We start from the raw sequence: 72,089 nt of genomic DNA, 5'->3' as shown, positions 1-72,089 counted from the left end.
TGGTACAATTACTAGCAAAGGTGATGATGGAAGGTGGCCTCAGCAAAGGGTTTGGGTTTGTATGTTTCTCTTCACCAGAGGAAGCCACCAAAGCAGTCACAGAAATGAATGGCAGGATTGTTGCCACTAAGCCATTGTATGTTGCTTTAGCCCAATGCAAAGAGGAACGGCAGGCTCACCTCACAAGCCAGTATATGCAGAGAATGGCAAGTGTCAGAGCTGTGCCCAACGCTGTAATCAACCCCTATCAGCCTCCTTCAGGTCACTTCATGGCAGCTATTCCTCAGACTCAGAACCGTGCTGCATACTATCCTGCTAGCCAAATTGCTCAACTCAGACCAAGTCCTCGCTGGACTGCTCAGGGTGCCAGACCTCATCCATTCCAGAACATGCCCGGTGCTATCCGCCCAGCAGCTCCTAGGCTGCCATTTAGTACAATGAGACCAGCTTCTTCACAGGTTCCACGAGTCATGTCAACACAGTATGTTGCAAACAGATCAACTCAGACGATGGGTCCACGTCCCGCTGCTGCTGCTGCCGCAGCTACTCCTGCTGTCCGCACAGTTCCACAGTATAAGTAGCTGCGGGTGTTCGCAATCCTCAACAGCATCTTAATGCACAACCACAGGTTACCATGCAGCAGCCTGCTGTTCATGTGCGACGTCAGGAACCTTTAACTGCTTCCATGTTGGCATCCGCCCCTCCTCAAGAGCCAAAGCAGATGTTGGGTGAACGGCTGTTTCCACTCATTCAGGCCATGCACCCCACTCGGGCTGGTAAAATCACTGGCATGTTGCTAGAAATGGACAACTCTGAGCTTCTTCATATGCTTGAGTCTCCCGAGTCTCTCTGTTCTAAGGTTGATGAAGCTGTAGCTGTACTTCAAGCTCACCAAGCTAAAGCAGCTGCCCAGAAAGCAGTTAACAGTGCCACTGGCGTTCCAACTGTTTAAAGAAAAGATCAGGGACCACGAAATGGAACCTCTGCTTCACCGAAGATAAATATCTAAACATCGAAAAACTTAAATATTGTGAAAAAACATTGCAAAATATAAAATGAATAAAAAAAGGAAAGGAAACTTTGAACCTGATGTACCGAGCAAATGCCAGGTCTAGCAGACTTAATGCTAGTCCTAGATTACTTATTGATTTAAAAACAAAAAACAAGAAAAAACAAAAAGCCCAAAAAATAGTAAAATATAAAAACAAATTAATGTTTTATAGACCCGGGGGGAAAAGAATTTTCAGCACAGTACAAAAATTTAAAGCATTCCTTTCTTTAATTTTGTAATTCTTTACAGTGGAAAAGCTCAGAATATCACCACTGTTTTAGATAACAGAATTGATAGCTGAGCAAGGAAATGTAATTTGGATTACAAAATTCTTGCTTTAATAAAAATTCCTTAAACAGTGAAAAAAAAAAAAATATATATATATATATATTTTCTATGGACATGTGGGGACCTTAAAAACTACATTTCCCGTGGTCCAACGGTTTCCTGTTTTGGATTACATATTCAAGGTGAGGGACAGCTTTAAATAGGGGGAAGTGACTTTGAACTGGCCTCTCTTTAGCTTCCTGAGCGCACGAAGGTACAAAAGATAAAATGGCTAAGGTAGGAGTTTTGAATTCTTACAAGCTCGTGGTCTAATGATTTTATCTCTATCAGCATGGCTTTAATTAAAATACTAATTTATATTATTATATCAGTCTCTATCATTTTTAATCGTAACATAGATGGCAACCACATGGTCAAAATTCAAACTCTCAATTTTCTAGATAGTCTAAGAAGAAGCCATGTGGCTCTGGGACCCAGAGTCTCAGAAACGATCTTTTTCCTCGCCCAGTCCTCTCCCAATTTTCCCCAGCCTAGAGGCTGCTTTACAGGGAAGAGAGACAATGGCTTTAATTGCTGCTGGGCTGAGAATTATTTTGCTCAATGCCCCAGGCCTGGTGGCCCTTGTGGACACGAAAACGCCGGTGCCCAGTCAGTGTGCCTCTCTGCTGCTTCTGACTCCTGACCTGGACTTCATCCCTGCCGCACCACAAGCCTGCCAGCGTTCCAGTGCCTGAGATCCCTGCCGCTTTTCCAGCTCACTGGAGCTTCGCTGGTGCTGCTAGTCCTGTTCTGAGCCCAGAACCCGGAGCCCCAACAGCAATGACCCTGGCTGCTGCTTTCACGACCCCCTCGCCCTGACTTGCCGAACGCTGCGGTTCAGCTTCAGCTCTGCTGCTAAAGAATTTGGGAAGTATATTCCCCTTTTCTCCCTATTTCTAGCCCTCCATGTGTTTCTCTAAAGACCTAATTTAGGTACCCCCACCCCCACAAGCTCTCCATGTGCGTATTTTCTACAAAACTGACCTAAGCTTTTCTCTAGCCCCGAGCCCCACGTGGACCTAGTGTTTACCCTTAATTGGGCCACATGGCCTATTCACCCCATACCTGCTTAGAAATTTGAACTTAAAAAAAACCCTTATTTTTAAAACTTCAGAACTGAATGACTTTTTTTTATTAGACATTTATTAATATTCGTTTTTAATCTGTTTACATACCTTATGCCCCTACTTTCCCCTTTACCCCCCACTATCCCCACACCCATGGCCGACACACATTTCCACTGGTTGTAACAAGTGTCCTTGTTCAGGGTCTATTTCCCATTCATGTCCGCCTCAGTCCATGCATTCAAGCAATTGTTTATCTTATATGTTTCCTCTCCTGCAGTCCTTCCTCTGAATGTGGGTAACATCTTTACCATAAATCCCTCAGAGCTGTCTTGTGTCATTGCATTGCTGCTGGTACAGGAGCCCATTACATTTGATTTTACCATAGCATATCAGTCTCTGTGTACAATGTTCTTCTGGCTCTGCTCCTTTCACTCTGCATCACTTCCTGGAGGTCCCTCCAATTTGCATGGAATTCCTCCAGTTTATTATTCCTTTTAGCACAATAGTATTCCATCACCCGCATATACCACAATTTGTTCAGCCATTCACCAATTGAAGGACATCCCCTCATTTTCCAGTTTTTTTGCCACTACAAAAAGTGCAGCTATAAATATTTTCGTACAAGTCTGTTTATCTATGATCTGTTTGGGGTACAAACCCAGCAATGGTATAGCTGGATCAAAGGGCAGGCAGTCTTTTATAGCCCCTTGGGCATAGTTCCAAATTGCCAGCCAGAATGGTTGGATCATTTCACAACTCCACCAGCAATGCATCAATGTCCCAATTTTGCCACATCCCCTCCAACATTCATTAATCTCCCCTTCTTTCATTTTAGCCAATCTGCTAGGTATGAGGTGATACCTCAGAGTTGTTTTGATTTGCATTTCTCTAATTATTAGAGATTTGGAACACTTTCTCATGTGCTTTTTGATACTTTTGATTTCTTTATCTGAAAATTGCCTATTCATGTCTCTTGCCCATTTATCAATTGGGGAATGGCTTGATTTTTTATATAATTGCTTTAACTCCTTGTATATTTGAGTGATTAGACCCCTGTCAGAGTTTTTTGTTATAAAGATTTTTTCCCAATTTGTTGTTTCCCTTCTGATTTTGACTACATTGTTTTTGTTTGTACAAAAGCTTTTTAGCTTAATATAATCAAAACCATTTAATTTACATTTTGTAATTTTCTCTAACTCTTGCTTGGTTTTAAAATCTTTCCTTTCCCAGAGATCTGACAAGTACACTATTCTGTGTTCACTTAACTTATTTATAGTTTCCCTCTTTATATTCAAGTCATTCACCCATTCTGAATCTATCTTGGTGTAGGGTGTGAGATGTTGATCTAAACCTAATCTCTCCCATATTGTTTTCCAAATTTCCCAGCAGTTTTTGTCAAATAGTGGATTCATGTCCCAAAAGTTGGGCTCTTTGGGTTTATCATACACTGTCTTGCTGACATCATTAACCCCGAGTCTATTCCACTGATCCTTCCTTCTATCTCTTAGCCAGTACCATATTGATTTAATGACTGCTGCTTTATAGTATAGTTTGATATCTGGTACTGCTAGGCCCCCTTCCTTCACATTTTTTTTCATTATTTCCTTTGATATTCTCAATCTTTTGTTATTCCAAATGAAATTTGTTATAGTTTTTCCTAATTCAGTAAAGAAGTTTTTTGGTAATTTGATAGGTATGGCGCTAAATAGGTAAATTAATTTGGGTAGGATGTTCATTTTTATTATGTTAGCTCGTCCTACCCATGAACAGTTAATGGCTTTCCAATTGTTGAGGTCCAGTTTTATTTGTTTGGAAAGTGTTTTGTAGTTGTTTTCGTATAATAGCTGTGTTTATTTTGTTATATTGATTCCCAAGTATTTTATATTGTCTAGGGTGATTTTAAATGGTGTTTCTCTTTCTACCTCTTGCTGTTCTAATGTGTTGGAAATGTATAGAAATGCTGATGATTTATGTGCATTTATTTTGTATCCTGCCACTTTGCTAAAGTTGTTGATTATTTCTACCAGCCTCTTAGTTGATTCTCTAGGATTTTTTAAGTAGACCATCATATCATCTGCAAAGAGTGACAGCTTAGTCTCCTCATTGCCTATTTTGATACCTTCAATTACTTTTTCTTCTCTAATTGCTATTGCTAGTGTTTCTACTACTATGTTGAATAATAGAGGTGATAATGGGCATCCTTGTTTCACTCCTGATGTTATTGGGAAGGCTTCTAATTTATCCTCATTGCATATAATGCTTGTTGATGGTTTTAGGTATATATTGTTTATTATTTTTAGGAAGGGTCCTTCTATTCCTATACTTTTCAATGTTTTCAATAGGAATGGATGTTGTATTTTGTCAAAGGCTTTTTCAGCATCTATTGAGATAATCATGTGATTTTTGTTTGTTAGACTGTTGATATGGTCAATTATGTGAATGGTTTTCCTAATGTTGAACCATCCTTGCATTCCTGGTATAAATCCCACCTGATCATGGTGGATGACCTTCTTAATTACTTGCTGGAGTCTCTTTGCTAGTATTCTATTTAAGATTTTTGCATCTATGTTCATTAGGGAGATTGGTCTATAGTTTTCTTTCTCTGTTTTTGGTCTACCTGGCTTTGGAATCAGTACCATATTTGTGTCATAAAAGGAATTTGGTAGGACTCCTTCTTTGCTTATCATATCAAATAATTCGTATAGTATTGGGATTAGTTGCTCTTTGAATGTCTGATAGAATTCACTTGTGAATCCATCAGGTCCTGGTGATTTTTTCTTAGGGAGTTCTTTAATGGCTTGTTCAATTTCTATTTCTGATATGGGATTATTTAGGTATTCTATGTCTTCTGCTGTTAATCTAGGCAATTTATATTTTTGTAAATATTCATCCATATCTCCTAAATTGTTATATTTTTTGCCATATAATTGGGTGAAATAGTTCTTAATGATTGCCTTAATTTCCCCTTCATTATAGGTGAGGTCTCCCTTTTCATCTCTAATACTGTCAATTTGGTTTTCTTCTTTCCTTTTTCTTATTAGATTGACTAGTACTTTGTCTATTTTATCTGTTTTTTCAAAATACCAGCTTCTAGTCTTATTTATTAATTCAATAGTTCTTTTACTTTTGATTTTATTAATTTCTCCCTTAATTTTTAGTATTTCTAATTTAGTTGTCATCTGGGGGTTTTTTATTTGTTCCCTTTCTAATTTTTTGAGTTGCATGCCCAATTCATTAATCTCTGCCCTCCTTAATTTGTTAATATATGCACTCAAGGATATAAATTTCCCCCTGAGTACTGCCTTGGCTGCATCCCACAGAGTTTGGTAGGATGTCTCATCATTGTCATTCTCTTCAATTAAATTGTTGATTGTTTCTATGATTTCTTCTTTGACAATTTGGTTTTGAAGAATCATATTGTTTAATTTCCAATTGGTTTTTGACTTGCCTGTCCAGGTGCCCTTACTGATTATTATTTTTATCGCATTATGATCTGAGAAGGTTACATTTATTATTTCTGCTCTTTTGCATTTGTTTGCCATGATTCTATGCCCTATTACATGGTCAATCTTTGTAAATGTACCATGTGCAGCTGAAAAGAAGGTGTATTCCTTTTTGTCCCTATTTATTTTTCTCCACATATCAATTAAATCTAATTTTTCTAGGACTTCATTCATCTCTCTTACCTCTTTCTTATTTATGTTTTTGGTTTGATTTATCTAGATCTGAAAGAGGAATATTTAGATCTTCCACTATTATGGTTTTACTGTCTATTTCCTTCTTGAGCTCTGCCAGTTTCTCCTTTATGAATTTGGATGCTATGCCACTTGGTGCATATATATTGAGCAGTGTTATTTCCTCATTGTTTATACTGCCTTTAATCAGGATGTAATGACCTTCCCTGTCTTTTTTAATCATATCTATTTTTACTTTGGCTTTTTCAGAAATCATGATAGCCACTCCTGCCTTCTTTTTCTCATTTGATGCCCAAAAGATTTTGCTCATACCCTTAACCTTGAACTTGTGTGTGTCTACGCGCCTCATATGTGTTTCTTGTAGACAACGTATGGTAGGATTTTGGTTTCTGATCCACTCTGCTATTTGCTTCCGTTTTATGAGTGAGTTCATCCCGTTCACATTCAGAGTTACAATTGTTAGTTGTGTATTCACTGACATTTTTTATCCTCCCCTAGACCCACTCCTTCTTATTACACTATTTTCTTTTACAGAGTGGTTTGCTTTGAGCCGGTATCCCTTATCCCCTCCCTTGATTGACTTCCCTTTCTGTCCCCTCCCTTGTTCCCCTATTTTTGTTTTTTTAAAGACCAAATGAATTCCCTCCCCCTTCTTCTCCTCTCCCTTTTTTGGCCTCCCCACTCCCCTGCTCCCTTTGGTTTATCCCTTCTGACTTTCTCAGTAGGGTTAGATAGAGTTTTTTATTCGGATGGATAATAAAGCTACTCTTCCTTCTCCGGGTTGATTACACTGAGAGTAAGGTTTGATTATGCTCTCTTCCTCTCATTCTTATGATATTATTCATCCCCTCCCCTTCCCATGCCCTCTTTATGTGTAATTGAATATCTTATTTTTCTTATTTACTCGGATATTTCTTGGTGTCCCCTACTCTTCCTCCCCTCTTTCCCACCCCCCATGTCTTCTTAGACCATTTAGTATCCTGTCCTCTCCCTATGAATCATTCTTCTGGTTGCTATAATAGTGAATATTAAAATAGTGTATAGAGTTCACTACAGAGAATTATACATAGCATTTCTCCACCTAGTAATACAGATAATTAGATCTTATTTATGCCCTTAAAGAGTCAAGCTTAAAAGACTATGAGTTTTCTTTCTTTTCCCTCTGTTTCTTATTTACCTTTTCATCTTTCTCTTGATATTTGTGGTTGAGTGTCAAACTTTCCATTTAGTCCCGGTCTCTTTTGTGCAAAAACTTGGAATTCTTCAATTTTGTTGAATGCCCATTCTTTCCCCTGAAAGTATATGGTTAGTTTCGCTGGGTAGTTGATTTGTGGCTGAAGGCCCAGCTCTCTTGCCTTTCTGAATATTGTATTCCAAGCCTTGCGGTCTTTTAGCGTTGAGGCTGCCAGATCCTGTGTGATCCTTATTGGTGCTCCTTGATATTTGAATTGTCTCTTTCTGGCTTCTTGTAAGATTTTTTCTTTAACTTGAAAGCTCTTCAATTTCGCTATTATATTTCTGGGTGTTGACTTTTCTGGGTCCAGTGTAGAGGGTGTTCTATGGATCCTTTCTGTGTAAATAGAATTAGCTCGATCCCATTAATAGTCAAAAATCTACTCAACCCAGGCATGCTAATGATGTCACTCTCACCTCCCTTAGTGGGGAGGGGAGACGAGTTACCCACACGTGACAATAAGTAACAAATCAAGAATAAGGGACTGCCCTTTGGGCAGTCCAAATCAATGTAGAAACTGCCATTTGTCCATTTGAATTAGAGGTGGACCACAGGAAGTGATGAAAGACACTATCTCTTTAAGTAAGTAAGTGAACTTCCTGTGGGGGCAGTTGCTGTCTCGAACTGGAAGAAGAAGCATCTTCTGAGTCCACAGACAGATTACGCTCTATATTGTCACGTGGGTAAGTTAGGCTGACTTCCTTGGCCTAGCTGGGCCAATTCTAAACTCTGCCTATCTGGCTGTTGGGCCCTGTGGCTTACAGCTTCATTATTAAGCTTTATAACCTTCTTCTCTCTCAGTCCAGGCTGGACTAGCCTCTACTTTTCTCTTTATTCCTACTTTTACCTACCGATTGTAAATAAACTCTTCAACCTGATGCTGACTTGGGTCTGATTTAATTACAGAATCAACCTAAATTGTTGATTCCTGGCAGCCACATATTTTTAATATATATCTATAAATACCTAAATTTTATTCCTTACATTTCAATGTCTATATTGCCCTCTTGTTGTAGAGCTTCAGGGCAATTTTGCTGAATAATTTCTTTAAGTATGGAGTCCAAGTTTCTATTAATTTCTGCCTTTTCTGGAAGACCAATGATTCTCAAGTTGTCTCTTCTAGACCGGTTTTCTTGGTCTGTCACTCTCTCATTGAGATATTTCATGTTTCCTTCTATTTTATCAGTCTTTTGACTTTGTTTTATTTGTTCTTGTTGTCTTGAGAGATCATTGGTTTCTAAATTTTCGATTCTAGCCTTTAAGGACTGGTTTTTGGCTTTAATGTTTTGGTTTTTGGCTATAATTTTTTGGTTTTCCTTTTCAATCTGGTCATTTTTGGTCTTCAGTTGACTTGTCTCACTTTCCAATTGCGAAATTCTGCCTTTTAAACTGTTATTTTCTTGCCAGATTTCTTCCATCTTCCTCAGCATTTCATTTTTAAACTCTTCCATAGCTTGTGACCAGCTTTCATTTTTTTGGGGAGGTTTGGATTTTTGTTTTCCCTCCTCTGTTGTCTGGATTTTCTCTGTGTAGAAGTTGTCCAGTGTTCCAGAATTTCTCTTGATAGTCTTTTTCTTCTGGACTTCCTTATTGCTGGCCATTGTTAGCCCCGCCCCTTTTCAGCTTTGTCTTTGCACTCAGGGTCTTCCTGGGCCTTGCAAGCTCCCAGGCGGGCTCCGGTCTCCTTGTCCTCGGGGTCAGGCCTCCTGGTAGTTCCCGGTCTGCCCCTCTGCCCAAGGTTCCTTCAGCAGTCTTTGGGGCTGCTTCCACAGCTGCACTCTGGTCTGCACCGGGTCCACACTGGAGGTCCAAGCCCGGGCTGGAGATTGTTATTTAAGCCTAGGGCACTGCCTTTGCCTGCACAGATGCTCTTAGGGCCCTGCCTTCACCCCCCGCAGAAGGTAGTGAAAGTCTGTGGGCTGGAGATCTTTATTCGCACCTGAGGCAATGCCTTCAGTGCTTGGGAGAGGCCATGTTTTAGAGGCCTTTGTCCTGGCCCAAGGCGGTGCCTTCACCCACGTGGACACTCGGGGAAGGTCCGTGGGCGCCCCCAGCCACCTGGGGTCCCTCGTCTTGCAGCACACAGGTACAAGCCCCGGGGCTGCCAGTGATTACCTGGTTGCCCCAGTCCTGTTTTCCCACTTGTGTGAGGTGTGCAGTGTGGGGGGTGGGGTGGGGTGGAGGGGCTTCTTCCTCTCGCGTTTTAGTGAGAGCTGTTTCACCCCTTTATAGCGTGGAAATGCCCCGATTCTGCATACCTTCAATGCTGCACCCTGTTGTGGGGTCCCTTCGTTCCTCTGGACTTGTTTTTATTTCCCCTTGAGGAGTTCTGTATGCTTTGGTCAGGAGAGATTAAGCAGCTGCTCCTTACTCTGCCGCCATCTTAACTGGAAGTCCAGAACTGAATGACTTTTAAAGAGACTGTATCTTACTGTATTTTGCTAATTAGTTTTGTAAATTAATCTTGCTTATTTCATTGATTTTCCTGTTGCACTGAATCATTTTAAGTTAATGTAGTTTGTGGCTGCTAGATTAATTCTGTTTATGATTTTATTGTAACTCCCAAATAATGAGAAAAATCTATTAGAACTGGTAAGAGGTTTTGACCAGCTGTGATCTGGTACTCACATTATATTTCCTACACATTTTTAATGTTGTAACTTGCCTTATGTATACTGCATTTATAGAGCACATGTTTTTTAAAATTTATTCTGTCTTGGTAATTTAAAGAACCTTGGAAGTTTCCATGCTTTGAGAATTAACTTGTAATAATAAAAGAGGTCTTTTAACTTTTACTTTAAATCCTTAAGAATTGTTGTCTTAAAGGATAAAGCTTTTATATATTTTATTATAAGAGAAATTATTGCCTTAAATGGGTAGAAGCATTTCCTACCCAGGATTTTTTTTTAAAACAGGAAGCCAAGGAGCTCCTGTATATTCTTATCTGAGGATAACTTAAACCAGAAGGTTTTTTTTAAATATCAGGTTTTGCTATGGAAGCAATAACAGAATTTGTTGAGAAACTCTTAGTCAAGGTTTACAAGTTGTAACAAGTATATGATTTTTAAACATCATTGTTTATTGTTTTAAAATGTGTTATTGGAAATTATGGTACTCTATTTGAATGCGCATTGTGAATCTACTATTTTGTAAGATCTATTTTCTCTCACAGAAAACCTCATTTTTGTGTAACAAAACCCTTCTAGTTCTAAGCTATATATATTTTTGATTTTTAAACATTTTTTTATTAGAGCAATTGATTTTTCCTTTTTCTCATTTTGTACTGGAAGTACATATATTATTATTATTTATCCTTTTTTAAAAAAATTTGTTCTACAACGATATAGGCTTAATGCAAATACCTGAGCCTATAGGACTGTGATTAAATGCCTCTCTGATTCCAGAGGGGAACATAAAGCTGTTAATTAGTGCTAAAGAAAGCACATGGTCAGAGACTTAACTGACTAAAATCTGCATGGATTGCAGAAGTTCTATGCCAATACTTTAGGGCTTGGAAATTGGGGTTTGAGTCCTGGAGTCCCAGTCTTTTCTAAAACTTTAGAGGACGTGGGTCCCCTCAACTTAAATTCCTAAGCCAGCACCTAAGATTGGTTATTTATTTAGCTCATTTCCCTGAAAGGTTGATGGCAGATCAGATCAGAGAGAGACATTTCCCTTGGGTCCTGGCCCTGAATGGGTAATAGCAAACTGCTCAAACCACTTTCCTTGGGCCTTGATTGAAAGGCCTGTTTATTTCCCCTACATTTTTTGCACATTTTACATTTCATTCACAAGTTAATTTTTTCTTTTTTTTTTGAATTTTATTCTTTTAATTTTGCCAATTAATTTCAAAACACCCCCGGGACTCAGCTACTCATCCTTAGCTGACCTGAGGTACCCTTTTTAAGAAAAAAAGTTGTGTTTAGAATTTCCCTCAGGGGGATGGGATGTGTGTTAAGTTTTTTAAAATTCGATAATGTAAAAATATATGTATATTTAACTCTTTTAGGAGTAATTTCAGGGGGAAATGTATAATTCTTAGAAGGAAATGTGTGTTTTATAATCTATAATGTAAAGTTTAAATTTTTTTGAGAATAATTTCAGGATAAGGATCTTGCCATCTCCCCAGAATCCAGACTACGAACCTGTTTGGTGAAGACACCATGAAGATGCCTGAAAAGCCTTCACTGTACCATGAAGACCAAATTTGAACTTTGGGGTGCAGTTGATTGAACTATGGGGAGTGGAAATTGAGTTGTATATATTGTTTTAATTGTACACTAATATACCAATAGGGGACTGCCCCCAAATTGGCTTATTGTCGATGCGGCTAGTTTTATCCATTTGTTTATCCATTTCTTTTATCCCCCAAATTCCTAAAATTTTAGAAGTTGTCTATGTTTACAGGTCCAGCGAAGAAAAAAGACCACCTTTTTTTTTGCCAGACCTCAGGGGGAAATGTTAATTGAAATTTGGGAAATGCCATTTAAAAGTATATATTTTTTTTTCCCCTATGGACACATGGGGACCTTAAAAACTACATTTCCTGTGGTCCAACGGGTTTCCTGTTTTGGATTACGTATTCAAGGTGAGGGACAGCTTTAAATAGGGGGAAGTGACTTTGAACTGGCCTCTCTTTAGCTTCCTGAGCGTGCGAAGGTACAAAAGGTAAAATGGCTAAGGCAGTAGTTTTGAATTCTTACAATCACGTGGTCTAATGATTTTATCTCTATCAGCATGGCTTTAATTAAAATATGAATTTATATTATTATATCAGTCTTTATTATTTTTAATCGTAACATAACCCTGGGCAAGTCACTTAGCCACAGTTGCCTAGCCCTTACCACTCTTCTGCCTTAGAACCAATACACAGTATTGATTTTAAGATTGAACATAAAGATTTAAAAAGAATGAGCAGGTGATTGTGCATCCAAAATGATGAGAACAGAATATATGGAAGGTCAATTGAGATTGGAAAAATTATAAGAACAATCAGCATATGACTTTTAAAGGAAAGATAGAAAGGGTAATGGAGAAAGACTCTACTACTGTGGCCTGAGTATGTTCTAGCAAAGGGTTGGAGTTGAGGGTTGAGTCTAGCTACAGGAAGATTGGTCAGGTCACTCTTCTGTAAGGGGGAAAAAGGGGTTTATTGGTTTCAATATATTAAAAGATAGTCACCAGAGGATTGAACTATTTTCAATCCTCAATTAAGAATAATCTCAAGTCAAAATTGACTTTTATGGAAGTTTATTTACAATTAAGAAGAGAGAGAGGAAATAAGGAAATAAGAATCTAACTCAGTAGGTAATATATTACGATCCTCTAATTAATCCAGGTAGATCTTAACCCTCAGCTGAGAGTTAGAGGGACAGAGGCCCAGAGGTGAATGGAGCAAACTTTATTTACAGAGTCAACTAAAAGAAATTTCTTAAGAGAAGTTCAGGAAGATTCAGTTAGTCTTTAAACTCACCACATGAAATTCAAAGAAGATATTTAAAGCAGTCTCACCAGGGTCTCAGTGTTCCAACACTCCTCCATGAAACAGAAGAGGTCTGTCACCAGACACCCTCTTCACCCAAAGACCTCTCAGAACTCACTCAACTCCCTCTTTTTAAAGGGGTCACTTATGTGTCACTTCCTGTGCCTTCTCCTAGCCTGCGTGTCCAATCATAATAGATGCTTTCTCATAGAACGCCTAGGGGGCAGTCAGTGATTCCGATTCGTCACTCACTCTACCACAAGTGGGTTACGGACCTCCCAGAATTAGAGGTGTTCTCATCTTTGGTGATTAAATCTAAAGATGGGCAGTGTAGACTTAATCTAATTATCACACTTCCATTCTGAACTCATGACTTGAATTGTGACTTCAATGTGAATCTTGAGTGAATGTGAGGTTTCATTGTTATTGTAAGAGAAGATATTTCTAAAATCACACATCTTGCAGATATGGCCAAACAGTGTATTGAAAGTCTGGTTCTGTTTGTGTAAGTTTGAAAAGTCCTTTTTGCCTTGGGAAACAGAGTAAAAATCAGTTTACTTTATGCCATCAGAGAATGAACTTATATTTCTGTGCGTGTGTGTGTGTCCTCCTTCCTTCTATATTTATATCATTGTTTTCTTTAGAGACAGAATCCAATTTTGAAGTGAAGAAGATATCTACAAAGCTTTTTTGTGCAAGGACGTGACCCTCAAAGATGCATAAATGAAGGTTCCTGTGACTTCATTTTGAGAGAAATCTATGACTCTAATGTCAAGGTAAATAAAAATCCAAAAAGTAACTGTCAATTTGGTGAAAATGCAGAGAAATTCAGACAATATTCAGTCCTATATCAGTATATGAAATTGCCCTCAGGAAATCACTGTTTTCAGGATAGTGAATACAGCAAATGCTTTCCTGAAGAAGTCAGATTTGTTCAGTTGTGCGAGAAACCTCCTGAAATGCCCATGTATCCAACTAACCTAGGGGAAATGGCATTTGGCTGGAGTGTAGGCCTCATTAGAAATCCAAAAAGTAAATGTGTGGAGATGGTTCCTTTCAGTAATAAAGGCAGGAGATCTTTCAGTCAGAACTCTGAGCTTGATTCACATCAAAGAATCCATAATTACGAATGTAAACAATGTGGGAAGATTTTCAAATATAGGGACAGTCTTGCTGTACATCAGAGAATCCACATTGGAGAGAAACCTGATGAATGTAAACAATGTGGAAAGGTGTTTGCACAGAGGGGACAACTTGTTAGATATCAGAGATTCCACACTGAAGAGAAACCTTATGCCTGTAAACAGTATGGAAAGGCTTTCACAATGATGCAGAGTCTTGCTGAACATCAGAGAATCCACACTGGAGAAAAACCATATGAATGTAAATGGTGTAGAAAGACTTTCAGAATGAGGCAGTCTTACCACACTGGAGAGAAGCCTTATGAATGTAAACAATGTGGAAAGGGTTTTGTATTGAGGGGTAATCTTGCCAGACATCAGAAATTCCACACTGGAGAAAAACCTTGTAAATGTGGAAAGGCATTTGCAGGGAGTGGCAGCTTTGGTAGTGTAAAAAGGAATTCATTATTCCTTTTTCTTTCATTTAATGGAGGACCTGGATGTCCTCTTACCATAGAGGTGTGTAGGGTTTAACAAGTCCACAGAGACAGGAAGTAGGAACCTGGGAGCCCCCTGCTGGGCCAACATCAGTTGGTGGGAGCTGTCAGTTGTTCACAGTTAGGGCTGGCAGTTGGGGGTTGGCAGTTGCTGATGGTTAGGGCTGGCAGTTGGGGGCTGGCAGTTGCTGACAGGACTGGCAGTTGGGGGGAACTTGGCTGCTTGGGGTGAGTTGGTTGTTGGGGGTTGCTTGCTGGTGGTGTGGGATGGTGATTAGTTGGTGGTTAGGAGGTGTCCCTCGTTTCTTCTCTGTCAGAAGTGGGAATCCTAGCATCACCTCTCCAGGCCATCAAGAGGACAGATGCATTGATCAATCAAGCAATCCATCGACACTTATTAGGCAACTGCTGTGTCCCAGGCCCTATTCTGAGGTAACTTCCAGGCTAAAGAAGAAGCAGGACAGGGCTAGAAGGGGAAATGGGAGTGAGAAGGAGAAAACTGCAGCCCCCCCCCCAGTTTGGGGGCCAATTCTTTATAACTCCTCCCCCAGGGACCCAGATAAGAGGACTCCATATCCCAGAGTGCCTAGGTCCTGACATCCTGAAGCTCTTGGACCACCCCTATAGAGAACTCCATTTCCCAAACACATGTTTCCTGGCTCCTCCCAAGTATGGCAGCCACGAGGGACGTTGGGATCCTTTTTGGAGAAGTCTCCACCCATGGAGGACGAACATCTGTGTTTCTTGGACCTTTTTCAGGGTGAGAGGAGGAGGAGAGAGGGAGTCAGTGGCCAAGGGCGGCCCCGGCTCCCTGCTGTGAAAGCTGAGACTTTCTGCTCCTTAATTCCCTGAGAATGGGAAGACCTGGGTAGATCCCTTCCGAATTAGTGAGTCCGAGTGAAAGGGAGTGCGCATGTGCAGAAAGAGAGGAAGGGCAGGGATAGTGAACCCCAGTGTCAATGGGTGTGATGGCCGAGTGTGTCTATTTGTCTTTAGTGTGTGTGTCAGGAGGGGGAATTCTGTCGCTACTTCCCCAGGCCGTGGGGAGCCTGGATCCATTGATTGAGCAAATAATCGGTAGACTAGACGCTTATTAGACCCCTGCTGTGTGCCAGACCAGATTCCATTCTAAAGAAGCCGCAGTAGGGCAGGGCTGGAGGGAAGAAGCCTAGGGCCTCCAAGGCGGGGAAATCGCGAGTATAGCCCCCTCCCCCTCAGGGCGCTAAACCCAGGGGCCCAGGCTGGGGGACCCCATTTCCCAGAAGACCTATTTCCTGACTTCAGCCAAGTCCTGGAACTTCCCTTTGGGGAATTTCCAAGGCATGCTGGGAATCTCTTGCAGGGCTCCCCTATGTGGTTCTTGAAGCTTCACTGGGTCAAAGTGGCAGGGGAGGGAGTCAATGCGCAGGCGCACCCAGGCTCCCTGCTCAGGTATCAGATACTCTCCTAACTCTAGTGGACCAGAAGACTCTGGTGGACCACTTCCGGGTTACTAAGCCTGAGAGTGGGGGTGGGGCAGTTGTCCACTTGAACTACTAGAGAGGCGGGGCAAGGTGATGTGGGGGAAGGGGGGGGGGTCTCTGCGTGTACCTGTGAGACAGTATCTCTGTGCCTGTCTCTGTCCATCACTTGAAAAGACTACAGAAAAAGGAGAAATGAGGAAGTGCCGGTGGACAAGGCCCCAAGGCGGGCCTTGGCCCTCCCCACGAGGGGGATCCCCCAGCCCCTGAGCTTGGAGGCCGCTGGGGGAGGGGTGCAGTCATAGGATGGGGCGGGGCTGCTGTCCTCTGGTCTGAGCCCTGCCCCAAAGGGAGCAGCAGCCAGCAACATGACCCTGTGGGGGGGGGGGGGGGATGCTGTTGCCCCCACATCCCTAGGAAGGAGCTCTAATCTTGGGCAGTGAAGAGATGCCAACACTTTCTCCCCGAACCCCGCCTGATGGCCCTGGCCACCTCCAGCACACACCCCCCCCTTACCCAGTAACCCCACCTCCTAGGACTTTCCCTCCATCCACCCTTTCCACCTAGTGCAGTTTGTGAATTGAATGCAGCCAAAGATGGAGGCAGAGAGGGTGGGAAGCCTCTTCCTGCCCAGTCCCAGGTTATTTCCAAGTCTGATGCTCCCTGTTCCCTCATGTTGGGGGGAGGCTTCCCTGAGACCTTGGGAAGGATCCTCTAAGCTCCTCTGAGACGTCACCCTCTCTGATTCCCCATAGATGTACTAAGAAGAAGTCTCCCCACCTTGGGGCTCCCACTCCCTGAAGGACCACAGCCTGGCCCAAGCACAGTCCCTTGGAGCCAGAGGGAATGGCCCCTGGGACCCAGAGGCCCCCATCCCAGGTGAGTGTAGTCAGACTCCAGCCCTGACCAAGCTCCCCACAGCTAGAATCCAGCATGACTAAGTCTTTTCCAGGCCTCCAAGGGCACCTTCACTGTTTTCCCTCAGTGTTACCTCAAGGGTCACCCCTGGCTGCCCCCACATGCACAGTATTTCTGGGGTTTTCCAGGGCCTTGATAGCCCCTGCCTGAATGAGCCAGCCCAGGTTCTAGACAGATAGGCACAAGTGCTGTCATTTATTCATCCCACCTTAGAGTATAACACCCTGCTCTAGCAGGTGATGTCCTTGTGACCCGCGATTCCAGTGATGGCACAGGGACATTCTCTGCTTCTAATTTCCACAACCTGGTGTTTGGACAAGTCAGTGAGGACTTCCAGGGAGGCTTCAGAAGAAGTTTGGGCTATGTTCTCGCCCAAATTCCCTTTTGACAGCCATTCCACACTGGCTATAAAAGTGCCTTAGTGTTAGGTGCTGGGGATAGGATTATGAAAGATGGGATTGTGCTTCCCCTGTTCAAGGAGCAAAAAGCCTGGGAGGAGCTGGCATCAAGATGGGCAGAGAGCAGAGTCAGGGGAGAGGGACCGGGCTAGCCTAGGAGACCTGCCCCAGGGAGGAGAGCAGGACCCCTGGGTGGGAGCTGGGGAGTGAGTGAGGCAGGGGCCTGGCAGGAAGTTGGCATCAAAGGGCATTTCTTGTTGTCAGTCAGGGATGGGGCAGCCGTCTAAGCTGTGTGAACCCCTGACTCTCCCCTGCCTGCTTGGTTCCTGCATTTCATCAATGTTTGTTCCCTTCATGCAGAATATTGTAAGTTACATCATTCTGAGCTGAACATCCAAACTTTAATTGTGGGAAATGAAAGCTGGAGATGGCACCCGCCCCTCCTGTAGCAGATTCCATAGCAATGAAAGGCAGGGTGTTTTATGGGTGTTTTTAATCTGATGAATACAACGAATAGGATACAATACAATGAAACTTCGCAAGAGTTGCCTTAGAAACAGACTGACATGAGCATTTCCTTTCCTTTGGCCTCCTCTTTAAAAAGTTTGCCCTTCACTTGGCTAGAACAGAGGCATTAAGAAATATGTGATGGTGTTTTGTCACCAGAGTTTGAACATTTGATCCCAAGTTCACAGTTTAGGACAAGGTTAAGAGAAAAAAAATGGAATGACTCCTCCAGAGCTGTCAGACTACTTAAGTCAGAGGAACCTCTCTTGGCCACAGTCCTCTGAGAGCCCAGAGTTGGCATAATCTTGACAGGCAAAAACAGCACTTGGACCAGCCGAGGTGGTTTTCTGGGTTCTATCATCAGGCCAGCTATTGACTCGCCATTCCCAGAGAGCCCGGCTCCTTCTGCAGGGCTGTCGGCTTTCCAAGATGTCTACACAGACCTGAAGCTTTTATTCCTCGAACAGAAGTCTTTGGTGCCATGAATTGTTTTAGTATTCTAATGCCCCAATCTCATCCCTTCTAATACTTTGTCCCCTGTTCTACTATTTCTACCTGATGTCTGGTACACAGTTTCATACCTTGGGCTAACTCTTTCTAAAAATTGTCATTGTGGTAACTCATCTTTTAGAGAGTATATATGATAAATTGGTTCATGATCAGTGGTATAAAGGCAAGGAACAATTCCCTGTTGTTCAGCATACCGTGAATCCCTTTAGAGGGGTGTTGATTAGAATTTCTTTACACAGAGGACAGTCTTTATGAAATATGTGCAATCCAGGACAGGCATCTTCTTACCAGGATGCAGAACTCAACTACACAATCAATAATAATGTCTGGTTGCATTATTTTATTATTTTGAAGTCAAATCCACATCCTCTTCTATCAATGTCATGTTTTGATTCATGAGCTGATAGAATGATTGAGCTGCCTTTGGCTGATGCTCAAATATTTTGTAGAGAGCCTTGCCTTTTAATTTTTTTTCAAACTTTTTAAAGCATTGTGTTGTTGTACCCAAATTTTAATACCTAACCCAGGTTCATGGCCAAAGGAAGAATCACACTGACAATGCAATATGCAAGAAGAGGCTCATTCTTTACTAGCAATAATAGCTAGGGTCGGTAGGCAGAGAGGTGTGCCTGAACGACCCCTTGGAATTCTCAGCCAAGAGTTTATATAGAAATGTTTGGGGAAGGGGGTTGGTACACACATAATTATCAAGGTAGTGTCAGGGACAGGTGGTCAGGAAGCATCTGGGGAGGGGGGGGGGGTTTCAGGGTCAGGGGTCTGGAAGCATTTGGCAAATATTGTAAAGCAGGCAAACATAGACAAACATTCCTCAAGAAGGTTAATATTCATCAGATAAGATAGCTTCAGTTTTAGGTTTATGATAGGGGGAGATAAGGAAGACTGTGGTGGGAAACCTTGGGGGCTGGGGGTAGCTTGTCCAGGCCAGAAATAGTTCAGTAGACTGCCAGACTGATTTTTAAATCCAACAATTGAAAGTTGCTTCAGGGTCCAATTTATCAATCAAACATCCCACAGACTCTGGATCCAAGGACATTCTTAATTTAATACAGTTCACTTCACTCATTGCCCCTCAGTTTTCTAATTCTCCTTCTCAGGTATCTACCCACGAATATATAAATTTGTGACTGCCCAACGTGGGGCACCATTTCTTGTGACCACTGGCAGTCCCAAATTAATATATTTGTGGGGGGATACCTGAGAAGGAGAATTAGAAACTGAGGGACAATGAGTGAAGGGGGTAAAGAAAGAGAGAGAACATAACAAAGGAAGAAAGACTGGGAGACTAAGAGTTCAACAGCGTGCGTGCTTCTCTTATGGTGGAGAAAAGAGCACGAGCTGCACGTGTCCCCAGACTTTATTGGAGATTCGAGGAATGTGGAATGGGAGGTAGCTAATGAACATGTAGCATGGTTGGGTCAATTAACAACCACATGATAAAAGAGGAGATTAGTCAAACATGTGCCTTGGTAAGGATTGTGGCCTGACGAGGTGGGAGCGAGGACCCTGTGGCAGGTAACAGCCCTGCCCAGGAATTGTCCTGACCTTTATACAACAGATTTAGAGAATGGTCAGAATAAATAGAATACCAATTAAATACAATGATCATGAAATAATATGACCATGAGAGTGTTACATGAGCACATAGGTTACAATATTGATACATCAACAATACTTTCAAGATTAGAATATACCTGGGATGCCACACTATAAAGCCAGACTCTTGTCAAGATGAAGACCAGAGACCCTAAGCCTTAGGAGATAGCCTTTTTTATGCACAGAAATCTGATGACTATTAAAGACAAAATACAGTCAGAATTAAAATAGAATGAATACAAAATCTTTCACATAGGCAGATCTTAATGAATGATGCCAGTACTAAATAAGCTGGAAAGTACAAAAATAATCACTATGGGCAGTAACTTTATGTCTTATTATGGCTGACCTTTCCAAAGCCTCTACCATAAGGGGTCAGGGTTTAATTTTTTTGCTGACAGTTATTATTTAATGTGAGAACTCAGCAGCTGGAAGACTGACATTGCCCCCAAGAGCACTCCTCTACCTCCCTATCGATGGTCTTGCCATATATAGAACAGAGTGTGGTGAGCTTAGTAGAAACTTTGGGGTTATAGGCTTATGGTCAAAATGTCTGTCAGCAAAATTTGGTATCACCCAAAGCTGCATGTTTCTTAGCTAATGCTTATAATTCATATAAAGCAAACTATACTATTTGACTATTGTCTCAAAATTAGTGATAGTAGTGTAAAAATAATCCGAAAGGCTAATCCTATTATAATCATAAAAGCAGGTAGGGAGTTTCACATTCACGCTGTTGGATATGGTTGATGCCTGAGTTTGGGTGCTGGGTTTAGTCAACATCTGGCAGCCTGAACTGGATGAACTTGGGACAAAATTTGTCTTATCAAATCAGAAAATGAATTCCAGGCTGAGGATCTTGGTCTGACATAGTCTAAGAGAACTGCTAGAACCAAGAGTCACTTATTGGAAACTCAATACTCTGCTCAGAGATCCTTAAGTGGATTAGAATGGAATGTGTCACACCTGGGGTGTTCATAGTCTTGCCAGAGGACTTCAGTGCCATCTCTAGTTCTGTGAATCCATAGAAGGGAAGCTTTTTGGTGCTTTAACTGACTTCAGGCAGCAGTTACAATAGCTGGTTAGGCTGGATAGAAGCCTGCCACACTAGTTACAACAGTTCAGAACACAAGGTTGTGGAGAATGATTATCCTGCTGTGGCTAACAATTTGGAGATATCAGTTTACAGTGTAGGATCAGAAGAGTGTGATAAATCCACCCAGTTATCAGTTTTACATAAAGGAATTTCACACTGGAGAGCTTTCTTCCAGGGCACAGATAATGTGGACACTGTTAGGCTCCCTGTAAAAGGGTAGCAGCTGCTCTGAGACACCAGCAGCCACTTAGGCTGATTTGAGGAGGGATGCTGTTGCTGTTGTTGGTCCTGAGTAGGCTGCAGAGGTTCAGGACTCAACACTCTCCTACTTACATCCTTAGATGGAGTGACTCGCATACATCTGGGAGTTCATCCAGGTGTGGAGAGCAAAGATTTCCTCTGAAAATGTCCAAAATTATTAGAGCAGCATCCTTTACCATGGGTGGGATAGTAAAAGTGAAAGCATGAGTTATATCCTCTTGTCAGTGAAGAATTTAATCACCTGAGGCTGGGGTTTCTTTAACTGTATCTTTAACCTGAACAATGTAGAAAGAAGAATATTCACTTTGCAGACTTGACAAAAATCTCATTTCCAACTTGGAAGTTTCAGCAGGACAGTCAAATGAGAGTCATCAGCAAGACAAAAGCAGGAGAAAATTCCAAAAGGACCAAATGAAAGAGCACGAAAATGTAATGTTAAAAAAAATCATCACAAAAAGAAAGATCAGAAAGTTTCATGGCACATATTCCTTTTTCTTAGAGAAATAAAGTGAAAACATCAGGTCAGCTGAGGTGAGTTTGGCCTCAGGTGTCCCTCTGATGCTCTTAAATATCCTGTTTGTCCTCTCAGCTTGTAAAGAGAAGAAATGAATGTACAGACCAAGTAATCCAGAAATCAAGGATCATACATAAGCAATTGACAACATTAGCTAACATCAGGCTTCTTTGCAAGGTAGTAGTCCGGCCTTAATGTCAGCCAATCCATCTTAGATCTCAGATATTCCAAGTAGTTGTTTGAGCTTCAAAAACCATCTTTTCTCAGGCAATCAGGGGTAAATCTCCTCTTTAGTAGATTTGCTTCTATGGTTTCCTGCTGCTTGCAGAGATTCTTTAGATGTTCCCTCTAAAATCTTTGATGAAGCAGATCTCATGGCAGATTAGTACAGCTTTTCAAAAGTTATTAAACTATCAGGAACTTAAAGTGCAATTAAAATTCAGAAATTTTCTCTTTCCATGTCCCATTAGAATCATTTACATTGAACATAACAGGATTTTCTAATCTGTTGCTTTCTCAGTATGTTTCATTTGAGTTCCTTTAGGGGGATGAGATGCAGTTGGGGTTCTAACTGTAAAGATCAAAACATAAGCAGCAATGCTTTTCGGCTTATAAATTTATCTACCATCCCCCCTGGGTTCAGTGATTCCACATTAACTTACAAGAGACTAATTGTACTCCACTTAAAACAAAATTGTGGGTCAGGTGAAGATGCACTTCAGTAATTCCCCATCTTATATAGACAACAGTGTTTATCCATTGAGTTGCCTGTAGTAGAACATACTTGGTTATTGACCACATTCAAATGAAGAAAATATTATACAAACACTAATTCTATTTATGAAGAATGAGATATTTCAGGGACCGTTTGGCATCACATTCCTTCTGAGTAACTCATGACTTTTTCTGGAATGGTGGATCACTGACTTCATGAGACAAGTATAACTGACTTCAAGACTCAAATTAATATTCGTGGCAGTCCCAAAACCTTTAACCTCAAATTGAATATCTTGCGAATCACAGTTTAGAGCAGAACATTTTGCAAGATTCACACCCAAAGAAGAGGTTTCATTCTACAAGTTTTATTTGATTTTCTTTTAGTTAGAACTCATCCCAGCATAAGGATAAATTATTAGAAATCATTGCCCTGAAAATTCCTGCTAGTTTCCTTGTTATCCTTTAATTGAAAATTTCATTGAAAATTTATAAGTGTACCCTTAATACACTCTGTGAAACTCCTTAAGAATTTCTTTCAAATGCTTAATTAATTGTAAGACTTGTCTGCTCCTGCTTGCAACTTGTGTCATTTCAAGACCTGGCAATTTTATAAACTTTAGCCTTCTCAGGCATTACAAAAGCTTTTGTGATTTAAGATTTAATTTTCATCTGTGGGATTTTGATTTTGCATCCTCAAGGGTTTCTTTTTTCATGGTTTTTAAAAATAAGTTCACTCATAATTACTTTCTTCATCAATAATTATCTCTAAGTGTGATGAATGTATGGTTATATTTTAGATTTGTGATCATCTTTCTTGGTTTGTTCAAGATTTTGTTCAAATTTCTGTTTTGATGTAATTAAGGAATAAGTTCTGTTAATTATCTTTGGATGTGTTATACTGTCACTTTCACTATGGCACATTTTCTGTATGTTTTACCATAGTTTCATCATGCTCCTATTTACTCTTCTTTTAATTTAAACACCAATATAATCATGGCAACAGTAGAGAAAAATATATGAGCCTGAGCCAAAAAGAGATTGAAATGATAGTTTCTTCCTATGGTACAATTTATAATGTGAAAGAAACACCTGTCAGAGAAGAGATTAGTTCTATCTTTTGACGGTTTAAGAACGAAATGTAAAAAGGTAGATGAAAGGTAAGATCTTTGAAATTTCCATAACTTCTTCCCTAATAAGGATTTTAACTTTTTGATGTATTATGTAGTATGTTATACCTACCCAGAGAAGTCTCTTGTTTTAGTATTGTGACTGATTTTTTTCTTAAGAAAGGCTTATCCTATGGAATAGCTAGTTTATTTAAGAATAATGTAAAATTTACAGACTTCTTTTGAAGTACTGAGGCAATTTTATCAAATGAATGACTTTAAACTTCCCTGAAAAGCAAAATATTTCTAGAGCTCACAAATGAACACATTTGGATGTGGTCCAGCAGCCCTCCTACTCAAATTTTCTCTCCTGAGAAGGAATAGAAAGCACTTGACCATAGGCAGATTCCATCCAACTTGGTGAAGACACAAGTTCACTAAATTAAACTCTGGTGGAGATGTAAGCCCTCTTCAATGGGTCTCTTTCTACGATCCTACATGTGGCTCAGTAGAAATGATAAAGAAAAGGCCGGTAACCACAATATATTGACAAGTCAAGTCTTAACACAAAATAGCTTTTGAAAAAAATCGCCTCATGAGAGATGAGACCTACATCAGCTCAAAGTGGGACGTTTAATGAGGAGTCAGAAAACAGAGTCTCCATCAAAGAAAAGCTCCAGAGCATCCCCAGACCTTTGTTCTAAGGGATCTCAGAATCCTGAATTCTTTCCTTAATCCCTGAGATTGACAAACTGCAAGAAAGAAAGAACTGTCTGGGCCATAATTCTGAGGTGAAGATTCAAACTTTTAATTGTGGTAAATTAAAGTTGGAGATGTCACCACACCCAGGCTGTAGCAAAGATCCCATTTAGATGTCCAACTGTGTTTTATGGGTTTTTGATAAATGATTAGCATAAGCCATTAACAAGGCAGAGGATACATAGGAGGTTAAGAAATGTGTAGTGGCATTTGATAACAAAGGTGTGGAACATTTGCTAGAAAGTCCTAATTTCAATACAAGGTTAAGAGAAGAGAATTTAATGAATCCTACAGAACTCTCGTAATTCTTAGGTCCCAAAGTAACCTTTCTGGCCCCCAGGGATCTGGAGAGCTTATAGTTTTCTTAAATCAAGATCAAACAATACCTGACCAGGCTAAGGTTATTTTCCTATGATCCCATCAGACCAGCTGTACTCTCACCATTTCTAATGAATAAAAGAATAAATTAAAAAAACAGTCTTCTTTAGTTGCTATAATATTCTCATACACCAAACTACATCCCTTCAAATACTCTGGCCAATATGCTACTATGATAATGGTTTATTATAAATAATTAGTGGAATAACTGTCTAACTCTCAAAAATTATGATTGTAGTTACATATCTTAAAGGATTATATGTGATCATTTGGTTCATAGTTAGACTAATACAAAAGCAATAAAACAATTTTTCTTTCAATAAATATAAATTATAAGAAATGAAACAAAGAAGACGAGTTAATAAAGGTTTCTTGTAGATGGGATTTTTGTCCAAACCTGAAGGACAGAGACCAGTGGGAACAGTAGTGAAGGCTGGGGGAGGAGGCAGAGAAACCCAGTTAATGGAAGGTGAGGAGATGGAGAGTGATGTGTGAGAAACAGGCCCAGTGTCATTGGATTTAAGGAATATAGAAGAGAGGCAGGGGGAGGGGGAGCCCTCAGGCTGACCAGCCTTTTAGGTGACTCCTCAAATAGAAATATCAATCCCTGGGGTGGTTTAGATGCCTGGGAGAAATCTAGGCTGAAGGGGACTCATTCTGGTGGCAGTGGAATTCCAGATAATTGAGGGCAAAGCTTAGGGTGGAGAGACAGGCAGGGTCCTAAGGTCCTGGTCTGGGTTTCTAGATTGTATTGAGGGTCTGTGGAACTGTGTCCTATACTTGGAAACTCTCAGAATATTCCTCCTCTGGGTTTCCCAGGGGCATTCCAGGCTCAAAAGTAGAGAATCAGTTAGGAAGGGGTGAAATGGAATAGTATTATTCCATTATAATAGTATTTACCAAGTGTAGCCTGGGTTTTCCATGGAGCCGATTGTAAGAGTAGATGAGCCCTTCCAGGTAGTATGTTATGGTTATATCTGGCCATTGCCTTGTTAGTTATTCCTCAATGTGCCTCTTTTCTCTTAATCCCTAGATTTCCGTGGTTAAAGGACTAGGCTTAGATACTTTGTTTTTCATAAATAAAATATTTTTGAAAGTTAATCATAATTGTGATGGTTTTGTGGAATAAATTTCCCTGTTACCTGGTAAAAGTCAACACTCTAGATTTGTTGTCTCCTTGTCCCCAGGTTATGAATCTAGCAGGTAACCTTCCTTCTTTTGTTAAGCTCAAAGGATTAAAGGTAGGACTGAAAGCAATAATGAACCTTGACTCATTTTGAGAGTGTGCTAGGCAAGCCAGCAGGGTGGAGAAAATTTAGACTGATACCTTCCTTAAATGGACAAGGACCTCCTTCTGTGATAAAGTAATGAGAGAGGAGTGGATGAATCCTAATTCCCCCTTCTCAGTGGTTATTTATAAATCTGAGATCTCGGGGGATGTCCAAAGGAGGGACTGAGAGGTGAGCTCACCAGGGAAATATATATTTATAAAGTGAGAGAGATAAGGACAAGAGACCTGTGCTAGAGGAGAAAACTATCTTTTTCCTTTCTTTTAGATTGTAGAGAGATTGAACTAACCACATTGAATAACCAGTCAATTAACAAATTAATTTAAAATGAATCCATTCTGTCTCTCAAGAATTCCAATCATTATACTGTCATTGTGTTTCTTATAAATTAGCTCAATCCCCAACCCCAGTTATTTAAACATTATATTTTTAAAAGATAAACACCCCCTCCTTTCCTCATCATGGTTATTTTTCTTTCTGGGTTACCAAATGTAAAATGACTTCATATATTCCAGTAATAAATGACATTCCTTATAAAGCAAAGACAGAATATTTTGGCTATGGCATCATAACCAGTGGTTCCCCCAAAGTCCGATATAACATAAGACCTCTCTTCATATATCTAGAATCATCCTGTATAACTCTCTGGAATCTTCTTTATGCTTTCATCTCAATAATGTAAAAGGTAATTCTTTGTTCTCTTTCAGTTTACACTTGTGAAAAGGGAATCCTTTATTCTCTTTAGCTAATTTAATTTTTAATTTAATTTAATTCTTTAACTAATTAAGTTGTTGTTAACACTTTGGTTAAGAATAACTTTGAATCCAAACAAGCTTGAACTAGGTGGAAGAGCTCGAAAATCACTTAGTGAATTCGTACCCTACCTAGTGCTAGGTAAGAAGCCAGCAAGATAGTTGGAGAGTTCTACCCTTTTTTTTTTTCTCAAACCATCAGAAACTTGTGAATTCTTTTAGTTCACACTGAACCCTTTTAATGAGTATTCACCCCTCCAGAAGGTATGCACTGGTTCCCACAAACACTGCCTCCTGGGCAGTGCTAAACAGTTTGGCAGCTGTGATTGGCCCCTGTGAAAAGGAGAGGAAACAAGAAGCCATTATAAAAGGCCCTGAATTTCTGAGGCTAGGAGAGTGGACTCCAAGAAGAAGGTAGACTCAGAAGAAAGTTGACCTCAGGAGTCACTTTGAACTCAAGTTATTGTCTTGACCTACCTCTTGGAGGGAACTTGGGTGAGTAGATAGCTGGCTTTCCCTCTCTGCCCTTCTGGAGATAGCTTAATTCCTTTTGAAGGATAATAAGTCCTGGCTGAGCCAAACACTGGAACAATATTTAGTTAGATAGGTTAATGTCTTCTCTACCCTTTTGTATTTCTCTACTTTCACTCTTTCTACATCTTTTGCAAATAAAAAATTTATAATTTTCATGTATTTAGCCAAACCATTACTTTTAACACTTATAAATAAGAGTATTTCAGCCTTTTAGGAAAAGAAGTAGAGAATTCCTTTTTCTTTTTTTTTTTCTCATTAATCACTGGTAATATTTTCCCCCAGAATACATAGTACTTGCTACCTTCTCACAAATTCTTCAAAACATGTTCTTGCCAGATCAATTCTGACACATGTGATGAGGACGAATTTCAGATCACTATCTGTCTTTCTCCTTCACAGAATTACCTTCCTCATTCAGAGAATGAGTACTATCTCCCTGATTCCACAGGGAAAAGGATTTCACCCTTAGACACTTCTCCAGGTTTTAGTCTTTCCACATGATTCTCACTTCAGACACAAAATGCCTTTCTCAATATTCCACTGCGCTCTGAAATGACTGTTCTCCAGGGCTGGCTCTGACACTCCTGAGGGTTAGGAGTTTGGGGAAAATCTCTTATGTGCTTCAGTTTCCTCCATTTTGTTGATGAGGACTGGACTGGATGAATTTTGAAGGCTCAGCTCTAAGTCTTATGACTTTTGTTGGTTTAGGGGTCAATAACATTCAAGGATGTGGCTGTGGACTTCAACCAGGAGGAGTGGTGCCTGTTGGACCATTCTCAGAAAGAGCTGTATGTGGAGGTTATGCTGGAGAATGTGCAGAATCTCCTCTCTGTGGGTAAGGACCATTTCCTCTCTTAACTCTGAATGTGCCATTAAGGGAATGTCTTTATTCCATACCAAATGTACAGGATTTTGAGCCTTTGTCAATGATTTAAAAAGCAAAAGTACTGATCTCTACACAGAGTTGTCCTCCTCCCTGGTTTTCATTTATAAAATATCTTTGAATTATGTGATTGGAAGCTGGGATTTTCCTTTCTTCCTCCTGAAATTGTCTCTCTTCTGTTTTAGTTAGCTTCAGGCAAAAATTTAAACTGAAACTAATCTCAGAAGTTTTGTAATCCAGCCTCTAATTAGACCTGAATTTTGTATGCAAAATGCAAAAATGCAAATTTGTATGCAGCTTTTCCTTGAAGATGGGTATTTGAAAGGAATCCTGCACATGCCAAGGCAGCCCCTTCCCATTTTGGATGGGTCTAGTCTTTTGAAAGGATTTCTTGTTCATAAGTATTAAATGGGACCATTGATGGGTTTGTACCCCCAAAGAGATCATAGATAAACAGACTGGTATGAAAATATTTATAGCTGCGCTTTTTGTGGTGGAAAAAAACTGGAAAATGAAGGGATGCCCTCCAATTGGGGAATGGCTGAACAAATTGTGGTATATGCTGGTGATGGAATACTATTGTGCTCAAAGGAATAATAAACTGGAGGAATTCCATGTGAACTGGAAAGACCTCCGGGAATTGATGCAGAACGAAAGAAACAGAGTGAGAAGAATATTGTACACAGAGACTGATACACTGTGGTAGAATCAAATCTAATAGACTTCTGTACTAGCAGCAATGCAATGACCCAGGACAATTCTGAGGGATTTATGGAAAAGAACGCTACCCATATTCAGAGGAAGAACTGCAGGAGAGGAAACACAGAAGAAAAGCAACTGCTTGAACACGTGTTGAGATGGACATGATTGGGGATGTAGACTTGAAATGACCACACCAATGCAACTGTCAACAATTTGGAAATAGGTCTTGATCAATGACACGTTAAAATCAATGGAAATGCACACTGGCTATGGGGGGGAGGGGAGGTCAGGGGAGTGAAGGGGAAAGTAAGAGCATGAATCATGTAACCATGTTAACTTTTCTAAAAAATAAATATTAAAAAAATAATTTAAAAAAGTATTAAATAGGAAAGGTGGAGCCAATTTGGCTGCATATGACAAATGGTCAATGGTTATGAATAAACAGTTTTCAGATGAAGGAATTAAAACTCTTAATAATCATAAGAAAAAATGTTCCAAATCCCTCTTAATAAGAGAAGTAACCTAAAAGAAGTCTGTGGTATTATCTCATACCTTTTAGATAGGGCACTATGACAATCTAGAAAAGTAACAAAAGTTGGAGGGGATGTGGCAAAATTGGGAAACAATGCATTTCAGGAATTACTCCCAAAAGGCTATAAAACACTGAATGCCTTTTGATCCAATAATACCACTACTAGGTCTGTACCCCAAAGAGACTGGAAAAAAATGGAAAAGGCCCTAATTGTAAGAAAATATTTGTAACTGCTCTTTTGGTGGTAGCAAAGAATTGGAAATTGAATGGATGTCTATCAGTTGACAAATTGTTGAAGAAATTGTGCTAAATTATGGTGATAGAATACTATTGTTGTAAGAAAAGATAAACAGGATGATTTCAGAAGTGGAAGTAGAGAGATGAGGAGAAGGTAGAGTAAGAGATCTAACTTAGTGAATTAGATTTGTATTTAAGTCTGGGCTTTACTCCAGCAGGGCTCCAGAGGTCCAGCCAGAGAGCCTAAAAGTCATTTAACAAAGGGTTTAATCACGAGGACTTCTTCCAATCAAGCGCCCCTCTGGAGGCTAATGTAGACAGCCTTCTTCACTCACCACATGTAGTTCTAAGGGAAAGATTTAAGAACAGTCTCACCAAGGTCTCAGGGTCCCAGGCAGAGCTCCCCCAGGTCTAAGTCATGAACAAGAAGAGAGTGAAAAAGGCCGAGCCCCAAAAGTTCTCTTAATTTATCCAGGCTATTTCTTTTGTCACTTCCTGTGCCTTCCTTTTAGTTTAGGTGTCCAATCACAGACGCTTTGCTTAGGACTGCCCAGGGTGCAATCAATCAATTCTGATTTGTCACCCACTTTTGCACACGTGAGTCAAAGACCCTCCCCACTTGTGAATCAAATGGTGGTGTTTACATCTTTGGTGAGTAAATCTAAACAAGGGCAGGGTAGATTTAATCTCATTATCACAACATCTATCTTTGGTTTTATGTTTTAAGGTTGTAGTTTTATACAATTATTCAATTACAAAAATAAGTAATATGGAAATAAAAAAGATTTATAAAACTTAGCTCACATCCCCTAATTCTGCCCAGTCCAGCAAATTTATCCTTATTCCTCCTTCATTCTTCCCTCAAATTCCAGGCCAGTGGATAGAAATGGAAAGGAAGGGCATTTAAAATACCTGCTCTATGTTCTCACCTGGGTTAAGGAGTTTATACCTACAGTAATTTCATAACATCCACATAAAAGGTCATTTTGGTACACAAGCTGTTGTGGATTCCATCAGGAGACAATGGGTTGCTCCTGGAATAAGTACTGTTGCAAATAAGATCTGTAATAGCTGTCTGGTCTGCCAATCAAAGAGCATTCAGAAAGAAAGGTTTGGGTGGTAGGCCTTTAGCATATTGTCCATTTGAGAGTTTACAGATTGATTATATCTGTATGCCTAAAGCTGGAAGATACAAGTATTGTCTTGTGATAGTTGATAGACCAACAAAAGGCCTGAAGCTTTTCCATCAAATACAAATATAGCTAGTTTTGTGGTGAAAGTGTTACTTAAGGAAATTGTCCCTAGATTTGGTGTACCTTTAACCATAGATTCGGATAAGGGATCTCATTTCACTCAGGATATCCTTAGAAGAGTCTATGAGAATCTAGGAATAACACCTAAATATCATGTTCCTTATCATCCGCAAAGTTCAGGTCAGGTGGAGCGTATGAATAGGAAACTCAAGACTATGGTTGGGAAACTCTGCTGAAACTCATCTTAAATGGCCAGAGATTCTTCCTATAGCTTTGTTTTACCTATGTACGAGACCAATAGCAGATCTATATATATCATTGTATGAGATGTTCTTTGGATATGCTCCACTACAGGCAAAAACTTGTAAGGCTGTTTAATGCATCACTCTTAGGAGGTGGTTGCCAAATTGCTTCATATTTAAGTACTTTACAGCAGAGGCTAAGAGAATTACAAGATATGGGAGTATTAATTGAATCTGGTCCATTGGATTATTCTCTTCATAATTTTCAACCAGGTTATATGGTCTATGTGAAAAATTTTGCCAAAACATCAGCAACAGAACAAAATTGGGTAGGTCCTTATACAGTTGTATTAGTTTCACCATCTTCTGTGAAAGTTTTAGGTAGAGATCTGTGGTATCATTGTTCTCACATTAAATTAGCACATGGAATAGATAATGAAACTGTAGAGATTGTTGAAGAAGAAGAAGAAGGAGGAGGAGGAGGAGGAAGGGAGGAAGGGAGGAAGGAAGGAAGGAAGGAAGGAAAGAAAGAAAGAAAGAAAGAAAGAAAGAAAGAAAGAAAGAAAGAAAGAAAGAAAGAGAAAGAAAGANAGAAAGAAAGAAAGAAAGAAAGAAAGAAAGAAAGAAAGAAAGAAAGAGAAAGAAAGAAAGAAAGAAGAGATTGTGTAATTTGAGATCTTCAGTCAATTAGAGTCTGCAGTCAGAAAGTTCAGTAAGGAGAGGACCATTCCAGTGGAAGAGAACGTTTGGATGGAAGAGGACATGGTTGAAGAGGATTCAGGATTTATGGACTTTGTATTAAGACTGATGAACTTATGAATTGAACTGATAAAAACTTCATTTTCAAGGATTTTCTTAAAAAAAGGATTAATCATGGACAATTAGGATTAAATGGTTTGGAAGTATTTTGGGTAATGTATATAGTATCACTACATACTCATATGCATCCAACATTGCACATAAAACTATCAAAAACTTCGATGGAGAAGAAAAGAGGAGGAAAACCGAAGGAAAGAGAAGAGGATTTCCTAGAGGAATAGAACATCATGAGGAGAAAGGAGACTGGAGTTTTGGTAGGTATCATTCATCCATCAAGTAACATGTTGCAACACAATATAGCAAAGAAACAACATAACAAGTCAGATACATATGATACAAACATGTTAGGATGCATTGTGTTCCTTATGGAATGGAACAATGTATAATACTAACAAAATTAGAATTAGCTATAGGATAAGTAAGTACTAACAAAGGATAGTTAGTTACTAACAAAGATTAGTTTTTTAGGTAGATGTAGCTAGACTAATATACTAATACTTTAGGGGTAGTTTAGAAGAGTTTAGTGAAATAGATATGGTATTAGATTAGGTTAGAGGATAAGATACGGTACTAATGTACATTACAGTGCAGATGCAACAAACATAACAAAATTGCATTACATGAAGAACATATAACATATTACAGATCAAATATCACAAAAAATGTAAATAATTGTGTACATAGTATGTGTATATTGTAAATTGTATTATAGTGTAAGTATTGTATATATGTAAAGGGTGTACACATGTATATTCTATATGTATATTATGTGTATATACATGTACATATGCATATCATACATGTATATATTATGTATATATTGTATGTATCATATGTATGTATGTGTATACATGTAGATTCTGTGAATACTTTGATGTAATTGAGTTGCAGACATTCAAATGTAATTTGCATAAGGGAGTTTGCTGTTTTGTTGTAATTTTGATGTAAAGACTTATACAATGTTGTGTTAAAATGTATTTGTTCAAAATGGTTTGCATTTATTAGTTGGTAGGATATTTCTGTATTACAATAGGAGTTAGGTTTGATGTTCGTTTTGACTTTTGTGTTGATATTTCATATTTGCTGTTGATTTTGTTGGAAATTTTGCATTGTTACTTATTGTTTTATGCTTTTTTAAAAGTTTTTTATCATTATTAATATTTATATTTTAGAAAAGTTAACATGGTTACATGATTTATGCTCTTACTTTCCTCTTCACCCCCTGACCTTCCCCCCTCCCCTGGCCGATATGCATTTCCACTGGTTTTAACATGTGTCATTAATTAAGACCTATTTCCAAATTGTTGATAGTTGCATTGGGTCGTAGTTTTGATCCCCAATCATGTCCTCATCAACACATGTATTCAAGCAGTTTATTTTCTTCTGTGTTTCCTCTCCTGCAGTTCTTCCTCTGAATGTGGGTAGCGTTCTTTACCATAAGTCCCTCAGAATTGTCCTGGGTCATTGCATTGCTGCTAGTACAGAAGTCCATTACATTCAATTTTACCACAGTATATCAGTCTCTGTGTACAAAGTTCTTCTGGCTCTGCTCCTTTCACTCTGCATCAATTCCCGGAGGTCTTTCCAGTTCACATGGAATTCCTCCAGTTTATTATTCCTCTGAGCACAATAGTATTCCATCACTAGCATATACCACAATTTGTTCAGCCATTCCCCAATTGAAGGTCATGCTCTCATTTTCCAATTTTTTTTCCACCACAAAAAGCGCAGCTATAAATATTTTCATGCAAGTCTGTTTATCTATGATCTCTTTGGGGTACAATCCCAACAATGGTATGGCTGGATCAAAGGGCAGGCAGTCTTTTATAGCCCTTTGAGCATAGTTCCAAATTGCCATCCAGAATGGTTGGATCAGTTCACAACTCCACCAGCAATGCATTAATGTTCCAATTTGGCCACATCCCCTCCAATATTCATTACTCTCCCCTTCTTTCATTTTAGCCATTCTGCTAGGTGTGTGGTGATACCTCAGAGTTGTTTTGATTTGCATTTCTCTAATTATTAGAGATTTAGAACACTTTCTCATGTGCTTATTGATCGTTTCAATTTCTTTATCAGAAAATTGCCTGTTCATTTCTCTTGCCCATTTATTGATTGGGGAATGGCTTGACTTTTTATATAATTGATTTAGCTCCTTATATATTTGAGTAATTATACTTCTGTCAGAGTTTTTTGTTCTAAAGATTTTTTTCCCAGTTTGTTGTTTCCCTTCTGATTTTAGTTGCATTATTTTGTTTGTACAAAAGCTTTTTAGTTTTATATAATCAAAATAATTTATTTTACATTTTGTAATTTTCTCTAACTCTTGCTTGGTTTTAAAATCTTTCCTTTCCAAGAGATCTGACAAGTATACTATTCTGTGTTCACTTAACTTATTTATAGTTTCCCTCTTTATATTCCAGTCATTCACCCATTCTGAATTTATCTTGGTGTAGGGTGTGAGATGTTGATCTAAACCTAATCTCTCCCATATTGTTTTCCAAATTTCCCAACAGTTTTTGTCAAATAGTGGATTTTTGTCCCCAAAATTGGGCTCTTTGGGTTTATCATATACTGTCTTGCTGACGTCACTTACTCCAAGTCTTTTCCACTGATCCTCCCTTCTGTCTCTTAGCCAGTACCATACCGTTTTTTTTTTGTTTGTTTTTATTTTAAACCCTTAACTTCTGTGTATTGGCTCTTAGGTGGAAGAGTGGTAAGGGTGGGCAATGGGGTTCAAGTGACTTGCCCAGGGTCACACAGCTGGGAAGTGTCTGAGGCCGGATTTGAACCTAGGACCTCCCGTCTCTAGGCCTGACTCTCAATCCACTGAGCTACCCAGTTGCCCCAGTACCATACTGTTTTGATGGCTGCTGCTTTATAGTATAATTTAATATCTGGTACTGCTAGGCCCCCTTCCTTCACATTTTTTTTTCATTATTTCCCTTGATATTCTTGATCTTTTGTTATTCCAAATGAACTTTGTTATAGTTTTTCCTAATTCAGTGAAAAAGTTTTTTGGTAGTTTGATAGATATGGCACTAAATAGGTAAATTAATTTGGGTAGAATGGTCATTTTTATTATATTAGCTCATCCTACCCATGAGCAATCAATGTTTTTCCAATTGTTTAGATCTAGTTTTAATTGTTTGGAAAGTGTTTTGTAGTTGTTTTCGTATAATTCCTGTGTTTGTTTTGGTAAATAGATTCCTAAGTATTTTATATTATCTAGGGTGATTTTAAATGGTGTTTCTCTCTCTACCTCTTGCTACTGTGATGTGTTGGAAATGTATAGAAATGCTGATGATTTATGTGCATTTACTTTGTATCCTGCAACTTTGCTAAAGTTGTTGATTATTTCTACAAGCTTCTTAGTTGATTCTCTAGGATTTTTTAAGTAGACCATCATATCATCTGCAAAGAGTCATAGCTTAGTCTCCTCATTGCCTATTTTAATACCCTCACTTTCTTTTTCTTCTCTAATTGCTACGGCTAGTGTTTCTAATGCAATATTGAATAATAGAGGAGATAATGGGCATCCTTGTTTCACTCCTGATCTTATTGGAAAAGCTTCTAATTTATCCCCATTGCATATGATGCTTTTTGATGGTTTTAGATATACACTGTTTATTATTTTTAGGAAAGGTCCTTCTATTCCTATACTTTCCAGTGTTTTCAACAGGAATGGATGCTGTATTTTGTCAAAGGCTTTTTCAGCATCTATTGAGATAATCATGTGATTTTTGTTTATTAAATTGTTGATATGGTCAATAATGTGGATGGTTTTTCTAATGTTGAAACATCCTTGCATTCCTGGTATAAATCCCACCTGATCATGGTGGATGATCCTCTTGATCACTTGCTGGAGTCTCTTTGCTAGTATTCTATTTAAGATTTTTGCATCTATGTTCATTAGGGAGATTGGTCTGTAGTTTTCTTTCTCTGTTTTTGATCTATCTGGCTTTGGAATCAGTACCATATTTGTGTCATAAAAGGAATTTGGTAGGACTCCTTCTTTGCTTATTATCAAATAATTTGTGTAGTATTGGATTAGTTGTTCTTTGAATGTCTGATAGAATTCACTTGTGAATCCATCAGGCCCTGGCGATTTTTTCTTAGGGAGTTCTTTGATGGCTTGTTCAATTTCTTTTTCTGATATGGGATTATTTAGGTATTCTATTTCTTCTGCTGTTAATCTAGGCAGTTTATATTTTTGTAAATATTAATCCATATCTCTTAGATTGCTATATTTATTGCCATATAATTGGGCAAAATAGTTTTTAATGATTGCCTTAATTTCCCCTTCTTTAGAGGTGAGGTCTCCCTTTTCATCTTTGATACTGTCAATTTGGTTTTCTTCTTTCCTTTTTTTTATTAGTTTGACCAGTACTTTGTCTATTTTATCTATTTTTTCAAAATATCAGCTTCTAGTTCTTATTTATTAATTCAATAGTTCTTTTACTTTTGATTTTATTAATTTCTCCCTTGATTTTTAGTATTTCTAATTTAGTTTTCATCTGGGGATTTTTAATTTGCTCGCCATCTAATTTTTTAAGTTGCATGCCCAATTCATTAATCTCTGCCCTCCCTAATTTGTTAATATATGCACTGAAGGATATAAATTTCCCCCTGAGTACTGCCTTAGCTGCATCCCACAGAGTTTGGTAGGATGTCTCATCATTGTCATTCTCTTCAATGAAATTGTTGATTGTTTCTATGATTTCTTCTTTGACTAGCTGGTTTTGGAGAATCATATTATTTAATTTCCAATTGGTTTTTGATTTGCCTGTCCAGGTGCCCTTACTAATTATTATTTTCATTGCATTATGATCTGAGAAAGTTACATTTATTTTTCTGCTCTTTTGAGCTTTTTGAGCTCTACTAGTTTCTACTTTACAAATTTGGAAGCTGTGCCATTTGGTGCATACATATTGAGCAATGTCATTTCCTCATTGTATATATTGCCTTTTATCAGGATATAATTACCTTCCCTGTCTTTTTCAATCATATCTATTTTTACTTTGGCTTTGTCAGAAATCATGATCGCCACTCCTGCCTTTTTTCTCATTTGAAGCCCAAAAGATTTTGCTGAAGCCCTTTATTTTAAACTTGTGTATGTCCACCCGCCTCATATGTGTTTCTTGTAGACAACATATCAACATATGTTAGGATTTTGGTTTCTAATCCACTCTGCTATTTGCTTCCATTTTATGGGTGAGTTCATCCCATTCACATTCAGAGTTATAATTATCAGTTGTGTATTTGCTGACATTTTTGTATCCTCCCCTAGTTCTATCCCTTCTTCTTACACTATTTCCTTTTAAACCAGTGGTTTGCTTTAAGCCACTAACCCTTGTTCCCTCCCTTGATTTACTTCCCTTTTTATCCCCTTCCTTATTATTCCCCGCTTTTTATTTTTAAGGCCTAATGAATTCCCTCCCTTTTTTGACCTCCCCACTCCCCTGCTCCCCTTGGTTTATCCCTTCAGACTTTCTCAGTAGGGTTAGATAGAGTTTTATATCCCAATGGATATAGCTATTCTTCCCTCTCAGGGTTAATTACACTGAGCATAAGGTTTAAATATTACCTCTTAATGCTCTCTTCCTCTCCTTCTTATAATAGTATTCATCCCTTCCCCTTCCCATGCCCTCTTTGTGTGTAATAGAATATCCTATTTTTCTTATTCCTTCAAGATTCTCTTGGTGTCCTCCACTATTCATCGCCCTCTTTCCCTCCCACCCATATCATCTTAGACCATTTAGTATTCCAACCTCTCCCTATGAATAATTCTTCTAATTATTATAATAGTGAATGCTATAATGGTGAAGAGAGTTCACTACAGAGAATTATACATAACATTTCTCCACATAGGAGTTCCAATAATTAGATCTTATTGAAGCTCTTAAAGAGGCAAGTTTAAAAAATATGAGTTTTCTTACTTTCCCTTCTGTTTCTTATTTACCTTTTATGTTTCTCTTGATTTTTGTGGTTGGATATTGAACTTTCCATTTAGTCCTGGTCTTTTCTGTGCAAATGCTTGGAAATTCTCTATCTTGTTGAATGTCCAAACTTTCCCCTGGAAGAATATAGTCAGTTTTGATGGGTACATAATCCTTGGTTGTAAACCCAGTTCTCTTGCCTTTCTGAATATCATATTCCAAGCCTTGCAGTCTTTTAGTGTGGAGGCTGCCAGATCCTGTGTGATCCCGATTGGTGCTCCTTGATATCTGAATTGTCTCTTTCTGGCTTCTTGTAATTTTTTTCTTTTACTTGGAAGCTTTGAATTTGGCTATTATATTCCTAGGGTTGTCTTTTCAGGGTTTAGTGTAGAAGGTGATCTATGGATCCTTTCAATATCTATATTGCCCTCTTGTTGTAGAACTTCAGGGCAATTTTGCTGAATAATTTCTTTTAGTATGGAGTCCAAATTTCTATTAATTTCTGCTTTTTCAGGAAGACCAATGATTTTCAGATTGTCTCTTCTAGACCTGTTTTCTTGATCTGTCAGTTTCTCATTGAGATATTTCATATTTCCTTCTATTTTATCAGTTTTTTGACTGTTTTATTTGTTCTTGCTGTCTTGATAGATCATTGGCTTCTACTTGCCCAATTCTTCTCTTTAGAGACTGGTTTTCTACTATAAGCTTTAGATTTTCCTTTTCAGTTTGGTCTGACCTGTTTTCTAGCTGTTTGATTTTGGTCTCCAATTTGCTTATTAATTCTTTTGATTTGGGGGCATCTTTTTCTAATTGCCCAATTCTAGCCTTTAGAGACTGGTTTTCGGCTATAATCTTTTGGTTTTCCTTTTCAATCTGGTCATTTCTGGTCGTTGATTTACTTGCCTCACTTTCCAATTGTGAAATTCTGCTTTTAAACTGTTATTTTCTTGCCAGATCTCTTCTATCTTTCTCATGATCTCAGATTTGAACTCCTCAAGACCTTCTGACCCGTTTTCATTGTTTTGGGAAGATTTGGATTGTTTGTTCTCCTCTGCTGTTCCCTCTGTTGTCTGGATTTTTTCTGTGTAAAAGTTGTCAAGTGTTAAAGGTTTTTTCTTCATCTTTCTCTTCTGGTTTTCCTGATGATTCTGGCTTGCTATTGTAAGCTGAGTTCCCTCTCAGCTTTATGCTCGTGCCCAGGATCTGTCTGTGCTCTTTAGACTCCTAAGATCTCAAGTCTAGTTGTTCTGGGACAAGCCTCCTGGTGATCTCCTTGCTTGTTCTTCTGCCTGAAGCTCCTTTAAAAGTCTCAGGGAGCTGCTTCCACAGTCAAGCACCTCTCTGCCCTGAGTCCCCACTCAAGGTCCGCTCCTGCACTCAGAATCAGCCCCTTCGTCCATGCCTTAGTCTGCGCCTTAGCCCGTGCCTGTGTCAGCCCCTTCGCCTGTGCCTGGGCTCAGGGTCTGTGTTCAGAGTCCATGAGTTCTTTAGCCTCTTGGGGGGTCTTAAGTCTTGCTGCTCTCAGGAACAAGCCCTGGTGAGCTGCCAGTGACTTAATGGGTGCCCCAAACTTACTCTGACTCTTGTGAGTTGGCTTTGGCGGTGTAGGTGGTGTGGGGTGGGGGAGGGGGTTGCTCCGCTCATGTTTTCGTGGGAGCTGTTTCACCCCTTTATAGCATGGAAATGCCCCGATTCCACGTACCTTCGATGCTGTGCCCTGTTTTGGGGTCCCTTCTTTCCTCTGGATTTGTTTTTATGTCTTCTTGAGGAGTCCTATATGCGTGGGTTAGGAGAGGTCAGGTAGATGCTTTTTACTCTGCCGCCATCTTAAACTGGAACATGTTTTATGCTTTGAACTCTGTAACTGTTCAATGTATTTATCCATTTACCTTTCCTTGTTGAAATCCCTAGTGTAGGGTAGAGTAGGATAGTGTTAGATAGAATAGTTAGTGTAGGTTGTTTGTTATTTTGGGTTAGAATTTTAGTTTAGATTGTAGTGCACAAATACCAAAATTTTGGTAGTTTTGGCATTGTGCAAAGGGGGAAACTGTTGTGAGGAAGATTAGATTAGCTAGTGATTGCGAATTAAGTTGTACATAGCAGGAAGGAGCTGGAACTGGGAATTCCAAGTTGGAATGAAGGAGCAGGAAGAAGTGACTTGTGCTCTGGGAAGGACTCCATTGGGGTTAACACAAACTGTGGTTAGCTCTGGGAGCACTTAGAGTAAAAGGACATCCTGTATCCTGATTTTCCCTTGGGATCTTGTGTGGTGGTGACATCTAGCTGGGAGAGATCTACAGTCCTGTGCCAAGGAAAAGGAGGAGTTTGGGATCTATCTGGTGGACAGAGTCTTGAGTAAACCTTCTCAACTTGGTTCCTGAGTCAACCTTGGCTCTTGGCACCCAGAGATCATCAGTGGATTGCAGTAAGAATCCCAAAGCCACAAATCCCTAGCTGTGCTGCTCAAGCCTGGCAGGTTCTAGGTCTGAGACAGACAACCAAGACTCCATTTATAGCTCCTTGGACCCTGTTAGTTTAGATCACTAAGTTAGTGTAGTAATAAGTCCTTCCCTTTCCCTGTGGGTTTTGTCATTAAGGTTTAAGGTTTTAGAGTAGACATTCCTATCCCTCCTTTTAATTGTTCATTATTAAACCAGTTATATCCTGTTACCTTGCCTGTGGGACTCAAAGCCTCTGGCTCAGGAAGGCAGTTGGTCAACGGTCCCTTTTGACAGTTAGGAGCTGCTTGGCTGTTCAAGTCTTCAATGTCCAGGGTCTAGTCTCTCATAAATCCCAGTGTGTGTGTTCCCACAAACCACTTAGTTTATTTATAATATCCCTGGTGACCCCATTACCTTACTTATATTTTCCACACTGAGTGTTTGGTACTCTTATTGCCCTCAATTCATAGTTGAGGAAAGTTAGGCAAACAGAGGTTAAATAACTTGCCAGATGGGGACAGCTGGGTAGCTCAGTGGATTGAGAGTCAGGCCTAGAGATGGGAGGTCCTGAGTTCAAATCCGGCCCCAGACACTTCCCAGCTGTGTGACCCTGGGCAAGTCATTTGACCCCCATTGCCCACCCTTACCACTCTTCCACCTAGGAGCCAATACACAGAAGTTAAAGGTTTAAAAAAAATAACTTGCCAGGGACACCAACTTACCATCTCTGAGGCTGGATTGAATTTGTTTTTCTGACTCCACGTTCTGGCCTCTTACCCTTTCACTACCAGCTGCCTTTCATTTCTAGATAGTGGAGGTTGTGGAATGTACCTATCTTTCTATTAAAAGAGGTAAATAAAGATGGACTTTTCAAATTGTAAATGTCTCAAAAGGAAATCCTGCAGAAATCATCCTGTAGGCCTTGCTTACATACCCCCTTTCCATTAAAAGGACTAAATTTTTTATTTTTCTCTCCTGATCCCTTTCCTTCTTCCCTATGCCTAGGACTTCCCATTCCTAGAGAAGATTTTCTCTCCTGTTTTCATCAAGGGGAAGCACCATGGCTGCTAGAGCAAAAAGGCCCAAGGAGCTCCTGTCCAGGTGAATTGAAAGCAGGTGTATGAAGGTTTTTATCCCAAAAGACTGTTACCTATTATAGTGAAGGGAGTGCTAGACTTTGTGACTGGCAGACCATGTTGAATCCTGCTATTCATTTCCTGAGAGATGGATGATGGACTCAGTGTAGAGTCGTGTTGGTGAACCTCTGGCACATGTGCCAAAGGGGGGCTGCTCCTTCCCCTCTTCCCTCACCTGCAGACATTTCTTACTTCACCTGCCCTTCTGCCCAGCAGCCCAATGGGAGTTCTTTCTCCCTGTCATGTTTGTGGTAAGGATTTGGCTCACATTCAGCATGAGAGTTACAGTTTGTGCCATCACTGTTATAGGGTATGTGACATAATAGATGATAGATTTAAAAATAGGATGACTACTATATCTGCACTAAATTCCATACTATCTTTGCATCTGTAGAGAAAAGAAAACATATTCCACAATGAAAATTACTGCATGAGAGTTAAAAAGAGTGAAGTTGTTTTTCAGCTGAACATATAAAATTTATCAAGAATGACCACGTGAGAGAGCAGCTGGGTTGCTCAGTGGATTGAGAGAAAGGCCTAGAGATTGGAGGTCCTAGGTTCCAATCTGATCTCGGACACTTTCTAGTTGTGTGACCCTGGGAAAGTCACTTAACTCTCGTTGCCTAGCCCTTGCCAGTCTTCTGCCTTAGAACCTGTAAGGGCAAGAATGTAAGGGTTGGACTAAATTATTTAAAAGTATGGTCACCAGGAATTAATTAATTCCAAATTATTTTTTATAGTAATTTATTTACAAAAGGAAAAAGAGTTAAAGTAAGAAAATCAGAGAGAGGATAGGGTAAGATATCTATCCTAAGTATTTTGCTCCGGCCCTTGGCTCAACCCAGGCAGTACTAATTAATCCTTCTCCAGAGGGGCCTCAGCCTTGAGCTGAGAGCCCAGTAATAAATAAAGCAAAGGCTTCAGCCACAAAGCCTCTCTCAAGAGGGGAAGCCTCTCCTGAGTCTAGGCCCTCCAGAAAATCCAGGAAAAGAGTCAGTCTTTTCACGTGGTCGTTCAGAGGAAGAGATTTAAGAACAGTCTCACCAAGTCCAGGGTCTCAGGTCTGTGAAGCAGATTCTTCACCAGCCTCCAACTCGAACTCGGAACTCTGAAGAATGAAGAAAAACCTCACAGGAAGTTGTAAATCATTTTAAAGATGCTACTTTGCATTACTTCCTGTGCCTTCCTCTACTTTTTCCTGGATCAATTATAGTCTATAATTTTGCTAAGAACTGACCAGGGTGCAGTCAGTGGTTTCTGATTCATCATCTACTTTTGCACATGTGGATCACAGACCTCCCCCCCCCCACTTAAGGATAAGTGGAATGTATACACTTCTGGTGATTAAATCTAAAAATGAGCAGGGAAGAGTTAATCTTATCTTCACAAACCAATAAATAGTATTGATTCTAAGATGGACAGTAAGGGTTTAAACAAACAACAAAAAATGAATGACCATGTGCATTCAAAATGTGCATCCAAAATGATAAGAACAGAATATTTGGAAAATCAGTCAAGACTGAAAAAATTATGAGAATAATCAACTGGTGACTTTTAAAAGAAAGTTAGAAAGAGCAATGGAGAAAGATTATCTACTAATGTGGACAAAGTATTCTCAGGCAAAAGGTTTTCATTGGGGGTTGACTCTAGTTGTAGGAAGGTTGGTCAGGTCACTCTCTATTCTGGTCATAACCTGAGTTGTAAAGTGCAGTATGAATTTTTAACCCATCTGTGTCACAGGCCTATTGTGAGGTTTCATCATTATTGTATGTGAAGGTATTTCTAAAATCATCTATATTGCAGATATGACTAAATAATGTATCAAAAGTCTGATTTTGCTTGTATAAGTTTGAAAAGTCCTTTTTGGCTGGGGAAATAGAATAAAAATCAGTTTACTTTCTGCCATCAGAGCGAAGAACTTATACATGTGTTGTGTGTGATTATGTGCATCTGTGTGTGTCTGTCCTCCTTCTATATTTATATCATTATTTGTTTTATTCAGAGACAGAGACCAATTTTGAAGTGAAGAAGATATCTACAAAGCTGAGCCTTCAAAGATACATAAATGAGGGTTCCTGTGACTTCATTTTGAGAGAAATGTGTGATTCTAATAGCAAGGTAAATAAAAATCCAAAGAGTGACTATGAATTTGACGAAACTGCAAAGAAAATCAGACGGTATTCAGTCCTTTATCAGCTTATGAAATTGACCTCAGAAAATAACTGTTTTCAGGATAATGAATACAGACAATACTTTCCTAAAGAAGTTGGACTTGTTCATTCACATGAGAAAACTCTTGAAATGTCCATGTATCAAAGTAACCTAGAAGGAATGGCATTTGGCTCTAGTTTAGACCTCATTACACATCCAAAAAATAAACATGTTGAGATGCTTTCTGTGAATAATAAAGATGGGAGACCATTCCATCCGAACTCTGAGCTTGAGTCACTTAAAATAATTAACTGTGTAGAGAAACCTTATGAATTTAAACAATATGGAAAGACTTTCACATCTAGGGACAGTTTTGATATACATCAGAGAATCCACACTGGAGAGATACCTTATGAATGTAAACAGTATGGAAAGGTGTTTTCAGTGAGGCACAGTCTTACTCAACAAAAGAGAATTCACTCTGGAGAGAAACCATATCAATGTGAACAATGTGGAAAGACTTTCAGACAAAGGATGACTTTTTACTTACATCAGAGAATCCACTCTGGAGAGAAACCTTATGAATGTAAGCAGTATGGAAAGACTTTTACACATAGGGGTGATCTTTCCAGACATCAGAAAATCCACACTGGAGAGAAACCTTATGAATGTAAACAGTGCGGAAAGAGTTTCATACAGAGGAACCATCTTGCCACGCATCAGAGAATCCACACTGGAGAGAAACCTTTTGAATGTAAACAATGTGGAAAAACTTTCACACGGAGGGGAAGGCTTTTCATACATCAGAGAATCCACACTGGAGAGAAACCTTATGAATGTAAACAATGTGGAAAGAGTTTCAAACAGAGGGACCATCTTGCCACGCATCAGAGAATCCACACTGGAGAGAAACCTTATGAATGTAAAGAGTGTGGAAAGGCATTCACAGAAAGGAGCAATCTTTTTATACATCAGAGAATCCACACTGGAGAGAAACCTTTTGAATGCAAACAGTGTGGAAAAACGTTCACACGGAGGGGCAGGCTTTTTATACATCAGAGAATCCACACTGGAGAGAAACCTTATGAATGTAAACAATGTGGAAAGGCATTTGTAGTGAGGCATAGTCTTACTGAACATCAGAGAATCCACACTGGAGAGAAACCTTATGAATGTAAACAATGTGGAAAGGTATTTGCAGCGAGGTACAGTCTTACTGAACATCAGAGAATCCACACTGGAGAGAAACCTTATGAATGTATGCAATGTGGAAAGAGTTTCACACAGAGGAGTGGTCTTGCTAAACATCGGACAATCCACTCTAGAGAGAAACCTCCTGAATGTAAACAGTGTGGAAAGACTTTCTCACAAAGGGGCAGGCTTTTTATACATCAGAGAATACACACTGGAGAGAAACCTTATGAATGTATACAATGTGGAAAGAGTTTCACACAGAGGGGTGGTCTTACTAACCATCAGAGAATCCACTCTGGAGAGAAACCTTATGAATGTATACAATGTGGAAAGGCATTCACAGAAAAGAGCAGTCTTTTTATACATCAGAGAATGCACACTGGAGAGAAACTTTCTGAATGTAAACAGTGTGGAAAAACTTTCACACGGAGGGGCAGGCTTTTTATACATCAGAGAATCCACACTGGGGAGAAACCTTATGAATGTAAACAATGTGGAAAGGCTTTCACACAGAAGATCAGTCTTACTAGACATCAGAGAATCCACACTGGAGAGAAACCTTATGAATGTAAACAATGTGGAAAGGTATTTGCAGTGAGGCACAGTCTTACTGAACATCAGAGAATCCACACTAGAGAGAAACCTTATGAATGTATACAATGTGGAAAGAGTTTCATACAGAGGAGTGGTCTTGCTAAACATCAGAGAATCCACTCTGGAGAGAAACCTTTTGAATGTAAACAGTGTGGAAAGACTTTCTCACAAGGGGGCAGGCTTTTTATACATCAGAGAATCCACACTGGAGAGAAATCTTATGAATGTAAACAATGTGGAAAGGCTTTCACATATAGGGGAAATCTTGCTAAACATCAGAAAATCCACTCTGAAGAGAAACCTTATGATTGTAAGCAATGTGGAAAGACTTTCACACAGAGACACAGTCTTGCTATACATCAGAGAATCTACACTGGAGAGAAACCTTATGAATGTAAATAATGTGGAAAGAGTTTCACACAGAGGGATCACCTTGTTAGACATTAGACAGTCCACACTGGAGAGAAACCTTAAAAGTATAAAAAAATGTGGTGAATAAATAATGTCAGTTGCGAGGTTGGTACTGAGAGGTATTTTGATTTGTATACCTCAGTTATTCTCTTGACTAGGCCAGAACACTGAATTAGTTTGGAGAGCAAGGTTTCTAAAAAATATATTTATAGGGGGCAGCTGGGTAGCTCAGTGGATTGAGAGCCAGGCCTAGAAACAGGAGGTCCAAGGTTCAAATCTGGCCTCAGACACTTCCCAGCTGTGTGACCCTGGGCAAGTCACTTGACCCCCATTGCCTATCCTTACCACTCTTCCACCTATAAGTCAATACACAGAAGTTATGGGTTTAAAATAAATATATATATATATATATATATATATATATTTATATAAAAGTAGATATAAAAGGATATCAAACAAGGGAGTCCCTACCAAACTAAAGGTTTCTAAGCTTTTCCCACGCCCTCTAATTGGACCTCACAATCCAGCCTTCTGTTCTTCCAAGCTTTACTCTCTCCTTAATGTCTATCAAAAAAAACCCAAAGAAAATGCTAATCTGCGAATGCAGTGATGGGCAAACTATTTCCTGAGGGCCAGATCCAGGTTGTAGTTTGCCCTAGGAATTCCTTAAGACAATGATGGGCAAACTATGGCCTGGATCTCGCCCGCAGGGAATAGTTTGCCCATCCCTGGACTAATCTATCACTATGTATAGTGATAGACTAGTATATATATAAGGTATATGTATATACCTTACCTCCAAGCAGATTGGCCCTGGTAGGCCTAAAATTTGTCTGGGCCTATCAATTTTTTGGCAATGAGCAAAACATCAAATTGCCAGCAAAGCAAAGGTTTGTGTCTTTACTCACTGTCTATCTTCTTGGTGGGTTTGAAGACAGGAACCAAAAGGAAACTTTTGGGATGGTTCAAATCTCTCTAACATTAAAAATGGCCAGGGAAAGGAGTCTGAATTTGACCTCGAGACCAGCTTAAGGTTCTGCTGCAAAAAAGATCTTCCTAGTGATCAGGGTTTACTTCTGTTTATTTGAAATATCAATAGCAAAGATAAAGCAGGTTTGAAGTCTGTTCACCTTAAGGAAACACAGCCAGAGCATCCAGAAAACAGTCCAGTCTCAGCTAGCATCACAGCAAAACTGTTTTCCAACCCACCAGTGTTCCTAACTGCCACCCATCAAAACATTGCCCACATGCCTTATGTTCCAAACCTTGCTTGCAATCTTCCATTCTGCTTAAGGACTTGGACTTGGGAGTTTGCAAGATACTCTTGCAAAACGATTTATTAATCTTCATTACCCTCTAAAATCTACTACTACAGTAGAAAGGCATTTACATTGAGGGATAATCTTGCTATACATCAGAGCATCCATACTAGAGAGAAACTTTATGAATCATTAAGAGAGTTTTCCTAATTTTTCCCTTTTTCTCTTTAAGAGGCAAGGGAGCAAAAATATTTCTGAGTAAGAGCTCCCCTGTAGCTTGTCAGTTGATGACAGAAGGTGTGGCTGATCGTTGGCAGGTGAGTAGCAGACAGCTGAAATGGGCTTTTGTCTTTGGGTTCCCTGGAGAGCATAGGTGTCTGTGTCTCTGAGACAAACTGGCTATTGGAAAAAATAACTGACCGTGGGTAAAGAGAAACAGATTTAAGGAGGTGGAAGGTGATTAATGTTTATTGATGAATGCTTATTGATTAACTTAGGTAGTTAGATAGTGAGTATATTCTTAGATAGGCAGAGTAGGTAGATAGGCCAGGCTTGGCCTGTTAGAAGACACTGCCCTCGAAGGCAGATAGATTTAGGGATTTTTAGAAATTTTTAGTTAGGATTAGGATCTTAAATATAGGTATAAGAGTTCTCTCACTTCCCTCCTTTCTATTTCTTATCTGAACTTTTCTCAAAATAAACTAAGTGTGTTGTGTTTTACCAAACTACTCTCCTGACTTTTGTTTAAACTCCTACTCCAAAATTTAACCCTTCACAGAATGTAAACAATGTGTAAAGGCATTTGCTATTGAGGGGTAATCTTCCTATACATCAGAGCTTCTACACTGGAGAGCAATCTTTTGAATGTAAACAGTGTAGAAAGGCTTTCACCCTGAGAGATTCTCTTGCCAGACATTGGGCAGTCCACTCTGGAGAAAAACCTCATGAATGTAAACAGTGGAAAGGCTTTCAAAGTGAGGTTCAGTCTGTAGGAAAAGTTTGGCATAGAGAGGAAAGTTTTAGAATGTTGCAAGGAAGCTTGAAGAGCAGGAGGGACAGTTGGAAGGAGAAGAGAGGATTGTGGGAGATAGAACTAAAGGAAAGGACTTTTTCTGGAGACTCGGTACTGGATGGAGGACTTTACCTCACCTCAGGCTTCAATAGTTGGATACCCGGGGTCTTCCCAATCTTTCCCAATCTTTCCTGGTGCCTCGAAGACCTGAAAGAGTTCCTGTATTCTCCTAAATAACCACTAAGGGGCTGACTGGACATCTACCGCAGCTGGAGGGGTTTTTGACCCTGAAAACTCTCCAGTCAGCCTGAAGACATTATAACCTTTCTGTGCCTACTAAAGAGAGAGACTTGCTACTTATCATTAGATTAGGTTACCTGATAGGCTTCAGCAGTGATGAGCCAACTTTTTAAAAGAGGGGACCAAAGGAAAGGAAATGCTCATCTGTCAGTCTGTTTCTAAGGCAAATCTTTGAAAGTTTCATTGTATTGTATCCTATTCATTGTATTTGTCAGATTAGGAATAATGTCACACAGCTGGATAGAATATTTCAGGGGGCCACGTCTGGCCTGTGGGCTGTAGTTTGCCTATCACTGTGCTAGAGGAAGGAAGAACATTTGAAGCCAAAGCCATTGGCTTGGCATAGGCCAAAGAGACCTCAAACTACCTGTGTACTACAATAGGATTTCCTGATCCCTCTAACCTATCTCTTCCTTGGTCCTGTGTTAATAAACCATCCTCTTGTTACCCGCCAGTGTCTGATTAGATTTCCTTGAGAATACTTAAGTTGGGCTGAGGGTGAAGGGGGAATCTGGGGAGACAACTCTTTTAAGCTTCGGTTAGGTCAAATCTGAAGCTGTCCGATATTGTTGTCTGCCTGACAGGGACTGTATCCAGAAAGGGACTTTCTAGGGGCCAGGCAGTTTGCTAAGCCCTGGCAAAAAGTCAGTGCCACACCCATAGAAGTCCTTTGTGTACTGGTGTCTGTCCATTTCTGTTCTCAATATCATCACAGGGATAATCCCCTTGAAGCTCTCAGTGTCAGGGAGGAAGGAGGCCCAGCCAAGCTTAACACACACACCAGTCTATCAAGACTAACATACCAATGGGTCTCTTTATCATTTTAACAAGTCGTACCATACATCAGAGAATCCTTACAGAAGAGAAACGTGAATATAAACAATGTTGGCAGACTTTCATACGGAGGAGCAGTCTTACCATCAGAAAATCCACCCTGGAGAGGATCCTTATAAATGTAAACAGTGTGGAAAGACTTTTGCAGTGAGGGCCCATCTTGCTAGACACCGGACAGTCCACACTGGAGAGAAACCTTATGAATGTAAACAATACAAAAAGACTTTTAAAGTGAAGGACTCTCTTGCCAGACACCAGACAATCCACTATCTGGAAACCTAATAAATGTACACAAAATGGAAAGGCTTTCTCATAAAGGAATCATCTTGGTAAACCTCAGAGCATCCACAATGGAGGGAAACTTTATGAATATCCTCAATTTGGATAGGTTTTCACATACAACTCCATCTTCTTTCATGGCAGAAGATCTTCCCTAGAGTGAAACTTCATGAGTGAGGCTGATCTTATTGTTGCTACTCTTCGATTATTTAACATAAGAGGATCCCCACTAGAGAAAAACTTTAGGAATATTATCAGTTTGGTAAGGCCTTGATAGAACAATCATGTCTTATTCCAAAGTGGGGTTTTCTGGTGGATAGTAATTTTATTATTGTGCTAAATTAAGAAAGACATTGAATTGAAGAGTCCAGAGATTACTCAATATGGGAAAATGTCTTCTGAACAGACCAGTTCCAGATGGATTCCCTGTAGGAAGACTTTCAGCCAGAAATTATCTCTTATTTCATGAGAGGATTCATAGTGCAGAAAAACCTAATGAATGTGCTCCATTTCTTTGTTTTCCTGAAGAGGAGAGTGATCACTATTATTTAGAGAAATGCAAATAATAAGTCTGAGGGACCACCCCACATCTATTAGATTGACTATTGTACATAAAAAGAAAGTGACAAAAGTTGAAGGAGATGTAGGAAAATTGAGATGCTGCTGAACTCTTGGAGAAGTTGTGAACTGATTCAACCATTCTGGAGAGAGCAATTTTGAACTATGTCCTTTAGGCATTAAAAAAAGGAAAGGAAGTATATTTTAAAAAACAAACATAAAAGCACATAAAGCTGCTCTTTTTGAGGTGACCAAAGAATTAGTAAGAGAAAACTGTAAAAGGGATTTCTTTTACACTTGTGAAAGGGGATCCTTTATTCTCTTTGCCTAGTTGGAGCTAACCCTTTAGTTAACAATAACTTAAGTACCCTTACTTAGTACTTCACTAGATTGTGAAGACAGGATTAACTCTTCCTTTTCCCACCTTTTGATTAAATCAAAAAAAGCTTAAACTAGGCAGAGAAGCTCTCAAACCACTTGGAGAATTCACACCCTCAGAAACTCAATTAGCCAGGAATCTGTGAACCCTTTTGATGAGTATTCACCTCTCCAGAAGTTGAGAACTTGTCCCTATACCCTCTGGGCAGTTCTAGCCAATTTGGAAACTGTGATTGGCCCCTGTGAAAAGGGGAAGAGACAAGAACCCACTATAAAAAAGGCTCTGAATTTCTGGGGCTAAGGAAGGAAGAGGACTCCAAAAAGGAGTTGGACATCAAGAAGGAAGTTAGTTCAAGGAAGAAGTTTAGCTCAAGGAAGAAAGTTGGCCCCAGAAGTCACCTTCAGCTTGAAACATCATCTTGACCTACCTCTTGTAGGGAACTTGGGTGAGTGAATAGCTGACTTTCCTTTACTGACTTCTGGAGAGAATTTAATTCTAGTTGAAGGTTAACAGGTCCTGGCTGAATAAAGCATGGGAACAATATTTAGTTAGATGGGCTAAATATCTTCTCCACCTTTTGTATTTCTCTCCTTTCACTCTTTCCACCTCTTTTGTAAATAAAAAAGCTATTAAGGTCATTTCGACTTTGAGCAATAATACTGTGATTTGGTGATCACCATTATTTATAATCTTCATATATTTTAGTCAAACCCTTAATTTTAATTCCTTACAAAACTCATCAATTTGGAAATGACCAAGTAAATTGTGGCATATGATTGTAATGAAATACTATTGTTTGATCATTAATGAGGAGAGGGAGGAGCTCAGAAAAATCAGAAAGACTTGAGAACTGATGCAGACTGAATTTATCAGAATCAGGAGAACACTGCACATTGTGACAATATCCAACAATATTGTATGAAGAACAACTGTGAATTGAACTATTGTCAACAATATACTAGTCCAAAAGAATCCCCCCAAAATTTCCTGTTTCCAGAAAAAGAACTGATGGAGTCTGAATCCAGAGCAAAGAAAATTTTTTTCACTTTAAAAATTTTTGTTTTCTTTGTTTGAGTTTAGTTCCACAAAAGAATGAATATGGGAAAATATATTATTGTGTTACACATGCAAAATCCATATAACATTTCTTAACTTCTCTTGGATGTGGAGTCACAAATTTTGTGTTAGATATTGTTTTTAAACACAATTTTTGTCAAAAAATAAACTATAAAATAATGGAGAAAAATAGTTGTAAGAACAATATTCTTTCTGGAATTAAAGGTATAAAGATTAAAATGAATATATAATAATTTATTCAGTTATTACATTTTTATAAGATTTAGTAATAACCACTAGAAGTAAATAAGTAACATAGTAAAACCACATGCTCAGGGTTAATCTACCTGTTCAAACAGCCCACGTTCCCTGTTGCAAGCTGCCATAGGAAGGAAAGAGAGCTAGCCCTGGAAGACCACCCAATTTTTCCCATGTCTACTTCAGCATGTAACAACGGGAAGTCAGTGGGCTCCAAGGAAATGTAGTTCAAAGGCACAAGATTTAAACCAATCACACATTCCCCTCAGAGATCCTTGGAAGACTAGTCTCTCCAATGGATCTTGTAAACATAATCAACTTTTAAATTACAATAATTTGTGGATAAAAGGAAAAAAGAACAAAAAACACTGACAAAAAGGCAATTGGGGGGCAGTCCCCTTCAGCATAAGAGTGTATATTCAAAACGAATGCATTCAACCCCCACAGTTAAATTCACCACATCCCAAAGTTCACTCTGGTTCTTCTGGTGTAGTGCGTGGTCTCTGCAGGCATCTTCATGGCACCTTCTCCAAACAGTTCACTTTCCGAACTGGGGACGTAACAAGTTTCTTATCCTAAAATTACTCTCAAAAGAATTTAAACTTTGCATTATAGGATAATAATACATTCCCCCCTGAAATAGGCAAGGGACTTAAATGCCTATCAAGGGTGCCAAAACACAACAAGGACCTCACCCACAACCCCACAAGTAAAAGGACTAACTAGATACACTGGAAACAGTGTACACAAGGGATGTGGACAATGGGTAGTGGCAGTGTAAACACACAAATTGGGTAACTGTCAGTTGACCGTTTAATGTTCCAACACACAAGCCAGGGAAACCAGGTTTGGAAAGGTAACTCATTGTGGGCTCTTGTTGGAGTAGAGAAAACACAGGAAGTATATGGAAAACAGTTTAATGATAAGTTTAAGGGGTAGGTAATAAGGAAAAATTCAAACTAGGTTTAATGAGCTATGGATGAACTCAAGGGGCTGATAGGTGGGACACTCTAGTGTAACACTAACACAGGCTGTCAGAACAAGCCTGGCTGCTCAGAAGGGGTAAAGGATTTCTCACTGATGAGTCCTGTTCAGCTCCACCAATGATCTCAGCTCCTCAGGATCTCAGTATCACAGCAATTAAATTCAAAGGGTAAGGGAGATGAACTAGTTTGCATGTCCACCATACAGAACTAAATTCAGTGCTCTGCCAGAACTTCCTCACTGGACAGATAGTTTCTTGCTGGAGACAATCCACTTTTCCTAGCTCTTCACTCAGTTAAGCCAAGTACCCTAATAACTGCCATTAGTCACCAGAGTCACACATGAAGAGCACCCTTCTCTTACCACTGTTCCATACTTGGAACCTTTAGGTCTTGCCTGAAAATTCTGGGTGCTACTTTACTTTAAAATCCTAATTTCCTCATAACACCCCTGAGAAGGATTTTGACAAAGGGATCACTCAGGGATGCATGATTAAGTTATGAGGCATATGAATCAATTGGGAAATGAAAATCAAAAACATAAAAAAATCCAAGGAAAAATAAAAAATAACTTGTGAATGAAGTATAAAATATCAAAGTCTTATGTCTAAAAAATTGTAAGTAAAGGAAAAATAAAACTATAACAGGTTCTTGAATCAGGATCCAATTAAAGTGATTTATATAATTATGCACTTACCCATAGACAGCGAAAACTACAGAAAGTTGCCATACTATAAAAGAGAAAAAAGTACTAGATTTTTGTATGAAAGGGAAGTGTCATTCCCTGGTCTTATTTACCTTCACTCTCAGGAATAGGGGGAGCCAGTCTGATATCCAAACTTTGGCACCTGATAGGATGTGGCTCAAGGAAAACTGACCTCTGACATATGTCAAAACATCTGCAACCTCGAGCCTCACACTAGGTTCAAGTCCTTTCCTATTGGCCTAGAAGTTCAACAATCCTACCTGGGTTGGTTTGGTCCTTTTTGATCTTGTGCTCCTAGGCACTCTACAGATTCTCATTAATCCCATTGGGATTGGTTGGTCTCCTTGACCTTGTTGTTCTTTGCACTGTATAGTGGTTCTTTTGTTCCCTTCTTCTGGAATCAGACACAATCATTAATCACAGTACCTTAACATTTATTAATAAATGGCAGGATTTCATAGTCTAAAGCTTTAAGGTATGCATTAATATTAGAACAAATATATTTTAAACATATTACTGCAAAGTAAAATATTAATATTGATAACATGTTTCAAGTACAAAAATGAGAGAAAAAAACTCAAATACTGTATTGCCAATGCAAGGGAAAAGAATAATAAAAAAGTTTTAAAATCAAAAATATATAGCTTACAATCAGTGACACACTATGTCAGCCAAGGAAAGGTAAAAAACAAAGTTTCCTCACCCAAAAATGAGATCCATTTCCTTTTTAAACTTGATACAGTAATATAGTAGATAATGCACATTCAAGAAAATATCAAAATTCCCCAAAATTATAATAACATTTAATGACAATAGCCAACAAACCCACTATCATATAGGATTCACATGAGTTCCTGTGACATTTAAAAAAAAAACTTAGAACCTAATAGATACCTGTCACAAGTTATACAGATCTACAATGATACATGTAAAACCCAGTGGAATTGTGTGTCAGCTAAGGTGGGTTAGAGGGGTTTGGGGGAGAGGGAAAGAACATGAAATATGTAACTATGGGAAAATATTCAAAATAAAAACTTAAAAAAAAAAGTTATACAGATCTAGATAACCTTTCAACCTTGGCTATTACTGCCATCATTCCAAAATTTGGCAGAAGAGCCCAGAAAAAACCACAAACCTCTGTACTTCTGATGAAAACCTTTTGGGTCTAAAATGTCATGAAGAATTTAGATTATTCTGGTGGAAAGATAGAGTAAGCTGAAGAATTACAAATATAAAAAAACCCATTTCAAAGTTATGAGACTTCACAGGAAAAAATCCTTCATGCCTCCTGGATGAGATGTAACTAAGTCTCTTGGGCACCTTGCTCCCTCTGGTATGAGACTGTAACAGTTTACAGAACTATCTCCAATATGTTCTACCCATTTCACATGGAGCCAAGGACTAAATAGTGAAAATCACTTCAAATGTCTCATCCATTACTTTTAACAAATGCAGAAGTGGGGAAATAAAATAGTGCCATTGCACTTCTCTTCAACTACAAATGGACCCTCATCTCTTTTTACAAACAACTCAGAGGCAGGGATGCTATTAGATGTCAAAAAATCACTTCTGAAGGCTCCTTAAAATCAATTGAGATATTTAGCTCATTAAATTCTCTAAAGGTTGTTAATACAGGTTGCAACCAGTTTGATGGAGTCCATCCATCATCATATATGTGACAATTAACAAAGACAAAAAGGAACAAAAACTGTTAAGGCAACATGTGATCTCATAAAAGGGTTTATAGAAGTTGACTATGAACTTTTACAATGACATTTGCTCTAGTACAGTCATGGGGAGGTACAAATAAAATCATGTAACAGAATATATCTAATAGCCAAAACACAGTAGATTAAAATGATTTAGTGTAACAGAATAGTATTGATCAGATTAATATATGAACTTAAAAACAACAAAATTAAATTGTAAAGCAAACAATCAGCAAATTACAATAAGATCAAAGACTTTCATAAAACAATGGAGTCTGAAAAGGCTTAAAATCCACCTCCAGACTCTTTACAGTTTCTTCTCTATCCATTTAGGTTCCTTTTGACCAAGCTCTGAACTTCCTGATACAACCACTGAGCATAATGTGAACAACTCTCATAATGGGTATGTTGCAGAAGTTGGGCAGACCCAAATGACCAGGGGGCTTAGGGAGATGAATCTCTCCCCTGAATCTCAGGATCACTCAAGCTAAATGCAAGGATCACTGCACTCAGGAATGGTAGGAAGAAAAAAGTCCTAAAACAGGAAGCAGTTTGAAATAGGTAATGTACTGCTCTTTCATAGAGTGAGCCATGCTTGCAATTCTACTTCCTGTTTGGAAGAGTAACCTTCCTTCCCCTTCTCCCTTGGGATAAAACACTAGGGGCCACATGCTTCCACTGCCACGTGAACAGCGAGTTATGGTTAGAAAGCTCTCCTCATGTAAAAGCTCTTTAGGAGGCTAATTATTGTCTAAGGAAAACACACCAGAAATCACACTGTTTTTTTCTTCTGTGTTTCTGCTCTCACAGTTCTTTCTCTGGATATGGATAGCATTCTTTCTCATAAGTCTCTCAGAATTGTCCTGGATCATTACATTGCTGCTAGTAAAGAAGTCCATTACATTTGATTGTACCACAATGTATCAGTCTCTGGGTACAGTGTTCTCGTGGTTCTGCTCCTTTCATGCTGCATCAATTCCTGGAGGTCTTTCCAGTTCACATGGAATTCCTCCAGTTCATTATTCCTTATAGCACAAGAATATTCCATCACTAACAGATACCACAATTTGTTCGGCCATTTCCCAACCAAAGGACATCGCCTCATTTTCCATTTTTTTGCCACCACAAAGATTGTGGCTATGAATATTTTTGTACAAGTATTTTTTTCTTTATTATCTCTTTGGGGTACAAACCCAGAAGTGTTATGGCTGGGTCAAAGGGCAAGAATTCTTTTAAAACCCTTTGGACATAGTTCCAAATTGCCTTTCAGAATGGTTGGATCATGAATTGTAGTTTTGAACCAAGACTAGTGTTACATGTTATGCTTTCTGGTGGGATCTGGTTGGTATTACCCTGAATTCTTGCGCTGACCTCTACATTGCAGGGTTAAGAACCCTTGTATCACTCAAGTTTAGATTATTGGATATTCAGGGCCATCTCTGCATTTTCCACATAGTGTTAGGGACTACTGAACCTTGAGCTAGGGCTGTCTCCAGATGAACATTGGGTCCTCATGCCCATCACTAACTGCAGTAACTCTTTGATATTTCCAAGGTTCCAACCGAGGGGCTTTCTCAAGGGAGTGTCCTCCTTTTGCTGCCTCTGGACACAGAGCTTTTTAGACCCACCTCTGGTTTACTTGAGGGTGACTTCCTATTGTTTGGAATGATGCAGATTGGAGAGGAAAGGAATGGATCTGATGGAATCTGGAGTCTAACTGGATTGTGGCCCACCCAAAGTTTGTGACGAGTATCCTCAATCTTCCTAAATTTTCTTGACATTTCCTTTACTTTTGTTACTATCCCTAAGTCAGCTTTTTAGTAGCTTGTTTTGGGTCTACAATTCACAGCTGCTAGATCAAGGTAAGTTCAAACATTTTTTTCTTTTTTCTTTCCCTTAAAATAAATAAAACACAGTTGTTTTAATTTTAATGGCAGGGCCCTAAGACCTCACTTGGAGAACTGTTTCCAACCCCCTTGCCTTAGGTGAAAAGCATCCAATTAGCCAATCCTCAGGTTTTCACCTGGGGAAGGATTCTATCTTTCAGCTACCTTGTCAGCAGTAAGCTGGCTGGTTTGCCTTACCGGCAACAAACAGGCTGCTTTGTTTCTTAAGTACTTAACATGTACCAAACAATTTGGTAAGCACTGTACAATAAAGATATAGACAAAACAAACTGGAAATAATTTCTGAAGGAAGGCATCATCATTGAAGGGGATTGGGAAAGGTTTTTTGAAGAAGGTATAATTCTAGCAGAGATTTTTTAAAAAGCCAGGAAAGCTGGGAAAAGGAGACAAGGAAGTAGGAGAGACATTTGGGATAGCCAATTAGAAGACACCATGTATTTTGTATCCCAGAACCTGTTTTTCTCTTAGTCATTGAATTGTCAGAAATCATAACATTACCTCAGCCCTCACCATTGCTGACCTTGAAACCTGTTTCCCATGACCTATTTTGTTTTGCCATCCTTGGCCCTTCCAGCATGGAGGCCCCAGAGTCATCCATTTCCTCCCAGCAATTGGATTTGGAAACCTTGGCCAAGAATCTACCACAATATGTTAACTCATGTCAGGAGAATGCTGGTCAATATTTAACTGCCAGCTCTCTGGGGGGAAAATGTCTGTGGTGCATTTTTTTAATGAATTTTTTTCAGTTACATATAGAAATAATTTTTGCCAATTGTTTTCTGAAATTTTGTGATTCACATATTCTCTGTCCATCCCTCCCCTACTTCCCAAGGTGATAAATGGTCTGAGATAGGTTATAGGAGTGTTTTCATGCAATACATATTTCCATATTGCTCATGCTGTGAAAGAAGACATATCACATATACAATAAAAAATTCATAAAGCAAATAAAGTAAAAGCTGGCATGCTTGGTCTGTACTCAGATTCCAACAATTCCTTCTTTGGCTATGGATAGCATTTATTTTTAATCATGACTCTGTTGAGGTTACCATGATACTATTTTAAGTTTATTCTCCCTTAATTAATATTTTCTCCATTATTTTAAGTCTAGATGATCAGCAAAACCATAAACCACCCTCCAATTTATAGGGTTGCCTGTTTCCTTGATATAAATGCTCACATTGAAAATTTAACAATAGACTCGAGCTGATTTGAGCTTGAGCTTGAGCACACATTCTAGCACACTTTTGTGTATCTTCTTTGCCAGGCCTGGGTCATCCAATCTGTCCATTGGCCCTGATAAAGAAGACAGTATCAGTGGCTTTCAAGCTAAGTGAGGTCTATCTCCAAGGGCCCTGATCATAACAACAACCCATCTACCTTTCATGTCATTGGTCCAGTGCGGTGGAAGCTCCAAAACTCACCCTTCTCATCAACTAAGCCTGGAAACCTTGCTATAGAAATCATGCTTTATCTCCATTCCCCATCACCCATTTTCCAAGCTTTCCTATTTCTATTGAAGCCTCTATCTTTTTTTTTTTTAGCCTTCACCTTCCTCCTTAGAAGCAATACAATGTATTGATTACCAGGCAGAAGAGCAGTAAGGGCTAGACAATAGGGGTTAAGTGACTTGCCCAGGGTCACACAGCTAGGAAGTATCTGAGATCAGATTTGAAACCAGGACCTCCTGTCTCTAGGCCTGTAAGGCCTCTATCCTTAAAATCACCTGGATTTGAAATTTCAGAATCATTATCTCTCCTTTGCTTAACCCTTTATCTCTAATCAGTCCCTCTGATCTTATGGATTCTCTCTCCACAATATCTCTCATCTATTTCATTCTCTCCATCCATGGAGCCACCTCTCTGGCTCAGGTCCATATCACTGTTCCCAGACTATTGCAGATGCCTTCTAATTGGTCTCCTGGGACTCAGTTTGTTCTTGCCCCAAATGATATTCCAAAACAATTCTGAAATTGGTATTCCTAAAGGACAGTACTGACTTGGCATAACTTACTATCCAACTAGAATTCCTTTATATCCAATTTTCTTTAGATTGAAATAATTGCTTTTTGAAGCTGAATGAAAACAGCAGCATGTATATTCCTCTTCAGTAGATTCACTGAAAACATCACCAGTTTAACTCTAGTGGTAGATGGTAAAACAGGGGAGGAAATGTGCCTCATTCTGTTCCTGCATGGTTTTGAGCTCCCCCTTCAGGTCTCTACTCTTTGAAGGCTTTTCATTGCATGTAGCTTGAAGCTTCTGAGTGTGTGGGAAGATGACATCTCTCTAAAATGTTTGTAAAGGAGAGTGGCCAGGGCGGCAGGGAAGGGGGGAGGGCGGGAAGGGGGGCGCGGGGAGGACCGGCCGGGGAGCACAGGCAGGGGACCCAGACGGATCTTGGGTGAGCCTCACACTAGACATTTGTGATGATGTGAGATAGAGACGTACAGCGCTCGACTTCACAGTATTTCCTAGGATTCTCTGTTAACTGTCTGATTACGGTGCGGTGAATAAATGGTTGCATTTCTTCCAGTTCCTCAAATCCAGAATTTCTTAACAAGTCTACAAACTTAAAAACAATAACTGTATTTTAATAAAATTGGCTTGCTTTGTAATCTTACATATTTTGTTTTATACATTTAGAAATACTAATTGGAGAAGGGCTCTATAGGTTTTATCGAACTGACAAACACAAAAAAAGGTTAAGAATCCTGCTCTGATACCAATTTCAGCTCAGGGCCCTGGACAGTTAAAATGTCCCCCCACCCCGTACCCCAGACTTTTCATCGCGAGGCTGAACATCCCCAGTTCTCTCAGCCGATGTTCAGAGACCATGGTGGAGCTCCTTCATCATCCTCGTAGCCCTTCTTGAACTCACTCCAGAGATAAAGGAGAGAACAGCCATTGCAGGAGTGCAATAGAGCAAGGCTTGCCAGCTCCCGTCTTTTCACCTGGCCCTTTTCAGTTTCAGCTAGGTGGCAAAGGAAATAGAAAATTGGGTCTAGAGTCAGGAAGTTCAAATCTGGCCTCAGACTCTTCCCAACTGGGTGACCCTGGGTGAGTCACTTAACCTTTGTTTGCCTCAGTTTCCTCCTCTATAAAATGGGTCTGATAATAATGACTACTTCTCAGGGTTGTTGTGAGGATCAAATGTGATAACAATTGCAAAGTGTTTACTTAGCACAGTGCCTGGCACAGGGTAAGTGCTACCTAAATGTTGGCCACTATTATTCTGATCTGCAGAGTAACCAGGGGCGTTCATAGGCTGTGTAAGGGCTCCTAACTGAAAGAATGAATCACCCAAGCCTCATTCAGCTTCTTTGCAAAGACCCTGGGATGGTTTGCAGAGAATCCAGGCAGGTGACTCAGGGGTTTGGGAGGTGTTCAAGTGAATCTCCCATCAGAATTCAGACATGATGTAGACTGAGTGGCAGCAAGAAAGAAAATATAAGAGCCTCAAGGGGGCTCTGGCTGGCTATTGGAGGAAGCTCTGGTCCCTGGAACAGGGAGGCTGTGCAGTAAAGAGGAATCCAGAAGATGGTGGCCCAGAAGGGCTCCATGGAGAGGTCCACCAGAGAGCAGGGCTGCTGAGATCAGCATCCCAGCACACGGCCGATTGCCTGTGGCATCCCCTGAGCCACGCATATGCCCCAGCCACACAGGCTCCCTATAAGCATGGATGCTTTTCCAGGTGCTTCCTGAGGACCCCCATTCCTCGAGGTCTCCCTTCCTCAGTGATAGTGTCACCAGTAGGAAAAGGCACCCTTCTTCGTCGCTGCTTTGGGGACCCTGTTTGATGATCTGACTTTAAACGTGATAACTTAATGATTGGATAAACACACCTGGAGGGTGTCTGTCTGAAACCCATCTGAAGGCTTCCGTGTATAATAAATTCAATCCAGCACTGGCTGCCCAAATCCCAGCCACAGACCAGTGAAGGTGCAGACTCACTGACTGCATCTGGCCTGCTTCCTGGATCAGGATCTCACTGTTCCTGGAGCCGTTAAAGGAGCTGCAGAGATGGAGCAAAGCCCCAACCCTGAGGGGATGCGAGAGCCGCCCTTCCACATCTGAAGGGCTGACTTTGTTCAGTCGAGGGTGAGAGCAGCAGAGACAGATTTCAGCTCCATGTAAGAAAAGCTGTTCTAGCAATAAGAGGTGTCTGAAAGTGCAATGGGCTGCCTTGGGAGCGGGCGGCTTCTCCTTCATTGGACATCTTGAAGCAAAGACTGAAGGACAACTTGCTTATGTAGGTAGATGTTCACTTTTCCAGATGATGGTAATGATGATGATAATGACACGTGTGTAGGGGGTGTAGATTCCCTTTTTGGTCTCCATTGGACAATATGATCCTTCCATCTCGAAAAGCCCATGATTCTATACTCTTTATTCAATGCTCAGACAAGGTGCTACCAATCCCAACCATACCCCCCCCCCAAGCCTATCCAACCCCTCCCCCCACTTAACTTACTGTTTTCTTTCTCCTCAAATTATACTGAATCAATCCATCAACAAATGTTTCTGCCTCCCCACCACCATCTTTTCTACCTTCCCTTCTAGAATCAAATATGAACTACTCTACTGGGCCACCATTTTGTCAGACCTCTAGGCCGCCCTCCCTTCACTCCTGGCTCCTCTCTTTAATTTCCAGATTTCTCCACCCCTGCACCAGCAGCCTTCCTGCCTTAGAGAGACATCTTTCCCAAAGCCCACTCTCCTCGCTGGTGGGTCTTCCTACACTCCTGGGTTCCGGATGCCCTGTTTTTCTCTGTAGGCTCTTTAAGAACTAGGGACTGTATTTTTTAATTTTGCTTTTGTGTTCCCAGCACTTAGCACAGTGCCAGGCATATAGCATTTAATATGTAAGTATGTATGTATCTATATATCTACCTACCTACCTATTTACTGCTCTCTCTCTCTCTTCCTGTCTTGTCTATCTGTCTTTCTGTCTATCTATCTAACCATCTATCTATCTATCTATCTATCTATCTATCTGTCTGTCTGTCTGTCTGTCTGTCTGTCTACCTATCTATCTGCCCAACTATTTATCCATCTATCTATCTTTCTATCTATCTATCTGTTCTTCTATCTATCTATATTTCTATCTATCTGCCTCTCTCTCCTTCTATCTAGCGATCTGCCTATCTATCTACCTACCTATCTATATCAATCTATCTATCTATTGTTGAAGTTTATTTGGGTCTCAAACCTGTAAGAAGGAGAAATGGGAATTATTATTGTTGGACTGGACATTAAAGGTTTGATTGCCAGAAATCCATTAACTCGATTTCAAAATAAAAGAGACCCAAGTCAGGATTACTTTTACGGTGGTTTATTTACATTTAGAAAGGTTAAAGTTAGGGAAAATGAGAGAGAGAAACTCTGGCCTGGACCAGAGGCCTGGACAAGGTAGGGATTCAGAGTCCCCAGCAGAGAGGCACAGAGGTTAATTAAACAAGTCACAAGGCCTCCTCTAAGAAGAGAGGCCTCCTTGAGGCTAGAGCCTCCAGAAACGCCAAGGGAGGAGAGAGAGAGTCAGCCTAACTTACCCACATGACAATTCAAAGGGAAGCAGTCTGAGGTCTCACCTGAGCTCTTTTAACAAGTTCAAAGCGCCAAAAGCCCCTCACACGAAGTTACCATCATATTTAAAAGACAGCAGCTTTTGTCACTTCCTGCATCCACCTCTAGTTTCACATGGACGAATGGCAGCCTCAACACTGTTTTGGACCGCTCAGGAGGCAGTCACTTGTTTTTGATTTGTCACTATCACATGTGGGTCACAGACCTCCCCCTCCCCACTTAATTCTAAGTTGGATGGGGTGACATTATTCCTGGTGGCTAAAGTCTAAAGAATGAATGAGGATGAGCTAATTCCATTTACACAAACCTACTTTGACAAACAATGTAGCCTGCCTTACCACACAAAAATCACTTCTTCACTGAATTGTTGTAAATAGTTTTTGCAAAAGGCCATCTTGGGCCATGAGTTGCCAGTTGATAGCTCAAATTTTAGAATTCCCAGAGTTGGCATGAGCTGGCATGAAACTGGTGAAGATCATTGGAGCCCTATAAATAGGAGCTCAGTCTAACCCAAAGGGACTCAGTTGTGAGTTAAGTTGGGATGTGAAAGGCTAGGCTCTCCATCTTGTCTAAAAGCTATTTTCATAAGCCAGGGTTAGCTGTTACCTTACAGGGACAGTTACTCAGGTTCATCCATTGATATTACCATCATCTATCAATCAATCATCAACATTCAAATAATTTTCTCTACAGCAACCTGAAGACCATTTCTGAAGATTCATCAGCAAAGCTAAGCCAGCTAAGTCAGAGCTAAACATCCAGCAATAGCTTGTGCTAGGCCCTGTTGCCAGGCCGACCAGCCTGTCAGCCTCTGTTTGTGGCTACCTTCTATGAACAGCTGAAGATATATTTTCAGTTTAGTTAGCTAATTCCTATAGTTTAATCCTAATTCCTCTTTCCTTCATCGCTATTTCATCCCTCAAACGTTCCTGTTTACCTTTCATTAAATCAGTTACTGTGAACCAAAACTTGATTACTGACCTGTTCAGATGCAAGATAATTCTTTAATGAGAGAAGACAGTTGAATAGTTTCTACTGAGAAGTTCAGTTAAAGTGAACCTTTACTCCTGTGTCTTGGCTCAATATCATTATTAATAACTATACCTTGCAGTCAGATAAAAGTCATCTTCATTACCACAAATTATTGTGTCATTACCATTCAAATATACAGGATACATGCTGTGACAGATAGGGAAGTTCATCTACTTCCTTATCAGTACCTGTAAGGAGAGGGAGCTGTCCAACTGTCCAGGGGCTGAATTCTACTACCAGCTAGAGATTACAAGTACCATCCCCCTGCAGTTTCTCTCAGACCTGCTTTTCCATCATCACCTGGCAGTTTACTCTCTGGGCAGCTGTATTCCCAAAATTATCCCCCCTTTACACTCTCTCTCTCTCTCTCTCTCTCTCTCTATATATATATATATATATATATATATATATATATCCATCTCTCTATCTATCTTCTTATCTACCTCTCTCTCTCTCTTTCTCTCTCATCTGCCTCTCTGTACTGTCTGTCTATCCTTCTATCTACCTATCTATCCATCTATCTATCTATCTATCTATCTATCTATCTATCTATCTATCTATCATCTTCACAACCTGCCCCCAATCCACTGTTCAAATCTTAATATAGAATACTTCCCATGTACTCTATGTATAATAAGTCTAATCCTCTTGCTGTTGCTTACATACAATACTTCATCTCCTATCTCTATCTCAGGACTTTGTACTGGCTGTACTCATGTTTGGGGACATATTTCCACTCTGCTTTTATTTCTGAGAATCCAGATTCTTCTTGAAGATTCAGCTCAAGAGCCATTTTCTGCCTGAAGCCTTTCCTGGTATAATAGGAAAATAGGATTTTAAGAGTAGAAAGCAGAAAAGCAGGCAAGGGCTGACAGAGCTGGACATTTCAAACCTGGAATGCAGCAAGGGACTTCTCTTAGTGGACTCTCTCTATGGCAGTTGGTTTTGGAGGGGTTGGAAATATTGCCACTGACCTAAGAGCCTGTGGATTTGGGGTTATCTCTGTGCCTTAGGTATCTGCATGATACCTAATGCCTAAGTATCTGCATGAACATCAAGACCATCATCTAGCAAGCTCCAAGAGTTCAGGTTGAGATTAGAAGATTGTCTTGTATGGTGGACATATAAGGCATCTAATTCTCCCTGACTTTCCCATTGGATTTATTTGGCTGTTTACCTATGTTCCTGGGACAATCTGATTCATCTGATTAACAGACCAAGGACATCTTTCTGAGAAACCCTTATTCTCTTGAGTCCAGCCAGGCTTGCCTTGTAGCATTAGTGTAGTGATTCCCAGACCTCCTGCCCCTTTGGTTTATCACATAGCTGTTAAGAGTAGCCTAATCTTTCCCCCTCATCTCCTTCCCTTAATTTATCCTTATTAAACTGTGTTTTCTTATCTTCCTGTGTTTTCCTTAAACCCCAAAAGAACTCACAGAAGGACAGTACTCAAGCCGTGTTACCACAGTTTGATTCGACCAGTAACTCCCAACTGTCATTCCTTCTGTTTAGTGTTATCTGGTTTTACCCACTTCTTAAGTCATTATCCTTCCTTGATGACTGGTTTAGTGATTGACAGATGGCCAAAACACACCTACTGGCCCCCCTGTATATTTTATTCCTTACACTGGTTTTCACTCCCAACACCCTCACCCCAATAGCTGGTGCCATACCTCCTTGTAATTGCTCTGTATTGTGCATATTTTTATACTCATGTTGTAAATGTCATCTTTCCAATATTAGAACAAAAACTTTTTAGAAAAAAGCTATCAATAACAATATGAAAAATGCTTCAAAGCACTAATAATTAGAGAAATGCAAATGAAAAAACCTATGAAGTCCCACCTTATATCCCTCAGATGGACAAATTTGACTAAAGAAAAACACCAAATGATGGAGAGGTTGTGGGAAAACAGGTATATTACTACATTGTTGGTGGAGTTGTGAATTGGTACAGTCATTCTGGAAAGCAATTTGGAGCAGTGCCACAAAAGTAAAATTAAATTCTGCATATCCTTTGACCCAGTGATGCCATTAATATACTTGTGTCCCCAAAAAGGTAAAAAAAGAGGGGAGAAACATTCTATATGTACAAAAATATTTATAGCATTTTTGTAGTGGTTTTGTTGTTCAGTTGTTTTAATTGTATCCAACTCTTTGTGACTCCATTTGAGATTCTCTTAGCCAAGATACTGGAATACTTTGCCATTTTCCTCTCCCACTCATTTTACAGATGAGAAAACTGAGGCAAACAGACTTAAGCCACTTGCCCAAAGTAAACATGCCTGGGTTGGTAGTTTGGGACTCTTCTTTCTTAAAGAAATCTCATGAGACAAGAGGAGATGAGCAGGCCGAGATGAATTTTTCTCTTCTTAGTTCATAGGGAAAGAAAGGTCCTATTTAATATCCAGGGTATTCCAAAAGTTTTAGTACAGCTTTAAGCTTTAATTTCTTTAATATCATGTGTATTTCCTTTTGTCCTTGGACTCAGTCATGAGGGTCAGGGGGGAAGCTTGGGGAATGACACAGGTGAAAGTACCTTAAGTTTTAATACTGCAAACTTCATGTATAAGGTATTCATATTTCTAGTTATAAGAGCCATTTCCCAACAGACAAACAAGCGAAGGACGTGAACAAGCAGGACTATCTATAACCCTATGGAAAAAATGCTCCAAATTTCTACTAATTAAAGAAATGTAAATTAAAACAATTCTGACACTCCACCTCACATTCATCACATTCATGAAGACAGCAAAAATGGAAAATGACAAATGTTGGAGGGGCTAGGGGAAAAACAGGCACAGGAAGCACTGGCTTTAGACCAGTGAGTGGAAATAAACATTCTGGAAAGAAAATTGGAATCGATCACAAACAATCAGTTAAGTAACATTTATGTAGTGCCCACTGAGCGCCAAGCACTGTGCTAATCACTGGGGATACAAAGAAAGGTAAAAGATAGTCCTTGCTCTTAAGGAGCTCATAGTCTAAGAGGGGAGGCAATATGGAAAAACTGTACAAATTAAATCTATACAGGATATCTTGGAGAGAGTGTTGTGCGGAAGGTTATTATTTAGTTGTTATGTAGGAGACTTAGCAGGAAGGGCTGGAGAATTCCACATGGAATGGGAAAGCAGGAAGTTGCTTGCTCTCTCTGAGAAGGACTCCATGGTGGGAGTTACAGGCAGTAAGTGATTCCCTGGGAAACCTCAGAGCTTGTGGAGTTGCACCTTGATTCCCTGGGATCCTGGAGTGTGGTGAAGGTTGGAAGCAGAGGACAACTATCCTGCACGACAGCACTGAGTAGGGAGTGATCTGTGATCTGGTGGACAGCGTGCAGGCTCCTCTCCCTACTGGGCCACTTTGGACCATCAGTTCTGGAGGAGTTGGTTCCAGGCATCCTGAAAACATCTCTGGACTCTACTGTGAGGATTCCCACTCCAGTACTGTTATTCTCTGGGCCCTGCCTGGCTTAGATCTTAGTTTAGTGTAGTCAAGTCTTTCCCCTGACCCGGTGGTTTGCCCTTAGCTTGTACGTGTAGAATCCCAATTCCCATCCTTTACCTTAGTTTGTCCCTGACTAAATTGTAATGTTAAACTCTTGCCTTTACTTATCAGCTTCCATAGGCTCTGTCTTGTTGATGCTGGGTGGCAGTTGGAGGCCAACAGCCATTTCTGTTACAGACATCCAAACAGCCTTTATATCCCTACTTGTTGGGCCCCTTCCTGTCAATCCTGTCTCCCACACACCCACCTGTTTACTGTTTAAGGCACCTTTCCCTGGTTTCTCCCTTAACAAGAGTCAATAGGGAAGGCACTAGCATTAAGGGAGTTTGGGAAAGGCTTCCCATAGAAGATGGGATTTTAGTTGGACTTGAAGGAAACCAGAGAGTCAAAAATCAGAGATGAGGAGGGAAGCAATTTCATGAACAGGGACAGCCAGTGAAAATGCTTGGAGTTGGGCAATGGAGTGTCTTGTGCAAGGAGGCCAGTGTTCCTATAATCACAGATTTCATGGAGGAAAATTGTAAAGTATAAGAAGACTAAAAAGGAAAAGGGGGGGGAGCAGGAAGTGACCTAATCCAATCTGACCTTTGGGAAAATCACTTTGCTAGCTGAGAGAATTGGGGTAGAGGGAGACTTGAGGCAGGCCATTGCAATAGTCCAGGTATGAGGTGATGAGGGCTTGTACCAGTGGGGTGACAATGTCAGAAGAGAGAAGGGGGTCTCTATGAGAGATGTCATGGAGATTACTAAACAATGCACATCCTTTGACCCACTTCTAGGTTTAACCTCCCCCACTAAAAAAAATAATAAAGGAAAGAGGAAAAGATCTCATGCATTAAAAGTATTTCTAGAATCTTTCTTTGTGGTGGCATAAAAACTGGAAATCAAAAGAATGCTCTTCAATTGAGGAATGGGTAAATAAATGATGGCAAATGAATGTGATGGAATATTATTATTGCACTATAAGAAAAGAGGAAATAGATGATTCCAAAAACGTGGAAAAGATTATACAAACTGATGCAGTGTGAAGTGAGCAGAACCAGGAAGGTAACATACTCTGTGAGAGAAAAAAAGGGGTGAGTTTTTTTTATATATAAATATTTAAAGGTGTGGTCACCAAGGAACTGAATAAATACCAATTCCTAAAATGATTTTAGTAATTTATTTACAAAATATAGGAGAGAGTGGAAGTAGAGAGATGAGAAGAGGGTAGAGTAAGAGATCTAACTTAATGAACTAGATTTGTATTCAAATCTGGGCTTTACTCCAGCAGGGCTCTAGAGGCCCAGCCAGAGAGCCTAAAAGTCAATTAACAAGGGGTTTAGTCACAAGGGCTTCTCCCAATCAAGGACCCCTCCAGAGGCTAATGTAGGCAGCCTTCTTCACTCACCACATGTAGTTCTAAGGGAAAGATTTAAGAACAGTCTCACCAAGGTCTCACAGTCCCAGGTACAGCCCTCCTCCAGGTCCAAGTCCCAAACAAGAAGAGAGTCAAAAGGCTGAGTCCTGGAAGTTCTCTTAATTTATCCAGGCCATTTCTTTCATCACTTCCTATGCCTTCCTCTTAGTTTACGTGTCCAATCACAACAGATGCTTTTCTTAGGACTGCCCAGGAGGCAGTCAGTAAATTCTTATTTGTCACTCACTGTAGCACACTTGGGTCACAGACCTCCCAACTTGTGAGTTAAGTGGAGTTGTTTACACTTTTGGTGATTAGATTTGAGAATGGGCAAGGAAGATTTAATCTCATTATCACAACTCTAATATCAATAGTATAAAAATAAACAATTTTAAGGCCTTAAAAATTAATTAAGAATGAAAACAACAGAAATGACAGAGCAATTTATGCAGTAACAACACAACTATAAAGACAAATGTATGACTTCTGATCAGTAAAATAAATGGGAAGAATCAACAATGAACCATGCCATCTTCTTCCTGACTGATTCTCTAGACAGCCAGAAAAACGTCTGGTGAGTCTTGTTTTGCTTGGTCAAGCAAAGTTGTTACTAGGAATTGTTTTTCTTTCTCTCTCTCTCTCTCTATTAATTTTTTTTAAACCCTTGTACTTCGGAGTATTGTCTCATAGATGGAAGATTGGTAAGGGTGGGCAATGGGGGTCAAGTGACTTGCCCAGGGTCACACAGCTGGGAAGTGGCTGAGGACCTCCTGTCTCTAGGCCTGACTCTCACTCCACTGAGCTACCCAGCTGCCCCCTCTCTATTAATTTTTTAAAAATTAACCCTTTTTAAAAATAGAGGGGTTGTGAGGCTATAGGTATGGAATGTTCCATTGCATTTTGGGGTAGGTCACTATATTGTTAGTTTTGCTTAATTGTTTTACTTTGTTACAAGGGAGTTCCACAGGATTGGTTGATCTGGAGATGTTTGTAATATAAAACCAAAAAATATCAGTAAAACTTAGTAAAAACAGAAAGCAAAATGAGGACGGTTATTGGATCCACCAGAGCTGATAAGATCACCAAGTCAATCAACCAACATTAATTCCTCACCACATTCCTGTGAGGTAAGAAGTATTATCTTCATTTAACAGTTTAGGAAACTGAGGCAAAGAGAAGTTTCCCAAGATTCCACCACGAGTAAGTGTCTGAGGCTGGATTTGAACCCAGGCTTTCGTGACTTTAGGCCCATTGCCCTATAGGATCAGGCCATACCATGAACTTGCAGGGATATAAAGGTCCATCCGTATGTCACAGAAGGGTTAGAGCTCCCCAGGAAGTGCTCCAAATAATTTATCAAAACTGGAGCCATGATTAGGCATGGGACCAGAGGACGGGGCCTGGAGGGGACGTGTGCTCATGGAGGCAGGCATCGGTTACTAGATGGGCAAGTACGCTTATGGAGGACGATGATAATGATGAAGATGCCGCCTTTTTCTCCTATTTGTCTGACTTGGGGGTTGGAGAGCCCTTCGTTAACGGGTTCAGTCCGCGCTCCTCCTGGGCGCCTAGCTTTGGGGTTTGCTCCAGGTGTTAGTTGGCAGACCTCCTCTTCTACCGCTTCTACGTGCGCAGGGACCGCGGGAATCAGGCAATGGAGACGGGTCGTGCCTGGAGAAGCCCGTCCGGTGGTGCTTTCCATGGGGCTCTGTGTGCGGAGTGCACCAGGCTAGGGATCTGCTGGGCGGGCACCCTAAGGCGATGGCGGACGGCAGTGCGTCGCGGATTCCTCCTCTTTTTGCCAAACGCTGCTCTGGAATTTGACGCTATGCCGTATCGCCCAAGTCTCCAACGTGCCCAAACGGGGGAGGAAGGTGGCCGCCTGTCAGCAGTGACGGCTGCTGGGAAGCGCTACCTCCAGCGGTCAGGAGAGACTCCAGCCATCTGAGAGGCAGGGAGGGGGCTGAATGGGAACTTCAGAACTTCAGAATTCCACCGACAGCGGAGCCGCCCTGGGGACGCGGCATCAACTCCCACCATAAAGGGAGAGATGAGTGCAAGTGAAGGGGCCGCGGCCCGGGGTGGCTCTTAGAATTCGCGATAATGGGGCGGTCGGGAGAATTGTTTGCTTCGTGCTCCACTTCGGGAATCTGAAGAGAAAGCGTTCTGCGGCTCGCCCCTGCCTTTGGGGACCTGGAGAGCTTGTCGCCCCCAGCAGCAAAGGCAAAAGGTTTAGTGTAAGACACACACACACACACACACACAGCCAATAGCAGTCTCACTACTCTTTCCCCTCACTGCGAGGTTCTTCCATATTAATCATCATACAGCAACCCCCTCTCTTTTGGGGTTCACCCCATTCATCTATACCCCGCCCCCCTCCGCCCCCCAAGGCCAGGGGCTTGTTACTGTAGTCTATTAGCTTCCAATCCAATCGGAGAAGCGAGGATTCTTCCGTTACCTGTTCCAGACGAGGAAGGGATCCAAAACCTCTGCCGGAGGTGGGAGGGGGAAATCCCCGGGCCGCGGAGAGTAAACGGGGGATGTTGGCGCCGTTATCTCCTCCCCTACGAAGCCCCGCTCACGGCCCTCTGACGGGCTCCCCGCCCCCAGCAACTCTGCTCAGTGACCGCCTTTTCCTGGCGCTCCTCCTACTAAGTGCTGCTTCTAACTCTGGGCGCGTCCGGCGCCCGCGTCTCTCCTCCCCCCAGACGCGGGGGTCCCCAGGCTCTGTCTGGCGCCTCTTCGTCCTCTCGGGACCATTTTATCAGCTCTCAAGGATTCTGCTGGAGCCGAGCCCGGGCTCCCACCTCGGGCTGTGGAGCCCCGACCTCTCTGGCGCGCAGCGGTCGGGCGGGGCGCCTCCCCCTCAGGGTCCTCCTCTAATCCTTCAGCCTGTGCTGCCAGTTCAGTTCCTCCCAGCCCTCCCGGCCTTGCGCCCGGCCCCCTCTTCTCCCCAGGCCTGCTTGGTCTCTCTGCCGTGGGTCACGCGGGCCCCTTCCCTAGCCCGGCTGCGCTCGGGCCGCCGCTGCCCGCCCTCCTTGGCCGTTCTCAGATCAGCTAGGGGCAGCCCGATGTCCGGAAGCCCTCCGGATCCCAGCGGGGCAGCCGAGCAGCAAGGGCCGGAGGCAGGCAGCACCGTATGGCTGTGGGCGGCGTTGGGGCTGGGGACTGGGCTCGTGCTGTTGATGACCGGGGTCCGGAGGCTCGTTCTGGGCAGCCGCTGGAACGGTCCGAATCCCTTCGCGGAGGACGGGAGGAGGCCGCCGAGGCCACTGGTGACTGACCAGGAGGCCCGCAGCGGCGTCCTCAAGCAAGGTGCGCGATGGGCCGGAGGGGAGGGAGACGGGGCAGCTAGGAAGGGGATCACGCGGCCGGTTCTGGAGGCCAGAGCGTCGGAAGTTCGAATCCCTGCCCCGAGCCTCAGTTTCCCTTTTTGTAAAATGCTGTAGAAATGGAGGGTTTATGGGAGATCACAGTGAGGGAAGGCAGGAGGGTTCTGGAAGGA

General features: G+C 40.4%; 3 protein-coding genes across 3 annotated transcripts in view; all 3 read left to right on the top strand.

Moving 5' to 3' along the window:
* LOC123236673 (polyadenylate-binding protein 1-like) overlaps nucleotides 1–1,259 on the top strand; it is a gene marked incomplete at its 5' end in the record, with an annotated part of 1,741 nt that extends 482 nt beyond the window's left edge. The window contains 3 exon segments of the mRNA XM_044663041.1: nucleotides 1–12; nucleotides 14–576; nucleotides 579–1,259. The exon segment at nucleotides 1–12 is cut by the window's left edge and continues 482 nt beyond it. Of these exon segments, the coding sequence (XP_044518976.1) occupies nucleotides 1–12; nucleotides 14–576; nucleotides 579–952 (949 nt within the window).
* Nucleotides 1,260–13,845: 12,586 nt separating this feature from the next.
* LOC123233141 (zinc finger protein 850-like) lies at nucleotides 13,846–49,508 on the top strand. The gene is made up of 5 exons (XM_044659309.1): nucleotides 13,846–14,239; nucleotides 44,068–45,401; nucleotides 45,486–45,632; nucleotides 47,320–47,397; nucleotides 49,299–49,508. Exons 1-5 carry the CDS (start codon nucleotides 13,846–13,848, stop codon nucleotides 49,506–49,508), a joined length of 2,163 nt encoding a protein of 720 aa, XP_044515244.1.
* Nucleotides 49,509–70,409: 20,901 nt separating this feature from the next.
* LOC123233140 (all-trans-retinol 13,14-reductase-like) overlaps nucleotides 70,410–72,089 on the top strand; it is a 39,203-nt gene continuing 37,523 nt past the window's right edge. The window contains exons 1-2 of the mRNA XM_044659308.1: nucleotides 70,410–70,504; nucleotides 71,052–71,899. Coding sequence (XP_044515243.1) covers nucleotides 70,410–70,504; nucleotides 71,052–71,899 — 943 coding nt within the window. The remainder of the gene's footprint in view (nucleotides 70,505–71,051; nucleotides 71,900–72,089) is intronic.

This window comes from Gracilinanus agilis, chromosome 2 (assembly GCF_016433145.1).
Source record: "Gracilinanus agilis isolate LMUSP501 chromosome 2, AgileGrace, whole genome shotgun sequence".
Classification (NCBI taxonomy): Eukaryota; Metazoa; Chordata; class Mammalia; order Didelphimorphia; family Didelphidae; genus Gracilinanus; species Gracilinanus agilis.
Note: the sequence above shows the minus strand (reverse complement) of the source record. Positions and strands in the feature narration are given on the sequence as shown.

Excerpts from the sequence above, each read along its gene's own strand:
- LOC123233141 (XM_044659309.1), top strand. The coding sequence starts at position 13,846 with ATGGCATTTGGCTGGAGTGTAGGCCTCATTAGAAATCCAAAAAGTAAA. Across the intron at positions 14,240-44,067 it reads TGGAGAAAAACCATATGAAT|TGAGGCACAGTCTTACTCAA; the intron begins GTAAATGGTGTA and ends AGGTGTTTTCAG. Across the intron at positions 47,398-49,298 it reads GTGTGGCTGATCGTTGGCAG|GAGCAGTCTTACCATCAGAA; the intron begins GTGAGTAGCAGA and ends TTTCATACGGAG.